The 72,089-nt window shown below is 35.6% G+C and overlaps 2 protein-coding genes across 3 annotated transcripts in view; both read right to left on the reverse strand.

Moving 5' to 3' along the window:
- Positions 1-523: 523 nt before the first annotated feature.
- Positions 524-47,318, reverse strand: LOC136034072 (uncharacterized). 2 transcript variants are annotated; one of them, XM_065715190.1, is made up of 3 exons: positions 47,235-47,318; positions 6,273-7,000; positions 524-1,231 (listed from the first exon to the last, which is right to left on the reverse strand). In XM_065715190.1, the coding sequence occupies exons 2-3, from the start codon at positions 6,804-6,806 to the stop codon at positions 614-616; spliced, it is 1,152 nt and encodes a 383-aa protein (XP_065571262.1). In that variant the 5' UTR covers positions 6,807-7,000; positions 47,235-47,318; the 3' UTR covers positions 524-613. The 2 variants fall into 2 exon arrangements, with proteins under 2 accessions (XP_065571262.1, XP_065571263.1); XM_065715191.1 differs by having other exon boundaries at positions 6,273-6,853; positions 47,235-47,302.
- Positions 47,319-57,605: 10,287 nt separating this feature from the next.
- Positions 57,606-72,089, reverse strand: part of LOC136034073 (cell division control protein 45 homolog) — a gene marked incomplete in the record, with an annotated part of 98,361 nt that continues 83,877 nt past the window's right edge. The window contains 1 exon segment of the mRNA XM_065715192.1: positions 57,606-57,788. Within this exon segment, the coding sequence (XP_065571264.1) occupies positions 57,724-57,788 (65 nt within the window).

Raw genomic sequence — 72,089 nt, forward strand, 5'->3', positions numbered from 1 at the left:
GTAATCGATTTATTACTTTAACTTTAATTACGTTAACTTGAATGGATACTATTCTTTGATTAAATAAAAAACAGTTTCTTTAACTGTAAGTAAGGAGCAACATCTAAACATAAAACGAACAGAAATTATTCCGTATATGAAATGGGCTGTCCCCTCTCAACGCCCCGTTCTCTACGCTAAAGTTTTTTATTCTTTTAAAAAGTAGATTTGTGAGAAAAAGTCAAACTTTAGCGCAAAGAACAGGGCGTTGAAGAGGGGACAGCCGCTTTCATGTACAAAATAATTTCTGTTCATTTTAAGTTTTAATGTCGCCACTTACTTTCATTTAAAAAATCTTGTTTTTTTGTATTTAATTTCTGAATGTTTTTTTAATTAATCTGTAGATCGAATTCAGATTTCGCAAGTGAGATTTAAAAGTCGATTTTGCAGATCATTGCAAAGATTCTTACAGATCCCCCGTGGAAATAGTTTGGAAATGACACATACAAATAACGACTTTTAAAGAACCTAGACGAGTATATAGTTGTCTGCGTGAAAACATGTTTTATTATCAACAAATAGGTAATTTAATTAAATAAGCATTGATATGTACCGTCGCAACAACAAGGAAATTTCAAAAACTTAACAGTTTCTTTTTAATACCCCCAAGTAGAGATTTTCTAACCTCATTTCTTAGCTTTGTTGAGGAACACAGCAAAACAAGTGGATGCACTAAAAATTCTGAATAAACTACTAATGCACATAAAAATACCGGCACAGGGTGCTCAATAGCTCCGGGCAGACCAAGGACAAGTAACGTCGGAACATACAGTAACAAATGAGCCGCCGTTACAAACATGGATGCCAAAGTAGAGCGGATTAAGCCCCGCCCAGAGGAGCCAGCGCTAGAGTTATTCACAACTATCACACCTCCTTCTTGGTTGCTTAATTCAAGATTCTGCTCTCTTTGGCTTTCTTGTCTTTTAAGCATCAATATCACAATAACATATCCAACTACCATAGTTGCGAATGCAGAACAATAGAGAGTACATATTGTAATGCCAAATTCACGAGGTAGTCTAGGTACACAAAGGAGAACACTTGGCTCAAATTTTGAGCCGACACCACTTGACACTGAGGCAGCTACGGAAGCGCTCACGAGCCAGGATCCGCCAATGATCATTGTACATGCTGGAACAGAGACAATGGGGTATCTTCCAATTGGCAAGAAACTAGCGAGAACTCGATCAACCTGAAAATAGACAAAACAAACTATTTAATAAAAAATCTTATGTTGACTCTAAAAAACAATGCACTTTAGCAAGCATTTATTTGAAGTGAGGAGAGTCAATTGAAACCTTCAAACTTGGCAAATTATCTATAAAATGGGGAACTTCGGGGAAATATCCGAACTTGGGTGGGAAGTCTTCTCCTAAAGACACCTGCGTACATATCGGCTGCGGATTTGACCTCTTTTTTTAATACTGAATAAATTAAAAAAACAAGTTTTTTTTTAAACTGAAAGTAAGGAGCGACATTAAAACTTAAAATAAACAGAAATTACTTCGTATATAAAAGGGGCTGCTCCCTCCTCAACGCCCCGCTCTTTACGCTTAATTTTTTGCTGTTTTATGAAGTAGAGTTAAGAGAAAGAGTCAAACTTTAGCGTAAAGAGCGGGGCGTTGAGGAGGAAAACCCCCTTTCATATGCGGAGTAATTTCTGTTCGTTTTAAGTTTTAATGTCGCTCCTTACTTTCAGTTAAAACAACTTATTTTTTTTTATTTAATTAATAGTAGAATCATCTTCGTAAAGAAGTTGTTTATAAAAGTTTCTATTTTGACTCCTTGCACCTTTTTTTTCTCTGGAGTGTAAATTTGGAATTTACGATTCACACTTAAAACCACTAATCAAAAACAAATTTCAACTTTGTCTAACTCTAATTTGCCATTTTAGGTGAAATAAAATGTAGAAGTTCTGTTGTCACTATCATAGGTGTAAAAAGTTTTCTTCCTCAAAGCCAGCCTCCCTTATTTTTTGCCTCAGCTTAAATTTGCTAGTCACGTCCCTCATACTCCGAACAAACATATCCACTGACCTTATTGTTAGAAACAAAGGAGGAGGTGAGTAAAATTTAAAATAACAAAAACAGACAACTGCTATGAAAATCATAAGTAATGTGAAAACAATTCGATTTTGGGGGAAGGGATCCCCCCAAAGATCCTTTTGATATGTCTGCCCCTTTCTCATTCCAGCTGAAGAAACACAAAACACAAATATTTAAACAGCAGAAAACTTCTGAGAAAATCATAAAGCGTTGTAGGCATAGTAAGATTTGGGTGAAAAGGCTACTTAGAACAGAGAAACCTAGAGATAAGCTGCAGTAATCACTTACCAGGAGAGCCCTCACTCCCCTAAATATTAAGAAATATTTGACCCTTTCTCTCAACTCAACGTTTTCAAACAGTAAAAACTTTAGCGTAAAGGGTGGGATGTTGAAGAGGGAGCTGCCCCTTTTATATACGAAGTAATTTCTGTTCGTTTTAAGTTTTAATGTCGCTCCTTTTTTAATTTAATTTCTGAACGTTTTTGAATTAATGCATATTTTGATTTTGGCTCTCCGCGGATGAATAATTAAAACGAAATTTGCATATTATTTTTTTTTGCTTAATGGCTTTCTCATAGTTTTGATTGAATGATTTTGAGAAAAAAGCAGCGGGGGAGGAGGCCTATATGCCCTGTAATTTTTTGGTTACTAAAAAAGGCAACTAGAACTTTAATTTTTTACGAAAGTTCTTATTAGTAAAAGATTTACGTAACTTACGAATTAGCTTACGTAACGAACTTCTATATTCACCCTTTTTAATTACGAATATGAGTGGGTTCACCCCTCGCCAGTACCTCACTCTTTACGCTAAAGCTAAAATTTTGTCCCAATTCCTTAAGAATGATCCCTGAATCACAAAGGCCGTAGAATAAATAGTTGAAATTACTAAAAATACTTTAGCGTAAAGAGCGAGGTATTAGAAGGAGGTGAACCCCTCATGTGCGTAATAATTTCTGTTCGTTTTAAGTTTTAATGCTGCTCCTTAATTTCAGTTGAAAAAACTTTTTCATATTTATTTTTTCATTGTTTTTTTTTAAATAATGCTAGAATATCCTGCGCTCCCTTCATGGAAATTTTCTTTCCCCATGAAAAATTCCTCTCTCCCATGAAAAAGGGAGTAAAAGATATGCGTAACTTACGAATTAGCTTACGTAACGAAATTCTGTAATTGTATGTTTTAATTAATGACGAAGACCACACTGCCTTTCCATAATACAACCACAGAAGAGAGAATAATGAGGATTTCTTTCCCAAGAAAACCTATTTGAATATTTCGGCCCTATACCTAAGGGCCGTCTTCAGCAAATAAAATAATAAACAATGAAACACTTACAATAAAAGCTCTCGGCTAAAAATCCATTTTTTTTAAAATAACCTTGGCATCATTACTTTTTAACGAAAAGTTCAGCCAAGACTGTGTGATAATAGCTAACATTTTACAAGCTAAAAAGGCTCATTCATTTCACTAACTGTATTTATTAAAAATTGGAATAATTTCTTATTGCGATATTTGCCTTCTCTGCAGCTAATCTTGTTGTTCTTTTGGGCTTGGGCTTGTTTTTATTCGTTCCTATTTTTGTTTTATTTTGAATTATATTATTTTCTATAATTAATTTTGTGTACATGTATTGTATTGTTATTTAATACATATTTAAGTATTAAGGATGTATTATTATTTAAGTTTTGTTTGATTTCGATTGCCTCGCGGACAGTTTGTTTGATTCTTGGGTCATTCCTAATTAGAATTGTATCGTCAAATAGAACACCAAAATATAGGAACAAGATTACAGCAACACAAAGAAAGTATTGAAAAAGCATGAAAATCTAGAAATAACTCCATATCTTTCGATTCAGCTTTAACCAATCATATTTTTGAAAATCCAAACCATTATGTTCTATTTGACGAAACATTTCTAATTAGCAATGACCTAGGAATCAAACAAACTGTCCGCGAGGCAATCGAAATAAAAAAAACTTAAATAATAATACATCCTTAATACTTAAATATGTATTAAATATAATATTTCATCTAAAAAGCTTAGATGAATAATATTTCATCTAAAAAGCTTAGCTATATTGAAGAAAAAGTCGTAGAACAGGGGCCAAAATTTTCGCTATGGCATGTTGCAAAATCATATATTTCACAGGCAACATACATAATGTACTGCATTTAAACCATTGCTTCACTCCCAAAAATCTTATATAAAAAATTCAGTTGATCTTGTCGAAAACTTGAAAGACATAGACATTTCCGAAAATTCCATATTAAGCAGCTTTGACATGGTTTCTATTGATGTCTCAAAATCTGAGCAATTATTACAAAATAAACTGGAAAATAATTATCATCTAATCGAAGAGTCAGCGATAGGTCTAGGCATTGATGTTCTCATGCATTTGGTTGAATTATGTAACAAATATTCCATGCACTACCAGTTTCGAGATTCATATTACAAACAAGTTAGGGGCCTTCCTAAGGGAGAGCACCTCTATCAGGCCTACTCGCAAAAATTTTCGTCGAGAATCTTGAAAATTGTGCCCTGGATTCATATTTTCTTAATCATGATTTTTGGGGACGTTTCATGGACGACGTAATTTCAGTTTGAAATTATGGCGAAAGTGAAGTTAATGGTTTTCCAGAACATTTAAATACTTACGATAGAAACCTGCAATTCACTCTAGAGACCGAAACAGATGGAAAAATTCCTTTTTTAGATGTATTGATAATACGCAGTGTGAATAAACTTGATTTTACGGTATACAGAAAACCATACAAATGTACCCCGCTTTCTCAATGACAAAACTTATTACGTAAAGAATAGCAACTTGCATAACATAGAGTCCTTGCCCCAGGGACTCTTGGGGGTCACATCGTCCCAGGAGGTATATTTATTGGACTTTTTGTTTAATTTGAGCAAAAATGGCTATCTCATAGTTTTGATCAGATTTCTGTGGGGGTGAGGATAGTTAAAAGGGCTGCATGAGGGGCCGGGTTGCCCTCCAATCAATTTTAACTCTTTGTAGGGTCACTAGAAATTTTAATTTCAAATGGAAAGATTCCCCTCTGAAGTTTCTAGTAAAATTACTTTCATACGACATGGCCTCGGGAAAAACCAAAAAATTTATGGAAGCCTTATCGCTCTTTTCTTAAGCATCGCTACCGCGCTGCCTACAATAGTGAAAACTCGTTGATCTGTAATTCAATTAGAAACACTTTTGAACTATAGCCAATTTTAAAGTTTTCACAAAGATTTGGTCCTTAAATAAAAATTCTTGCTTCAGGACGAGAATTTTTTTGGGGGGGGAGGGGGAGCAAAATAATTTTTTGATGAAGACAACAGATGTTACTTTAAAAGTGACACCGATGTTTTTCTCCTACCTTCCGCAGTTAAAACTCTAGAATAGGGGTTTCCTTAAAAACAGGGTGAAAATTTTGAAAGATTTCACTAATCAAGGTTGTGTATTGATGGGTTAAATTTCACAAATTTATGGCTTGTTTATCAGTTCCTCATTCTCTTTACTGTTTCATAAATTGTTTTTGTAAAATAGCGTGAATTTCCTGTTAAGACAAACCAGATTTTGGTAGGCATATATAAAACAAATTTATTCTAAAACGTGACCAGATTCGTTCAGTGGCATAATAGAACATGTAGCATGTATTAGAAAATATGTAATATCAGGTAGAAATAAACTCTAGATCCTCAAAGTTGTTAAAGGGATTACTAATAACACGCTTAACAATTTAAATATTTCTAATTCTGATGGGAACCATTGAGCATTCTGGGAAACCATTGCCACTTTTAATTGCCATGGCCCAAATACTGCTGCTAAAATTAAAAACCTTCAGTAAAAAAGAAACCTCTACAATATAGTAAATGATAAATTAGGCTATGTTCATCTTTCAAGCGAAATTTTTATAATTGATCACAGCGAAGATTAAGACTCATTTTTTGTTAATTATAAAACATGGCAGCTTGAAAAAAAGAAGAAAACATAGCAATAACTGATAGTAGGGAATAAATTGGTGTGGTAGTTTTTTCAACAAAATATGTTTTTCAACATTTTAAACATTCGACATTTTTAAGTTCAACAAATTAGTTTTCCAAACAAATTTTTGATATTTTTTTTCTTCTCTACCATAGGGCAGATGTCAAAACCATCGAAAAATCAAATTGTAAAGGAAACACTTACTTTGAGCATGACAAACATTAAGATGTGTTGAAGCCAGAGGGCCACATTTACAGCACTTGAAAAACGACAGAGCTCACTTGGGGCATCCCATGTCTCCCTCAGCGTAGTCAATAAAGGCACAGGGAGGATAAACAATGCACCAAAAAGATCAGCAATACATAAATGCTGAACAAGAAGAAAATGTACTGTTCGAAGCTTTAATGAACACTTTCGTATATTAGCTACAACGCATATATTCAAAGTTATTGCTGTTGTCATTATAAATATCAAAGCAAAACCTTGTCCTACTTGATTTATAATATATAGTGAGGGTTTTAAATTAGAGCTATCATCAGGATCATGAATAAGTGTATCATCAATGTCTTCATAATAGCTGGATATGTCTCTACTAGGCATTTCAGCGTTCAGCATTGCAGCTTCTTCGGTGGCCATTCTAGTTTCATTTATAATCTTGGTTGCTAAGGGCCACCAAGTTGGCCTTTTTGGACGGTAAGTCACAGGGCTACCCCAGGAGAAACGCCACTCTCCATTCATGGTACTGGAGTTCCATTCATAAAATACTTTTTGTTGTTGAGTCAAAACTGTAAATAATGAAAAAAATAAGCTACATCCCAGTTGTCACACCTTCAGCCTTTCATGTTGGAGGAAATAAGTCTTGATACCATACCGTTTGATTTAGTTAGAAAATGGCAACCGAAATATTTGACTCCTTCAAACATCATAAAAGCCTAAAAAAAAGGTTTATCAAAATCTGAAGCCTCATAAAAGAAAGCCTATTAAATTAAATGCGTTCTAGGAAATGAGTCCGTCTGAGGACAGACGGAAGAAAAAAAATACACAATAAATTTTTTTGTGAGGACTAGTAAAAAAAAACAGTTGAATATCTACCCCAAGGCATAAAATTACAAACACATTTACTTAGTCCCCCCCCCGAAAAAAAGATTTTATCTCCATATACCGACCCTTGTGTTTAGGCTTACGCTCTTAAAGCTTTGGGATTCAATCCCAATTTTTTGAGGACGACAGGTCAAAGGCAAGGGCCTATATTGTTATTAATTTTAAAATAATTTTCCCACAAAAGGAGTTATTCAATGAAAAGTAATATGCTTCATTAAACTAAACATCAGCAAAAATAAATTCAAATAATTTTTCAAACGTAAAACTACCATAAATCATTATCAATGAATGAATGACACTAAAAAAGAACAGAAATCAAACAGTTCGTCGTAACGAACTGTAAGTAAGGAGCGACCCGGCTCATTAACAACTGAACTAAAAAAAAATCACAATTTTGCTATCAATAGATGCATCAAAAGAATCGGAATTTTTAATGCTGGTTTTAAATATACAAGTTTCATCAAGTTTCACCCATCAAAAGTTAAGAGCCTGAAAAATTTGCATTATTTTCGAAAAAAGGAGGAAACCCCCTAAAAGTAATAGAATCTTCATGAAAATCATACCATCATATTCAGGAGATTCATGAAGTTGGAGGATCTTTTCATGGAGGAGGTTTTCATGGGGAAGAGGTATTTCTATGAAGGGGGTGCCGTATTTCCCAGTATTATTTAAAAGTCTATCAGAAATTAAATGTTAGAAAAACAAGTTTTTTCAATTAAAAGTAAAGAGCAACATTAAAACTTGAGACGGAAAGAAATTATTGCGCATATGAGGGGGTTCACCCCTAGTCAATATCTCTCTCTTTACGCTGAATTTTTTTTTTGCTACTTTCAAAACAGACATCTATTCTAAATAAACGGCTTTTGCGATTCAGGAATAATTCATAACGAATTGGAACAAAATACAAGGTTTAGCGTAAAGAATGAAGAATTGACTAGGGGGACAAACCCTCTCATATATGTAATAATTACTCTTCCTTTTAAGTTTTAATAATTGCTCGTTACTTTCAGCCGAAAAAAGTTTTTTTTTTAATTTAATTACGATAAGTAACCAGGTCAAACTCAAAACTGCCGTAATGAGGAGTAAGGCTAACGAGCCCTGTGCCTTCTAAAAATTAAAACATAGTTTGGAATTGGACTGAAAACAGTCGCTATTTGGAGTTATGTCTTGTTATTTCTTAAAACATAAAAAATAGAAAAAAAACACCATTATAAACAAGATTACCGAAAAAAAAAATGAATGAGGATTGCCAGTCTAGTAAATAGTGATATTCATTCTTGAAAGTCTTCATAATTTCGGATTTACTAAAGTGACAAAAAAGAAAACATTTTAATGTATTTTGTTTTCAGTAAAGTAAAATTTTGTTCGTTGCTCAATCCCCTTTTTAGAATCACGCCTAGGCAGCATTTGCTAATGTCGATAAAACAAGTCAGTGTTTAGGTTATCTCATCAAGAATTTAATCAAAAGAACGAGAAGCTTTAGCGTTAGTTATTGGACTGCTCCTCAGGGTCCAATCTTATTCCTGCTTCTCTTCCATTTTTCAATCAAAGCATAATTTATCATCCTCCCTTGGGTATGAATCTTTATTTCAATTTCAAAACAAAATTTAAGATCAGTGCGAAGGCAATTAATATTTGATGCAAAGCGAGAAATTTTGTAAATAATCTTATTTTTCTCGTTTCTAACCTCGAACAATTTTGTTTTGGCTAAGCTTGGAATAACTTAAAAGATTATTTAGTCACATCATTTAGCATAAAAGAAATCGAGATATTCTTTTCATATATAACTGACATTAATGCAAAGCCTAGTTCACATTTTAATTTTTAATCAATAAGATACGCATTAATTTTCTTGAGGTAAAAACTTGACTAACGAAGTTTCATTTGTTAGAATCCATTCTCTATCAAGATAAGCGTACCAATTCATGAAAGTTAAAGGGGAAGGGGCAATTGTTATTTTTTTATTAGAAATGTAAAAAAATTATTTTTCAAAATTCAGGGTGAGGGGGATTAAATTTTTTTCAGTGGAAATACTGAAAAGGGGTAATTTTGCTTGAAGGTTCGGTTTGCCCACCCTGAGTTTATTTTCTTAGTGCTGAGCAATCCTGTAAGAGCATATCCTATTTCAATGGCATGTTTGTACACGTGTCAGCAAAGGAAAATTTTTTTTGATTTTTCATCTACTAAAGCTATTTTTTGGTGTATTACATTTCTAATTATTTCCTTCCCTTCACTCATTTTTTGTAATTAGCAATTAATTTCCAATTTTTGAAATTGAGGTCTTTTTTACTTCTTTGGCTTAACTATTTCAGAAAGATGTCCATTTAATCGTAGATTACATGGCATCAATAAAGTGAATAAATTCGCTCATTACGATAACAAAGTCTTTCCTCTAACTTTCGTAAAGTAGTTGGTGGTTCTGTATTAAGTCAATGAAGCGGAATAATAGAAAAAGAGAATAAGGCCATAAATTTTCAAATCGGGAAAACGTGGCATTGCTATGGTGAAGGATTTTCTTTCCTAAGTTATTTGAACTAGTTGGGTGGGAAACTCAGATTGTTGATCAAACAGTTCATGGTAACGAACTGTAGTAAGGAGCGACCCGGCTCAATAGTAACCGAAACTCTAAAAAATGGAATTTTGATACCAATAGCTATATCAAAAGAATCGCATTCTAATGCTGATTTTAAATATAACGAACAGAAATTACTCCGTGTATGAAAGAGGCCGATCCCTTCTCAACGCCTCGCTCTTTATGCTAAAGTTTTTAATTGTTTTAAAAAGTAAAATTGTGGCAAAGAGTCAAACCTTTGCGTAAAGAGCGGGGCGTTGAGAAGGAACAAGCCTCTTTCATACACGGAGTAATTTCTCCGTTTTAAGTTTTAATGTTGCTCCTTACTTTCAGTTAAAAAAAACTATTTTTTTTATTTAATTTCTGAACGTTTTTGAATTAATGCATGTTTGATTTTGGCTCTCCGCACATAAATTATTAAAATGAAATTTGCAGATTAATTCTTTTTTTGGCTAAATGGCTTTCTCTTAGTTTTGATCAGACGATTTTGAGAAATATGGGGAAGGAGGCCTAGTTTCCCTACATTTTTTTTTGTTACTTAAAAAGGCAACTAGATCTTTTAATTTTTAACGACGGTTTTTATTAGTAAAAAATATACGTAACTTAAGAATTAACTTACGTAACAAACTTTAATATTTGTATTATGTATATGAGGGGGTTTGTCCCCTCGTTAATACCTCGCTCATTACACTAAATCTTAAGTTTTGTCCCAATTCTCTAAGAATGACCACTGAATCAGAAAGGCCATAGAATAAATAGTTGAGATTACTAAAAAATACTTTAGCATAAAGAGCGAGGTATCTAGGAGGAAAAGAACCCCTCATATGCATAATAATCTCTGTTCGTTTTAAGTTTTAATGCTACTCCTTACTTCCAATTGAAAAACTTTTTCATGTTTGTTTTTTCATTGTTATTTTTTAGTAATGCTAGAAAATCATGCGCCTTTTTCATTGAATTTCTCTTCCCCCATGACATATTCCTCCAAGGAAAGATCCTCCCACATAACCCCCTCCCCTCAGCCCCACCCCCAAACCAAAAAAATCCCCCTGAAAACGTCTGTACACTTCCCAATTACCATTACTGTATGTAAACACTGTTCAAAGTTTGTAACTTGCAGCCCCTCCCCCAGGGACTGTGGGGGAGTAAGTCATCCCCAAAGACATAGGTATTGCGGTTTTTGACTATTTGGAACAAAATGGCTATCCCAAAATTTTGATCCAACGACTTTGGGAAAAATGAGTGTGGGAGGGGGCCTAGATGTTCCCCAATTTTTTTGTTCACTTAAAAAGGACACAAGAACTTTTCATTTCCGTTATAATGAGCCATCTTGCGACATTCTAGGACCACTTTGTCGATACGATGACCCCCTGAAAAAACAGAAAACAAAAAAAAGAAACAAATAAACACGCACCCGTGATCTGTCCTCTGGCAAAAAATACGAAATTCCACACTTTTTGTAGATAGGAGCATGAAATTTTCGCTATAGGGTCCTCTGATACGCTGAATGCGATGGTGTGATTTTCGTTAAGATTCTATGACTTTTAGTGGGTAGTTCCCCCTATTTTCCAAAATAAGACAAATTTTCTCAGGCTCGTAACTTTTGATGACAAAGACTAAATTTGATGAAACTCATATATTGAAATTCAGCATAAAAAAAATCTGCTTCTTTTGATGTATCTTTTAGCATCAAAATTCCGTTTTTTAGAGTTTCGTTTACTTTTGAGCCGGGTCGCTCCTTACTACGGTTTGTTACCACGAACTGTTTGAAAACATTCGTAAAAAATCAAAAGTTCTAGTTACCTTTTTAAATAACCAAAAATCGGAGGGCTACTAGGCTTCCTCTCCCACTTCTTTTTTCTCAAAATCATTCGATCAAAACTATGAGAAAGCCATTTAGCCAAAAAAAAAAAAAAAAAAAAAAAAAAAATGCAAATTTCGCTTTAATTATTCCTATGCGGAGAGCCAACGTCAAAACGTGCATTGATTCAATAAAGTTTAGAAATTAAATAAAAAAACAAGTTTTTTTAACTAAAAGTAAGGAGCGTCATTAAAACTTAAAACGAACAGAAATAACTTCTTATATGAAAGGGGGTGCTTCTTCATCAACGTCCCGCTCTTTACGCTAAAGTTTATTACTGTTTTAAAAAGTAGAGTTGAGAGGAAGAGTCGAACTTTAGCGTAAAGAACGGGGCATTGATGAGGAAGCAGCTCCTTTCATATACGAAGCTATTTCTGTTCGTTTTAAGTTTTAATGTCGCTCCTTACTTTCAGTTAAAAAAAACTTGTTTCTTTTTATTTAATTAAAGTCAATAAGATGGTTCTTATTCAAATCTATTTTTCTGCATAGAGTCATGCAACAGAAGAAGAAAACAGTGGGTAATATTGTCAAATTCTATGATGGGGACAAAGTTGGAGCCAATTTTCACAAGTGAAGCGAAAAAGACAATGAAAAATGAGCCATATGGAATATACTGTAAAAATATACTGTTCGTCGTACGAAACTATAAATAAGAAGCGGCCCAGCTTAACAGTAACCGAAACTCTAAAAGACAGAATTTTGATGCAAAATAGATACATCAAAATAATTGACTCTTTATGCTGATTTCAAATGTATATGTTTCATTGAGTCTTACTTGTCAAAGGCTGTGAGCCTAAGAATATTTGCCCCATCTTCAATAAAAAGTTTATATAAAAACCGTAGAGGTTTCAAGCTCTGATATGCAGAAGTGTAGAATTTTGTATTTTTTGCCTGGAAAAAAGATCACGGATGCGTGTTTATTTATTTTTTTTTCTTTTCAGGGGGCATTGTATCCACCCAGTGATCCTAGAACATAGGTAGAGGTCTTCTAGTGTAATTTTTAAGTGACAAAGAGATCGGAGGACACCTAGGCACCCTCCCACCCCCTTTTCTCAAAAACTTCTGATCGGAATTTTGAGTTAGCTATTTTTTTCAGCATAGTTGAAAGGCTGGATAGCTATGGCTTTGGAGATAATATACCCCCCCCCCAGAGTCCCCGGGGGAAAGGTCTTTAAGTTATAAATTAGCCCATTGTTTACATAGAGTATTTGTTATTGGGAAGTAGGCATGCGTTTGTCAGGGTGGAGGGGGGCGAATTTTCTGCTGAGGGGATTTTCCACGTGGAGAATTTTCCAAGGGGAGGGAATTTTACAGAGGATGAAATTTTCTGGAGAAATTTTACAGTGGGAGAATTTGCCAGAATTCCTAAACAAAATTTTTGTAATGTGTTGGTTTCGCTTTGCCGACTCAATTTTACGCGTGGAGATGTTAAGGGTAATTGTCCAGGGTAATATATCCGTGGCGAGAAGGGATTTTTCCATGGAGTTGGAACTAGATTTCCTGGCATTGCTTAAAAAAGGATCCGAAATTAAATAAAAAACAAGTTTTTCAACTAAAAGTCAGGAGCAACATTAAAAGTTAAAAGGAATAAAATTATTACGTATATGAGGGGGGGTTGCCCCTCCTCGACCCCTTGTTCTTTACTCTTAAAATCGAATTTTGTTGTAATTCCTTAAAAACGACTCCTAAACTACAAGGTTCGTTTAATTAGAACAATAAGAGGCTTTTTAAAAGTACTAAGTAATAGACAGTGGACCAACAGGTTAAAACAAACCTGAAGCATGTACAAATTCAAATATTTTGGGTTCCCTCTGGGACATTTTTCAACGATAGAAAAAACGAATAAACTCCCTGTATAATAGCATCAGGGAGTAAGCTTGTCTGTTATATAAACGAATTATTTATAAATGCGTAAATAAATCTCCAAGAGGTAGATCATTTAAAATTCTCCCTAGCTTTTAGGGCAATTGAAAGAACACGATCAATACTAGTTGAAAGGTTATCTATTTCTATGAGCATAAACGTTTTGAGAATTTCGGTTTTCATTATTTAGTTCCCTAAGAGAATGTCTTTTCTTGAAAACGTACCACAGAAAAAGGCTGGATATTGTATTAATTACCTAGAACTGTTCGTCTTGTCTATTGATTAATACTTTGTTATCCAGTGACCACTACTTTCTATAAATGTTTACCCAATGGCTTTTCTTTTTCTGTGTGAAAGCACATGATGGCTGGCCCCCAACCCCCCATTGCACTTCCTGGCTGAAGGGCTGCGAAACAGAGATCAGCACCGCCGGTAGGGACTGTAAAGTCTAATGCCGTATCCTTTACCTTTTTTATGTAGGTTTTTATTTTTTTAGTTCTCTCTATTTCTCTTGCTCTCTCTCTCTTTCTGACTCTCAGTGGTGGTATTTTTCCTCCGATTTTATCACTCTATTCCCCTTAATTCAATTTTACTCTCGCCTAGTAATAGGTACTTTCCCAACTTATTTAGAACAAAATTACTAAGTAAAATTGTTATTCAATCCTAATTGTTTTCAAAATATCCGAATTATTTCCTCCACTTTTTTCACATTTTACTTTAATCTACAGTTTGTTCTACTATTTATAATATCCAGCTTCCTTTTTTTCACATTTTGTTTCTACAATAAATTAGGAAAAGACAATGAGATGTTAAATATTTTTTGCTTTAACATAATCGCAACACCTTAAAAAATTTGTCTGGTATTTTTATAATCAGTGCCCACTTTTATTTGAAATGCAGATGCAATTTCCCTGTCAAAAGAGTGACAAATTTTGCTTTAAAACGCATTGTGAATAATTACAATCAAACAGTTCGTGGTAACGAACTGTAGTAAGGAACGACACGGCTCAATAGTAACCGAAACTCTAAGAAAAGGAATTTTGATATCAATAGTTACATAAAAAGAATTACATTGAATGCTGATTTTAAATATATAAGTTTCATCAAGATTAGTCTTACCCATCAAAGTAACTAGCCTGAGAAAATATGCCTCATTTATTCAAAATAGGGGGTAACACCGCCTAAGTCATACAACCTTAACGAAAATCACACCATCAGATTCAGCGCATCAGAAAAACCAAAAGTAGAAATTTCAAGCTACTATCTCCAAAAAAGTGGAATTTCGCATCACGGATCACGCATCATGGATGCGTGTTTATTTGTTTTTTTTTTCAGGGGTGAATGTATGGAGTCAATGGTCCTAGAACGACACAAGAGGGCTCATTCTAACGGAAATTAAAAGTCCTAGTGCCCTGTTTAAGTGACCAAAAAATTTGAGGGCTCCTAGGCCCCTTGCTCATTTTTTCCCCAAAATCACCCGAATAAAATTCTGAGATAGCCATTTTATTCACCATAGTCGAAAAACCTAATGACTATGTCTTTGGAGACGATCTACTCCCCGCAGTCCCCATGGGAGGGGCTGCAAGTTACAAACTTTGACCTGTGTTTACATGTAGTAATGGCTATTGGGAAGTGTACAGCCGTTTTCGAGGGATTTTTCTTTTTTTTTTGGGGGGGGGGGGAGAAGTTGAGGGGATGGAGGAAGTTACCTGTAAGAATCTCTCCATGGAAGAATTTGTCGTAGGGGAAGAGAATTTAAATGAAGGGGGCGCAAGATTTTCTAGCATTATTTAAAAAACAATCAAAAAATAAATATGAAAAGTTTTTTTTCAATTGAAAGTAAGAAGCAGCAGTAAAACTTAAAACGAACAGAAATTATTGCGCATATGAGGAGTTTACCTCCTCATAATACCTCGCTCTTTACGCTAAAGTATTTTTAATAATTTCAGCTATTTACTCTATGGCCTGTGTGATTCAGAGGTCATTCTTAAGGAATTGGGACAAAATTTAAGCTTTAGTGTAAAGAGCAAGGTATTGACTAGGGGGTGAATCCCCTCATATACGCAATAAAAACATAAGAATGTAGAAGTTCGTTACGTAAGTTAATTTGTAAGTTACGTATATTTTTTACTAATGAAAACGTTCGTAAAAAATTTAGAGTTTTGGTTGCCTTTTTAAGTAATCAAAAACCTGGAGGTCAGCCTGGCCTCCTCCCTCGCTCCTTTTTTCTCAAAAACAGCCTGGCCTCCTCCCTCGCTCCTTTTTCTCAAAATCATCTGATTAAAACTATGAGGGAGCCATTTAGCCAAAAAAAAAAAAAAAAAAAAAAAAAAAAAAAAAAATGCAAATTTCGTTTTAATTATTTATGTCCGGAGAGCCAAGATCAAAACATGCATTAAATCAAAAACGTCCAGAAATTAAATAAAGAAACAAGTTTTTTTTTAACTGAAAGTAAGGAGCGACATTAAAACTTAAAACGAACAGAAATTACTCCGAATATTAGTGGGGTTTTACCTCCTCAACGCCCCACTCTTTATGCCATAGTTTTTGCTGTTTTAAAAAGTAAAGTTAAGAGAAAGAATCAAACTTTTGCATAAAGAGTGGGACGTTGAGGAGGAAAAGCCCCTTTCATATACGGAGTAATTTCTCTTTGTTTTAAGTTTTATTGTCGCTCCCTACTTTCAGTTAAAAAAAACTTGTTTTTTTTACATTTAATTAAAACTAGAATCATCTTAGTAAGGAAGTTATTTATAAGATTTTCTAATTTGACTCCTTGCACCTTTGTTTCCTCTGGAGTGTAAGTTTGGAATTTATGATTCACACTTAAAACCACTCATAAAAAAAAAAAATCAAATTTTTCTAACTCTAATTTGCCATTTTAGGTGAAATAAAAAATATAGGAGTTCTTTAGTCACAATCATAAAGAGTTTTCAAAGAGGTGCAAAGAGTCTTTTTACCTCAAAGCCAGCCTCCCTTATTTCTTGCCTCAGCTTAAATTTGCTTAATCATTTCTCTTATACTCCGAACAAACATATCCACTGACCTTATTGTTAACGACGAAGGAGGAGGTTAGTAAAATCTATGAAATAGCAAAAACAGACATCTGCTATGAAAATCATAAACATTGTGAAAACGATTAGATTTTGGGGGAAGGGGTCACCCCCAAAGATCCTTTTGATATATCTGCCCCTTTCTCATTCAAAATAATAAGATTTTGGTGAAAGGGCTACTTAGGACAGAGAAACCTTGAGATAAACTGCAGTAATCACTTACCAGCAGACACCCACTCCCCTGAATATTAAGAATTGACGATATTCTCTTATGGTTCGCACACAAATTGCTAGCTCTTTGCTGATTTTGCAAATCTTGCCCCCTTCAACTTCCCCTTCCCAAAAGTATTTCAAGGGGCGTCCTGGGCCCTGACGATTCATTCTTTTCAAAAATTAAATAAAAAAGCAATTTTTTCAACTGAAAGAAAGGATCAACAATAAAAAGTAAAACAAAAAGAAATTATTACTTTTATAAAGGGGGATGCCTCCTCCTCAAAACCTCGCAATTCACGCTAAAGTATTTTTTTAATAAAGCTTCTTATATTTCTAATTAAACGACTCTTGTGTTTCAGCAGTTGTTCTTAAGGAGCTGGGACAAAATTCAAACTCTAGTGTAAGGAGTGAGGTGTTGAGGAGGGGTTGAACCCCTTTTATATAGATAATCATTTCTGTTCGTTTCAAATTTAAGGTTGCTTCTTACTTTTAGTTTAAAAAAAATGTTTTTTTCATTTAATTCCTGATTCTTAATTTTTAAAATAATGCCAGGAAATCTTGCTCTACTGCCATGGAAACATCACCCCTGCCTACAAATATATCCTCTAGACAAATCAATCCTATTGAAAATTTACCCCGGACAATTACCCTTAACATCTCAACGCGTAAATTTGAGTCGGTAATGAGAAAGCAAGACATATAAAGAGAATTTCGAGTAGAAATTCTGTCAAATTCCCTTAGTGTAAAATTTCCCCTGAAAAGTTTTTTTCCTGAAAACTTCCCTCCCCATACAAAGCTTTCCCCTCGGAAAAACGTCCAGAAGAAGATTTTCCTCCCCATCCGAAAAATGTATGCATGCTTCCCAATAACAAATACTAATCGCAAACAGTGTTTAAATTTTATAACTTAAAGGCATTTGCCCTGGGACTGTGGGGTGTCATCTTATCTCCAAAAAGATAATTTCAAATGATATGGTTTCTTCTGTACTTTTCAACTTCACTGAACTAAAAGGCTTTCTCAAGATTTTGATCGGATGAATATGGGGAAAACAGCAGCGTAGGAGGGGGCCTAGTTGCCCTCCAATCTTTTTGGTAGCTTAAAAAGGACACCTGAACTTCTTATTTCCGTTCGAATGAGCCATCTCCCAATATTCTAGGACCACTGAATCCATACGATCACCCCTGGGAAAAAGAAAAAAAAATGAGCACACATTCGTGATGTTTCTTCTGGAAAAAAAGTTTTTTTCAACTGAAAGCAAGGAGCAATAGTAAAACTCAAAATGAATAGAAATTACTATGTATATGAAGGGGCCACCCCTCGTCAGTACCTCGCTCTTTACACTAAAGTTCAAATGTTATTTCAATTCTCTGAGAATGACTCCTGAATCCGTTTAGTTGGAAATAAATAACTAAAACTACTCTTTTACAATTACTAAGATAAGCTTCAGCGTAAGGAGTGAGGCACTAGTAAGTATGAGACCCCCTCATATACGTAATAATTTCTTTTCGTTCTAATTTTTCATGTTGTTGTTTACTTTCAGTTACAAATAACGTGTCTTTTTCTTATTTAATTTCTTATTGTTTTTTTTAAATAATGGTGGGAGATCCGGCTCCCTCTCCATGGAAAATTCCCTTTCCCCATGAAAAATTTCTCCATGGAAAGATTCCATAGGACCTTCAAACCTCTAAATTATGGCTCTCTGGTATGCTGAATCTGATGGAGTGACTTTTTTATTAAGATCACTTGATATTTTGGGGATGTTTTCTTGTTTCTTTTTAAATTGGCCATATTTTCTAAGGCTCATAACTTTTGATAGATACCATTAAATTAGATGAATTTTACATATTTTGAATAAGCATCAAAATTCACTTCTTTTGATGTATCTATTGTTATTACAACTCTGTTTCTTATAGTTTCGTTTACTATTCAGCCAAATCACTCTTTACTTACAGTTACTGCTTATAGTTACTTACTGTTTGAAAAACACAAAAATCCACATTTTTACAGATAGGAGCTTGAAACCTCTACAGCAGGGTTGTTTAATACACTCAATCTGATAGTTTGATTTATATTAAGATTCTTTGAATTTTATGGGTTTTTTCTCTCTTTTACAAAAACCAGGCACATTTTCTCAGGCCTGTAGCCTTTGACGGGTAATGTTAAACTTAATGAAACTTATATATTCGCAGTCAACATAATAAGCCCATTCTTTTGATATATCAATCGGTATTAAAATTCGATTTTCGGTTACTATTGAACCGCGTCGCTTCTTTATTACAGTTTGTTACCACGAACCGTTTGAAACAATCCAAAAAACTACTGATTTTAAAAAATAATCAATTTGATTACATGGAGTAATGTGTATTCCCGGAAAAAAGAAGAGAAAAGGCTGATAGAATGGACACTTATATCACTAATAACTATTGGAATGGTATTACATGTTGAAAAGTAATTCAGTAAATTGAAAATAAACCTCCGACTCAGAAATTCCATTTCAAAATAGTAAATCTCTTAAAAAAAGTAATTAATGATGCGAAATTGCTTGGAAAGGAACCTTTTACAAAAAAAAAGATTTAGTTGAAACACAAGATACAACCTTTGAGTTCGATATAGAACAGTCAACGCAGAAATGTTAACTTGCCGAAGAGCTACGTTTCTGCAGTCCAGAATTTTTTTCAACATTTCATAATATTTAGAAACGTCACATGATATAAAGTGAAATTTAAGTTCCTATTTCAAAGGTCAAACTGCATGGAATGTCATTTATTCAACGCTTCAAGCGTTCCCGGTCCCTTAGGCAATCGAATAAACATTTCAAGGGGTATTTGAATCATAGTTCAAAGGGTAGAAAATTATGCTTTATGGGTGTAGGGTGATGAGGCAACTACAGCCAATGGACAGAGGTTCAAAATCATACAAATAGTGTAGATAAATAAAGGCTTAAAAAATGTAGATAAAAATGTAGATAAATAAAAACTTAAAATTTTTTTAAAGTTTTTATAGCATTAATTTAAATTAATTAAACAAAAATGTAAATTAATTAAAACAATATTAATGTTTAATTAATTTAATTAATTTTTAATAATAATTAATAATAATAATAAATAATTTTTAAAACTAAATAATAAATTTGAGCAACTGTTCCACCTTGTAAAAATTGTATTAATTAAATTATTTTTAGCTGTAAAATAGAGAGGTTCAATGCGAGGCCCCAGTCCCTCAAAATATATAGCTAAATGCATTGCTTAATTCAAAATTTTGCTCAGCCAAATGTTTTTCTATACATTTGAAATGAATTGATTTTTGCAGTTTGGTAACTATTGGGCCGAAATGCTCCTTATTATAGTTCATTTATACGAACTGTTTGATTCTACACCAAGTATTCTATATTCATTGTGGAACTTAATGAAATTTGATTTTTGGAATGATATTGTTTTTCAGAGCTCTTATTTTAAATCCCGACCGGATCTGATGACATTGGGGGGAGTTGGAGGGGGTAAACCTAAAATCTTGGAAAACACTATCGGGATGAAACTTGATGGAAAAAATAAGCACAAGTCCCAGATACATGATTGACATAATCGGAACGGATCCACTCTCTTTGGGGTAGCTAGGGGGGGGGGGGTGATTCTGAAAAATTAGAAAAAAATGAGGTATTTTTAACTTACGAACGGGTGATCGGATCTCAATGAAATTTGATATTTAGAAGGATATTGTGTCTCAAAGCTCTTATTTTAAATCCTGACCGGATCTGGTGACATTGGGGGAAGTTTTGGGCGGGGGAACCCAAAATCATGGAAAACGGGGAGCCTAGAATTAGGAAACTTGTTTCATGATTCAAGCAGAAGTCTTACATACGTGATTTAAATAATTGGAACGGATCCGCTCTATTGGAGGGGGGGGCTAATTCTGAAAAATAAGAAAAAATTACGTATTTTTAACTTAGGAAGGAGTGATCAGATCTTCATGAAACTTCATATTTAGAAGATCCTCGTAACTCAGATCTCTTATTTTAAATCAACCGGATCAAGCGTAATTGGGGGGGAGGGCAGTTGGGGGGACCGGAAATCTTAGAAAATACTTAAAGCGGTGAGATCAGGATGAAACTGGACGGGAAGAATAGAAACCTGTCTAAGATAGGTGACTGACATAACCAGACCGGATCTGCACTCTTTGGTGGAATTGGGGGGGGGGGTAATCTTGAAAATTGAGGTATTTGTAACTTACGAAAGGGTGACCAGATCTTAATGAAATTTGATATTTAGAAGGATCTTGTGCTTTAAAGTTCTAATTTTAAATTCCTGTGACATTGGGGGGAGTTGGAGAAGGAAACCGGAATTCTTCGAAAACGTGAAAATTGAGGTATTTTTATCTTATGAATAGATGATCGGATCTTATTGAAATTTGATTTTAGAAGGAATCCATGTCTCAGAGGCCTTATTTCAAATCCCGACCAGATCTTTTGACATTGGGGGGAGTTGGAGGGGGAAATCTTGGAAAAACACTTGGAGTGGAGGAATCGGGATGAAGCTTGGTGGATAGAATAAACAAATGTCCTTGATACGTGATTGACAGAATCGTACTGGATTCGCTCTCTTTGGAGGAGTTGGGGGGAGGGGTTCAGTGATTTGGCAAATTTGGTGCTTCTGGACGTGCTAGGACGATGAAAATTGGTAGGCGTGTCAGGGAGCTGCACAATTTGACTTGATAAAGTCGTTTTCCCAGATTCGACCCTCTGGGGGGCTAGAGGGAGAGGAAAAATTAGAAAAAATTAGGTATTTATAACTTACGAGTGGGTGATTGGATCTTAATGAATTTTGATATTTAGAAGGACATCGTGACTCAGAGCTCTTATTTTAAATCCTGACCGGCATTAAACCTCTTATTTTCCTTTTTAAATCAATCAATTGATTCATAGAATTTTGTTAGAGCTCATACTATATGATCTCTTGGTTCTTAGCTCTTCTCGCCTCGTCACAAGTGCCATATGAGCTCATTCTTTTTGTCTGAATTTCTTTTTGGCTGCTAAATTTTAAATGCGGGAGGAATTTTCGAAGGAAACTGTCGGGAGAATCTTCAAGGGAAATTTGTAATTTCCGGGGGGATTTGTCCACAGAGGGAAATTTGAGGGAGGAAATTTTCTGAGGGGGATATGCTGGATCCACTCCAACAAAAATACTCTTTGAAAGAAGCAATGTAATAATTAGTTTTCTTTTTAATGCAATTAAATTTAAAAAAACAAGTTTTTTTTTACCTGAAAGTAAGAAGCGACATTAGAACGTACTACGAACAGAAATTATTCCGTATATGAAAGGGGCTGTCCCCTCCTCAACACCCCGCTCTTTATTGTAAAGCTTAACTCTTTCTCACAACTCTGCTTTATAAACAATAAAAACTTTAGCATGAAGAGTGGGACCTTAAGGAGGGCACAGCCCCTTTCATATACGTAATAATTTCTGTTCGTAGTAAGTTCTAATGTCGCTTCTTACTTTCAGTTAAAAAACTTGTTTTTTAAAATTTAATTTCTGAACATTTTTGAATTAGTGCAGGTTTGAAATTTGGCTTACCGTACATGAATAATTAAAACGAAACTTGTACATTAATTTTATTTTTTTGAAGTAATAATAACATTATAATAACCGGAGTTTGAATTATGGTTCAGTTGTCTAAGAATAACTCCAGAATCATAAAGGCAATTTAATTAGAATAATAACCTCTTTGAAAAGTTTAAAAAAAAACTTTAGCGTAAGAGCGAGCTACTGAGGAGAGGCAACCCATCTCATATACGTAATTTTCTGTTCTTTTTGAGTTTTAATGTTGCTTCTTAATTTCGGTAGAAAAAACTTGATTTTTATTTAATTGCTAATCGTTTTTCAAGTAAGGTCGCGAAATCCAGCTCCATGGAAAATTCCCTTCCTCCACGAGAAATTTCTCTATGGAAAGATCGTCCCACGAAACTGAAATTAGGAATATTTGCGGAACTAATTTTGTAAGGATCAGTAACAAAACGGTCAAAAACGTTGAAACTATCAAACAGTTCGTGGTAACGAACTGTAGCAAGGAGTGACCCAGCTCAATAGTAACCGAAACTCTAAGAAACGAAATTTTAATACCAACAGTTACATCGAAAGAACTGCATTTTCATGCTGATTTTAAATATATAAGTTTCATCAAGTTTAGTCTTACCCATCAAAAGTTACGAGCCTGAGAAAATTTGCCTTATTTTAGAAAATAGGGAGAAACACCCCCTAGTTGTTATTGAATCTTAGCAAAAACACCATCAAATTCAGCGTATCAGAAAACTGTACTGTATAAGTTTCAAGCTCCTATCTACAAAAATGTTGAATTTTGTATTTTTGCCAGAAGAAAAACACGGTGATCGTATGGACCCACTGGTCCTAGAATGTCGCGAGAGGACTCATTTAAAGTTCTAGTGCCCTTCTTAAGGGCCCAAAAAATTGGAGGGAACCTAGGCCCCCTCCCACGCTCATTTTTTCCCAAAGTCAACGGATAAAAATTCTGGGATAGCCATTTTGTTCAGCATATTCAAAAAGCCCCCAGAGTCCCCATGGGAGGGGCTGCAAGTTACACACTTTGACCATTGTTTACATGTAGTAATGGTTATTGGGAAGTGTACAGACGTTTTCATCGGGACTTTTTCGTGTTGAGGGGGGTGAGGTGGGTTGAGAGATGGGGTTAAGTGGGAGGATCTTTCCATGGAGGAATTTATCAAGAGAGAAGATAATTTCCATTAAGGGGCTGCAGGATTTTCTAGCATTATTAAAAAAAACAATGCGAAAATAAATATAAAAAATTTCAGCTGGAAGTAAGGAGAAGCATTAAAACCTAAAAAGAACAGAAATTATTACGTAAATAAAAAGGTGTTCATCTCCTTCACAATATAAGTGTTTTCAACTGAAAGTAAGGAGCAACATTAAAACTGGAAGCGAACAGAAATTATTCCATACATGATAGGGGCTGTCCCCTCCTCAACGCCTCGCTCTTTACGCTAAAGTTTTTTATTGTTTTAAAAACTAGAGTTGTGACATAGAATCAAACTATCAACGTTTGAATTATTCATGAGGTTTTTAGCCACTCAATATCTTTTGTAAGACGTATTGCATGGAAGTAAATGAAACTCTTGTCAATTATATTGACCACACCAAAAAGCTTCATCTATTTGATTTTTTCAAAAACCAGTTTCTCTCTCTGCATTTGAATATAATTAACTTAATCTCACTGATATAAACTACTATTGTTGTATGTTTTAGTTAAATCCTTAATATGTTAAATAAAAAAAACAAGTGTTTTTAACTGAAAGTAAGGAGCGACAATAAAGCTTAAACAAAAGAAATTACTCTGTATATGAAAGGGACTGTTCCCTCCTCAACGCCCCATTCTTTTCGCTAAGGTTTGACTCTCTCTCAACTCTACTTTTTAAAACAGCAAAATACTTTAGTGTAAAGAGCGGGACGTTATACCAACGTTATATACCAACAATGTAGTTCCTTTCTTTTGCCCATGTTCACCGCTTGAGGTACGGATGCCTTCAAGCCGAGGCTAGTTAGACCCGTTGTTCTAGCGCTAGGCCATTGCTATAGGCACATACCAACACCATATACCTCTTTCATAGGGTATTTCATTGAGCCTATGTTTGCCGCGCTTAGAGCACGAATCCTTAAAGCCGTCAATGGTTAGACCATTGCTCAAGTGGTAGTAACCATCCGCTTCACACATACCAACAATATACTCATTCTCATTTGGGGTTCCCATTTAGCCCATGTCTAGTCGACGTTTTGTAGTCAATTACAGACAGTTGAAATTTTTGTTTCTCGCCCAAATTCCTTGGCTTATAAATGCAAGTTCACTTGCATAAGAGTCGAGGCAGATTGCAGGAGGCCCTTGTAGGCCTTGAATTGGACTCGTTATTTCCATTTGTCAATATGCTGCTTCCCCCTTTCTGCGATCGTGAATTAACCTGAGAGAGAACCTCCAACAGGTTGGAACCCAACTCACCGTGAATTAGCATGAGAGGGTTGACTCTAGTTCAGCGTTGTCGAGTGATAGCCATGAGAGGGAAAATTTTCAAGTAATTTAACCCGTAGTCAACCTGCGTGTGTTCCCCAGCGAGAACCTCCAACAGGTACAACTCTAGTTTGGCATTTGTGAAGGGACACACATGCACGGAAAGGTGTAGCATAAATGGCAGACAGTAACAACGGCAATCAAACGGATAAAATTAACCCTTGACTGGGCTGCCCACTTAATTCAACAATCTGTCTTGGCTTTTTTCTACAATTGGCCATGACTTCCACTTTTCCCACAACTATTCCCTCTTTTGTCAAATTCAACAAAAGAATTTATGCATGTGTGTGAACTTTTGAATTTAACAAAAGAGGGAATAGTTGTGGGAAAAGTGGAAGTCATGGCCAATTGTAGAAAAAAGCCAAGACAGATTGTTGAATTAAGTGGGCAAGGGTTAATTTTATCCGTTTGATTGCCGTTGTTACTGTCTGCCATTTATGCTACACCTTTCCGTGCATGTGTGTCCCTTCACAAATGCCAAACTAGAGTTGTACCTGTTGGAGGTTCTCGCTGGGGAACACACGCAGGTTGACTACGGGTTAAATTACTTGAAAATTTTCCCTCTCATGGCTAAAGAGCGGGACGTTAGTACTTTGCTATAAGCAAAGATATATAAAAATAAAAAGGCAAATTAGCCTTTACATACTCATTGTAGTGCATTCATACCTTATTGTAGCTTGTACCAATTAATTTTTTTAAAATATGCATTTTTCAAAAAGTATTTTTAAATAAAGTCTTTTATTAAATTATTATTCATAATATAATGGTCATAATACAGATTTTTTCAAAAATCTACCTCAAATACAGCTGAAAATGATATGAAACATATATTCTGCAAATAAATTAGTCGAAACAGAGAGTCAAAACACAGACAATGTGGCTCTCCGCACATGAATAATCAAAACGAAGTTTGCATATTAATTTATTTTTGGGCTAAATGGCTTCCTCGTAGTTTTGACCGGATAATTCTGGGAAAAAAAGGAGCAAAGGAGTAGGCCTAGTTACCCTCCAATTTTTTTGTTACTTAAAAAGGTAACTAGATCTTTTATTTTTTTTTATGAACGCTTTTATTATTAAAAATATACGTAACTTACGAATTAATTTACTTAACGAAATTCTATATTTGTTGTTTTTATTACATATATGAGAGGTTTCACCCCCTCGTCAATACCTTACTCTTTGAACTAAAGTTTAAATTTTGTCCCAGTTCCTTAACAATGACCCCTGAATCACAAAAGTCATAGAATAAATAGTTGAAATTATTAATATTACTTTAGCGTAAAGGGCGAGTCATTAGGAGGAGGTGAACCCCTCATATGCGTTATAATTTCTGTTCGTTTTAAGTTTTAATGCTGCTCCTTACTTTAAGTTGAAAACACTTTTTTACATTTATTTTCTCATTGTTTTTTTTTTTTTTTTTTAAATGCTAAAAAATCCGGCACCCTCTTCGGGAAATTTCTCTTCCCCCATGAGAAATTCCTCCATGGTCAGTTCCCCCTCATAAGCCCCTCCCGTCAAGCCCTCCCCCTCAAACCAAAAAAATCCCCTGACAGCGTCTGTACACTTGCCAATAACCATTACTATATGTAATCACTGGTCAAAGTTTGTAACTTGCAGCCCCTCCCAGGGGACTGTGGGGGAGTAAGTTGTCCCCAAATAATTAGTTATTATATTTTCCGACTAAGCTGAATAAAATGGCTATCTCAGAAGTGACTGTGGGAAAAATGAGCATGGGAGGGGGCCTAGGTGCCCTCCAAGTTTTTTGGTCACTTAAAAAGGGCACTAGAACTTTTAATTTTCGTTTGAATGATCCCTCTCGCGACATTCTACGACCACTGGGTCGATACGATCACCCCTGGAAAAAAAATACAAAAAAACAACAACAACAAAAACAAACAAATAAACACGCATCCGTGATCTGTCTTGTGGCAAAAGTAAAAAATTCTACATTTTTGTAGATAGGAGCTTGAAACTTCTACTGTAGAGTTCTCTGATACACTGAATCTGATGGTGTGATTTTCGTTTAGATTCTATGACTTTTAAGGAGTGTTTCCTCCTATTTTCTAAAAGAAGGCAAATTTTCTCAGGCTAGTAACTTTTGAAGGGTAAGACTAAACTTGATGGAACTTATATATTTAAAATCAGCATTGAAATTTGATTCTTTTGATGTAACTATTGGTTCAAAAATTCCGTTTTTTAGAATTTTGGTTACTATTGAGCCGGGTCACTCCTTACTATAGTTTGTTACCACGAACTGTTTGATAGAATTGGTTAGGTTAGGTATTTAATACAATACGTTCTTAGAAGCTTACTTTCCATAATTCTCTGTTGTAGTCGCCATAATTTCATTACTCAAGTATTACATTTTCATCATAGTCAAGTATATTTCATTAGGAAGTACCAAAAGTACTTATTCTTTCGGTATTAACTTATCAAACCAAGATTTACTATAAAGCTATCAGTTGTCTTTATTAACATTAGAATACAATAGTAAGTCAAATTACGTAGCCCCTCATTCCTGATGACAACAACGATTCAAAATTAAAACTCCCTCAGGTATCTTGGAATTTCCGAAAATTACTAGTCCCTTTACCAAGAAGGTGCCCCACTCTAATCTTATGACCTATCCTGACTTGGATTACCCTGTGTGTACCCAACATTAATATTTTTTTCTGTATGCAAAATCAACTTCTTATATTTATGGACGTCAAAATTACTTTTTTGTATTTCAATCAGACTAATCAAAACATCTAGACTGACCGCATTTAAAAATAGGAAAAATGGCGTAGAAACCTCTTGTTATTAAATATCTATTTAGCCACAATGTCTGTTTCGACTCTCTGTTTTGGCTAATTTATTTGCAGAATATATGTTTCATATTATTTTGACCAATATTTTATAATTTATAATTTAATCATAAACGTTACAAAAAAAAATACTTTTTGACAATTCATATTTTTAAAAATCATGTTATTTCTAGAAAATTCATATTTCAGAATGGTTATAAATTATCCTTTCAACTTCTTAAATTCCTGATCCAATATTGTTTTGTAAAATTTTTGAAAAGCTGGTAAGCCTTGAAAGACGGTAACTCTGATTTCAGGCTACAGCTAACAGGGCTGCCAAATTTTTTTTAAGGAGTGTGTCATATTTTTCCAAAAATGTGCTTTTTGTTATCTCAGATTCCATAATGTGTCACAAAATGTGTCATTATTTGCTACAAGTGGTTTTATATTCAATTGTCAAATCTTTATTTAGAATTTTGAATGTATAATCTTTTCCAAATCAGTTCAAAAAGGAGTAAACTTAACCTTAAACTATTATCTTGGGATCGAGACGTTTTTATGACGTCATGAAAGTAATAGGAACATTCGATTAAATCAATGTTACACACTATGAATTTGTGTCTGGACGACCAACAACAATCAAAGGGACAATCAAATCCGACAGTAAATTAAAGACTTTTCGCATGATGTTGTAATTGTAATTGGCTAAGCTTTAGATGACACCTTCAAAAATGGAAAAAATATAAGACCACAGTAGGGGCGTTTGAGCTTTTTAGTTCCAAAAACAGTTCAAACTATTTGTCTATCGAATTGTCTGTGGTTCATTATGCCCTTATTGAAGCTTAGCTTGAACCAACAATACTACTAAGCCTTCTTCCTGTCTTAATGGTTACAAGCGTACTTCTAATGGGCCTAGAGGTCGAGGAAAAATGTAAGCCAAAATCAATCGCATATTTGTACTAAAAATTACAGATAAATATAAGATATATAAGCACTGAACAACTTGGTAACATCTCACACACAGACCCCCTCCCCAAAGCTTCAAGTATATTCGACCCTGGCTATATCTAGGGCTTATTGGTCTCTTCTTCTTTCTCCTTGTACCAGGCCATAAAATTCTTCCGCATATCGGAAGGAATTTCCCAGTCGTGCACGGTTCCTTTCGTACGAGAGACCAGCTGCTTTGCATGCATCAGTGAGTCTATTTTGTCGAGAAGTAGACTCTTCCTGACTTTCGTTTTTATATTAGATAGAACTGAAAATTGACGTTCTGCAAATGCACTGGAATGCAAAGGAGCACACAGATTTAGCATGAAAAGGGATAGCTCTTCGAACTGTGGCTTGTCTTGAACATCATTTGTATTCAATAACGCCTTCCAAAAGATCGAAGGAAACATTTTAAGTTCCTATGGTTTTCACAATCTTATCCCTATGCTCACTCATCAAGATCCACTGAATCTCTATTACATTCCTTGACCTTTCCACTTCACCTTCGTGTTTTCCAAGTAAACTTCTGAACCGACCAGTCCGTCCCACTCGAGTGTCGACTTTTCCACTCAAAGCAGTGATTGGGTCTATACAAGCCAGAGCTTCTAAAGTGGGATCAGAATGTTAAATTGATTTCCTCGTTTGTTCGATAGCTTCTACAAGGAAGTTGAGGCAGCTCAACCTAAACTGTTTGAGATAATTCGAGAGTATCACATCCTTATATTTCAGCACATGTATTTTGGTATTTGGACCAAAAGAAATCTCGGAGATTTCCTTGAAACAGCCTGAGATCATGGGTATGACAAAAGCATTATCATTCTCTAAGATGTCAGTTTTGACAAAAGACTTCATGATAGACTTCATGGTTGCACTTGAGCTGGAAAGGAGTTAGTGAATGTGAGTGTCACTACTCTGGAACTCCAAATTCAAACAATTGTTCTTTTTGACCTTTTTCATCATTTTTAGGTGAAACAAGGTAAGGTTAGAATGAAGTAATCTTGTTTGAAAATAGAAATATGTTCATTTAGAAATTTTGAAACTACATTTATTTACTCAATATGTAAGCCATTCAACTAGCTTCAATCTAGTATTTTTGTCATATTTGTTGGTGCCTTTTTAAGACAGATGGATTATTCTGAAGGAAAGACTTCTCTGGAAGTCTTAGACCCCTTTTAGTTTAGACCCCTTTGTGGGGTCTATAGCTTTGTAATTTTTCTATATTTTCTCTTAATAATAATAAACAGATTTAAAATTTGTAATCTTGTCCAAGGTGGGATACCCCTACTGTACTCTTAAAAATGTGAGTTCCTGCTTATGCATACAGCTTTGGAAAACTGCTGGCTGTTTACTTTTTACTATTAAATACGTACCAGTTGACTATACCAATCAAGTAGCCAATTAAGTTCAGATATTCAACGTGCATTTTGATTTGAATTTCCACCTATGGCTGTTTTCTTCTCTTGGTTTAAATTTTAAATATGGTGATGGCATCTGTCCTGTATTCCGCACTGATTGTGTACTACTGCCACCGTTAGGTAGTGCTATTCCTCTCCGTTAATTTTAGATTTTCTGGAGGTTGAAAACCGAAATTTTACTTTTCTTTTATTATCATTTAAAAAACAGGACTTGGATGACAAAATTGTGTCATTTTTTTTGGAAAAATGTGTCATTTTTGTCGATTGTGTCATTTTTATCGAAAAATGTGTCATTTGCATCGATTGTGTCATCATTTCGACTGAATGTGTCACGCAACATCAAATTGTGTCATTTTGACACAAAATGTGTCAATTTGGCAGCCTAGCAGCTTAACATAACCTGTTTCAGCTTTTAGTAAGCCAATAATATTTTTCGAAGCTTCTTAATTTTCGACCATGTGTCTGCTCAAATTAATTACAAGGTAAAATTCCATTTGAATTCAGTTACCTTAAATAAAGAAACATGATATCATGAGTCTTAGTTGCCGCATTTCTAGGGCAAATTAGGGCCATGCGTCATTGCTCGGTAGAAAATATAGCCCAAACCGGCACAATCACTAGTCCGAAAATAGCAAACGCTAATACAAACTTATTATGCCATCTTATAGCGCTATTGTGGGTAAAACGAGGAAATATACAACCGGCATATCAGATAACCTACACTAAGCAAATAAGAGCCCTGTGAACAAACAAAATTACCACCCCTCCACGTATGCCTTCGTAAAAGTGACTAGTACTTTGCTATAAGCAGAGATATATAAAAATAAAAAGGCAAATTAGCCTTTACATGCTCAGTGTAGCGCATTCATACCTTATTGTAGCTTGTACGAATGATTTTTTAAAAATATGCATTTTCAAAAAGTATTTTCAAATAAAGTCTTTGATTAAATTATTATTCATAATATAATGGTCATAATACAGATTTTTCAAAAATCTACCTCAAATATAGCTGAAAATGATATGAAACATACGTTCTACAAATAAATTAGTCAAAACAGAGAGTCAAAACACAGACAATGTGGCTAAATAGATATTTAATAAAAAGAGGTTTCTACGCTGTTTTTTCCTATTTTTAAATGTAGTCAGTATAGATATTTTGATCAGTTTAACTGAATACATAAAAGTAATTTTAACGTCCATAAACATAAGAAGTTGATTTTTCATACAGAAAAAAAAAATGTTGGTTTAATGTTAGATACAAGTAGGGTAATCCAAGTAAGGATAGGTCATAATATTAGAGTAGGGCACTCTCTTGGTTAAGGGGTTAGAAGTTTTAGGAAATTTGAATTCCAGGAAACATGAGGGAGTTTAATTTTTGAATCGCGGTTGTCATCAGAATGAGGGGCTATCTAATTTGACCTACTAGTGTGCCTTTCTAATATTTTTACCAGCGTATATTTATAGGGTTCTAATGTTAATAAAGGCAACTGATAGCTTTATAGTAACAACTTGGTTCGATAAGTTAATACTGGAAGCATAAGTACTTTTGGTACTTGTCAATTATATCGACCATACCCAAGAAAAGAAGCTATATTAATCCTAATGAGATATTAAATAAAAAAAAACAAGTTTTTTTTTAACTGAAAGTAAGGAGCGACATTAAAACTTAAAACGAACAGAAATTACTTCGTATATGAAAGGGACTGCTTCCTCATCAACGTCCCGCTCTTTACGCTAAAGTTCAACTTTTTCTCTCAGCTCGTCTTTTGAAAACAGTAAAAAACTTTTTAAGGGGGGATCTTGTCCAGGATTCTGGGCCAGGGACTATATCAGGGACAGCCTGCTACTATTGCTGTTAGTACTAAAATTACTAAGCTTAATAGTATTATTGGAGCTTTCAGGGCTATTCAGGGAAACGTTAGGCTAAATCAGAACACTTTATGTGCATGCAAGTTATCAACAGGACGTACAAGAAATATCTCAGAGAGAGCTTAAAGCATTAACTTGAAACCATCATGGCATAAACAGGGGACGTTGTACTAGCACAAAAAGGTTTAAAGTGAATACCATTGCAGCTTGTAAATTTATTGCTCATTCAAAAAACGGAACAAGACCACAAACGGAGTAAATAAAAAAAACAAAAAGGAAGAGAAACTGAAGTACTATAAAAATACGCAAAGAAACTTAAGGACGAATCGCGATGGTAAGGCTACTAGACTCAATTGACTTTAAAAATTCCACCTTACGCCAAATGAAAGCTGCAATGGGATCTTTTCCTGCAACTCTTGGTTTAGCACATTCTCAAAATATTCTGCCCATCTCTCTCTAACTCTGTCCTTATCACTAACTGTGTCCCGTTCCTATCTTTAACTGGGGTAGGTCCGGATATATTACTTTCTTTTAATTTATTAACATGCCAGCACAATATTTTACTATTATGCTGTCTAGCATAATAGCGAGGAACTTCCAGCGAAGGATCTTCAAGCGAGGATCTTCCAGATCCTAGGCAATTTTATACATGGTCTCTACTTCGCACCTCCTTAGTTCATGTTTCAATGATTTCTCCAAAATCCTTAAATTTCTTTTGTTTTCATCTGGTTTATCGCTCAGATAATTCTTGCACAAGCCACTTCTCCTCTTTCTTAAACATACAGCTTTTTCACTAATACTCCTAGCTAAAGTCCGAGCTTTCTTCCCTAAGACACCATCAGCAACTGCTCAAATTCTTCTTCTAAAATTATTCCAACCATCTTCCACATTCATATTTTAAACTCTCAAGTTTAGTATTCGACTGCACCTGGAAAGTTTGTCTCAAATTCTAATCCTGGACTCTACTAACATCATAACTCCCCGGAAGGTAATTACGCTTCCAAAGTTTCAGCTTCAAATTAACCCTAGACACTACTAGATTATGATGTTTACTTTTAACATCAATAAGAGAACTCCTATATACCCTAGTATTTTGTACTGATCCTTTCAGTCTATAGTTTACTGTAACATTGCCATCAGATCTTACTGTTTTGCCATCAGAATCCGGGGCGAATCCTGTGTCAATTACTAGGCTATAATTCACTCGAGGGGTGCCACTCCTCAAGTGGGAATAAAGTTGACATCATGGTCCCCAGTCTTGCAGGTACCCCTAAAAGGGTCGTGGCAGCCCTTAGAAGTAGCCGCTCTCCATAGATTTGGATCTTACGCCCTGCCGCAGCTGTCCTCCTATAGAGAATTCTTCCACGATGCTCTGCAGCGTCACCATGCAATTTAACCCATTGCTGGGAGAAGGTTTGTGACTCACGGAACGTCTGGACTCGCCGGATGGCTCTGTTGAGTCTACCTTTGAGGGTTCCTCTTCTTCATTTACATGTATTTATGCCCCAAGGGAGGGTGCCCCAGTTTCTATTATGAACCCCCATTAAAAAGGTCCCCATCGATGTTTATTTTGTATGACTGATTGTTTAAAAAAAGGTACATGAACTGTTATATATAAAATTTGATATTCGGATAAGAACAAAAATCCAAGGGCATTTACAGGAAATCACTGTTACTTCAAACTACTTTAAAGCACTTTCACTTAAAGATATTTTTTCCTTTGACTTTATCTTTAGACTTTTTTCACATCCATTTGTTACTGTTTTTAATTCTTCTTTTTCCGTTAAAAATATGGAAAAAAAAAATTATGGATGGCTACCCTCTTCTTAAAAATCTAAAATAGAGATAGTTTTTTCGGAGCCTCCTGACTCCAAAGTTTCGTCTATTCTTGGTATTGGGTACGCATCTGATACAGAAATGGCATTCAGTTTAATAAAATTTACACAAAATCGAATAGAGCCGTCCTTTTTAGGAAAAAACACATCTGGTGCCGCATATTCCGAGTCAGATTATAAATCCAACATTTAACATTCCATCTATTCCATATATCATTGCTCCAATAAGGTTCGATACCGCTGATAAATTCATAAATAAAAAAAAAACACAAATCACTTATTTAAGGTTAGTAAGAAAAGCAAGATAAAAAAAATGGCCGCTAAGACCCGATGAAAAAGTTGCGAACACAAAAAAGCGTTCGAACCCGGTAACCCACTCCCCTATATTCGTATTTATTAGAGTCCTGACTGCTACCCCTTCAACCGCCATCCCCATTTTGAACACCGAAATTTCTAATATTTTACACAATTGCTTAAAGAGCGGATACTCAAAAAAACAGTTTGATAAAAAGTTTGCTTTTCTTCTTCGTTAAGCCAGTAGTAATTATTGATAGAATTCAAACTCAGTTTTGAAGGGATAGACAAATTTTTGTCATCTGCTGGTATGTTAAAAATATAGTGGAGCAAGAAAACAGCATATTATTCCCATTTAAATATTAATTGGTATGGATCAAAAAATTGACTTATTTGCTTTTTTGTGTAGGTGGTACATAAATGTAGTTTCTAGTTTTGAAATTTATAGATACCCCTGACAGTAGAGAGTAGAGAGTAGAGAGTAGAGAGTAGAAACTAGTAGAAAGTAGAGAGAGGATGAAAAAAAAACTACAATTAAAAAGCCCTTTCGTCATAACACTTTTTAGAAATAAACCCGGTAACCCACCCCCCTATATTCGTATTTGTTAGAGTCCTAACTGCTACCCCTTCAACACCCATCCCCATTTTGAACACCGAAATTTCTAATATTTTACACAATTGCTTAAAGAGCGTTTCAACCCGGTAACCCCCCCCTATATTTGTATTTATTAGAGTCCTGACTTCTACCCCTTCAACCCCCATCCCCATTTTGAACACCAAAATTTCTAATATTCTACACAATTGCTTCAAAAGCGGATACTCTAATGGAGACACAGTTTGATAAAAAGTTTGCTTTTCTTCTTCGTTAAGCCAGTAGTAATTATTGATAGAATTCAAACTCAGTTTTGAAGGGATAGAAAAATTTTCGTTATCTGCTGGTATGTTAAAAACATAGTGGAGCAAGAAAACAGCATATTATTCCAATTTGAATATTAATTGGTATGGATAAAACAATTTACTTATTTGCTTTTTTGTGTAGGTGGTACATAAATATAGTTTCTAGTTTTGGAATTTATAGATACTCCTGAAAGTAGAGAGTAGAAGAGTAGAGATTAGAGATTAGAAAGCAGTAGAAATTAGAGAGAGGATGAAAAAAAAACTACAATTAAAAAAACCTTTCTTCATAATACTTTTTAGAAATAAACTAGTTTTATAGGGTACTTTTTAAGAACTTGTCCATATCAACTTACCCCACAACTTACTCGCCTAAGCAGCACGTTATTACCCCACTATCAACTTACCCCACATCAACTTACCTTCCATATCAACTTACCCCACAACTTACCCCACATCAACTTACCTTCCACATCAACTTACCCCACAACTTACTCGCCTAAACAGCGCGTTATTTCATATCACTAATTGAATATTTCTTCAATTCAACTATTGCTTGAGCTGAGTTTTGTTTCTAAAATTGGATACCACAGTTGCGATTCCCCTAAAACTTTGAAAATGGTAAGCATAAAGATAATTATTCCTGGAAGAACGGAGAGCAGTAAGGTTAACACTCTCCGCGTCTTCTAAGGACTATAACACGATTTTCACTGCGCTGAAAACAATCTTCAAGTCATTTCTCAAAACATTAAAAAAAAGAGGTAATCACCATCAAGGAAGATTGCTTAGAAAAATGTATATAGTTTGATAGTTATACACTGAAATTCATTCCAGAAAGTATCTATTATTTTGGATAGGTTTATAGAAAAAATGAGAAAACGTTCAAAATGTGTTTAATTTGCAGTAAAGCTTAAGTAATCTCTTGGTATTTAAAAGCCACAGGGGCGTTAGACCCCTGTTACTTTTTGTGGTATTTTCTGCTGGTTTTAAGTTTTACTTGGTTCTTTATTATAATTTGTGTATCATCTATTTATCAAGGATAATTTATGCTTCGTAAACATTTACTTTCTTAGCAGTGGCAGTAGTCTCAATAATAGTGGCAGCAGTGCAAAGCACATTATGCCTTCAAGTTGTTTCTACATCCCCTTGACAGTCCCAGAAAATTCCAACTTAATACTCTAAGCCGTTCCTATGATATTGTTGATGTGCCATTCTGAGGATCTACATGCATATAGTAGTTCAACAACCCCCTAAACATTTCATGAAAGCCTTAATACCCTTAACCTCAGTAGTGCTCGTAGAAGTAGCAATAGTAAATGTAGCAGCAGTAGTTGTACACCCTCCTCAATATGTCCTAAAAGTTTAAACTCAACCATCAATATTTCCTGCAATAAACAGGCGAATTGTTTGAGTCGAAAATTAAATTGTGCCTACCTTTTGCTTGTTTTACGATTACTTAATAATCTGTAATTTTAAAAAGTATTGGAATATTCTTTATGGATTTTTTCATTTATTTATTTGTTTTTTCACTGATCTAAAGACTAAGTAAATACAATGAAGAAAAGGAGATCAAAGAGTTTCGAGGGAAAAGATTATTCTGAGGGGAAACTGCGTCATAGATATGACATTCAAGATGGAAATATTAATGTTATATCTATGCAGTAAAATAAATATGTCCTTTAGCATTATTCAAATGACATTTAAGTTATAGCATGAATTTTATGAAAAAAATTCTGTTAAAATTGAAACAAATGATAAAATCGAAAATAAAGGAGAAACATAGAATTTTGGTTGAAGCCCCCGTGCCAAAGTGCCTTACTTTGTATTTTGTTTCAAAAGGCACTATTCTTGGCTAAAACCAGCAGCTTACCAATTCAAGACTGGGCTTGCCAAAGAAAAGTCAGTAGATTTTAACCCAAGTCCCATGGAGCTAAACTCTTCAGTCAAGTACTCTTGGCTAAAAAATTTAGAGTACCTCGCACGTTTAAATATTATTCGAAATATAAATACATATTTATTATTATAACTGCTTATAAATATGTTTCAAGAGTTTGTTAGCAGCCTAGATTAATGTATTGCTCCTTAAAACACTGACATGTATTTGGGGTTTAGGATTTAGAGACGCCCTTGAGTTATCCTACGACAATTCACATAAGCACTTAGAAGTACAAGAAACTGATGAAAAGCCATTGGGTTTGGTTTGGTTGGCTCGGATGGGTGATCATGGAGGTAAAAAAAAACATTGATGTCAGCGGAAGTGCAGTGCTACCCTGCAAACTAAAATAATTTAAGCATTTTAGTTTTAATTGTTTACAATTTTACTTTATTAAAATAGGGGTTCTAATTAAAGACCCTATTTTCTCCGGATCCATCTTTCTTTAAGAACCCCGCCTCTATGAATCCCATTTGAAATGATCTGCGAGATACAACCCTCTGGGTAGGGTCATATCCAGGACTTTTTCTGGGGGGGGGGGTACACAAAAAACGCATCATAAATGTGTTAATATGTATTGTTTCTAAAGGTTCTAACATTAAATCATAAAGTTAATAAGTTTCTAACATTTAAATCTGGAACGTACATAAGATTTTTTCTTTGCGGAGAAAATAATAATAAGAAAATCAGAGGGAGCCCGGTAACAAAACAAATGAAGAATTTGCATAAGGAGGGGATAGAACTTTATGCAAATTTGAAATTTCTGAGGAGGTGGGGCAAGCCCCAATGCTGGGGCTTATGAAAATATTATTGGCTTTGCAACTAGTCAGAAGTGGTTTTTGAGCAATTCAGCTACAGAAGTGATCAAGCCGACAAAAAGAGCAATGGTGAATGTGTTTGCCCTTGCTAATGTGAGTACGCAGTGTTTACTGAAGCCTATTTTGCCTCGCAATTTTGGCTATTAAAACAAATTTTTAGTATTTGACAGTTCATATTTTCTAATGATATTTGAATAATATTTCAGCGAAACGTAAACAGTTCGTTCCTAAAGTTTACAGAAAGTTATTTTTTCGGGAAGTATTGTGCTGCTTCGGGTTTGCATTTTCCTATCCTTCCTTGAGAAAATATTTCTTTTAAGACAGATAGCAATAATCAGTGGTGATTATTATCATGCCACTAATCAAAGAAAAGCACAATGAAAGAGAAAAGAGAATAACGAAACGGAATCCACATTTTCTAATCCATTTCCGAAACCAAAATCTAGTCAAGACATCAGCTTTTAAGTACATAGTTAGAGTACATAGTTAATTTAAGTATTTAATTTAATATTTAAGTACATAGTTATTTAAGTACATAGTTAGATTAAGTACATATTTAATGTACTATGTACATATTTAAGTACATAGTTAGAGCAGTTAAGATAAAGAACAAGTGAGACTGCAAAAATATATTTAAGTTTTAAGTGATATTTAAGTGAGTACATATTTAAGTGAGTACATATTTAAGTACATATTTAATGTACTATGTACATATTTAAGTACATAGTTAGAGCAGTTAAGATAAAGAACAAGTGAGACTGCAAAAACTCAGAAAGGATATTTAATGTTTTCGTACATAATTTCATAAGTAAAGGATATCTAATGATTTCGTATATAATGATTTCGTACATAATTTCTTATACAAATGAATTTTAAATACTTTCAACTTACTTGGCTCACCTGAACTGCTTTTAGATCCCCCTCCTCCTACCTCGGGGACCATTAAGAGACTCGTGGGGACCATCTCCAAGTTAGGGAGCTTTATTTATAAAATTAAAGAAAATACTCAGAAACCCCATAATCGGTATTATATAGGACACTTTTCATATAATAAATATTCTTAACGCATAGCATTCTAACATTGCTTAAAGATTTTAAAGTTTCCCCCCCCCCTCCTCCTCCCATGTTTTACTTTAATTTTGATATATTTTAAGTGGTGTAGTGAAAAGTTAGTTTTCATTTGATATACCGGGGAATATTCACAACTCAGAAAGAAAAAGAAAGGATTTTTGATTTTCTGATGAAATTTTTATAAACTTATTTCATTATTATATTATTCATTAAATTACCTTTTAAAGTTTGTTTTGGGCTATAAAAAAAATTTGGAGTTGACAAAACGTTTAAAAAAGTAGTTTTAATGATTTATTATTTAAAGAAAAATTTGTTCCTAAGGTTTGTTTGATAAGTAAATTTTACAGACAAAAAAGGATTTAGTTTTGCGAGTTTTATGTAACAATGAAGAAAATAGAATCTTGTGAAATTTGAAAACAATTTTTGAAGGGCTCCTTAATTGAGATCTGGTCAATGACAGTTACTCAGAGTGGATCCAAACACTGTTGCCAACGTGATATATTTTATGCCTTTAGGACATATTCCCATGTGCCGGTTCGCAATAATATTAAAGGGCAAAAAGTGGCGTATATTAGAATATTCGACACATAAAGAGAGGCATCCTGTAATTTCCAGATGTTAAACGAATCATTTCCCAATTAAATATAAAGTTGGAAAAAGAATATATCATCTTTTTCTTACCATTCTAGTGATGATGTAAATAAAGGATTTGCTCAAAGGAATTTAATTGTTTATATGACTTTCATGGTTTCACACTAAGTAATTTTGTATGGATGTTTTATATGAATTTTTTCGTTTTTGTTATATTTAATGGTAGCAGGCTACTTTTAAAAGAGATGTTAGGGTATTTGATGTTATTTGGGGTATTTGGGGTATTGGGATGTTATTTAGGGTATTTGATGGGTATTTGAGGTTAGCAGGCTGCTTTATTAAGCGTCTTTCGGTCAATAATACTACTGGTAAATCAAAAAGTAAAATTTCAGGATGGAAGCACTTTAGCTAAAAAGGATCATTTTTGGATGTTCAGAAGATACATTCATGAACCGAAAAGTTGTCAATCCTGGCTCCAAAATGCTTGGGAAATCTCCTGGAGTGCGACACAACGGTGTCCCTATTAGAGTTAGGTGATAATTTCAATACCCAATATAAGAACATTTTGACTCAGGTTTTGGCCTATATTAACTCTTGATTTTGCCAAACTAAAATAATAAAAATCAAACAGTTCGTGGTAACGAACCGTTGTAAGGAGCGACCCGGCTCAATAGTAACCAAAACTCTAAAAAATGGAATTTTGATACCAATAGCTACATCAAAAGAATCGCATTTCAATGCTGGTTTTAAATATATAAGTTTCATCAAGTTTAGTCTTACCCATCAAAAGTTACGAGCCTGAGAAAATTTGCGTTATTTTAGAAAATAGGGGGAAACGCCCCCTAAAAGTCATAGAATCTTAACGAAAATCACACCATCAGATTCAGCGTATCAGAGAACCCTACTGTAGAAGTTTCGAGCTCCTATCTACAAAAATGTGGAATTTTGCATTTTTTGCCAGAAGGCAGATCACGGATGCGTGTTTATTTGTTTTTTTGTTTGTTTTTTTTTTCCCAGGGGTGATCGTATCGACCCAGTTGTCCTAGAATGTTGCAAGAGGGCTCATTCTAACGGAAATGAAAAGTTCTAGTGCCCTTTTTAAGTGACCGAAAAAATTGGAGGGCACCTAGGCCCCCTCCCACGCTAATTATTTTCCCAAAGTCAACGGATCAAAATTCTGAGATAGCCATTTTATTCAGCGTAGTCGAAAAACCTTATAACTATGTCTTTGGGGACGACTTACTCCCCCACAGTCCCCGTGGGAGGGGCAACAAGTTACAAACTTTGACCTGTGCTTACATATAGTAATGGTTATTGGGAAGTATACAGGCGTTTTCAGGAGGATTTTTTTGGTTTGGGAGAGGGGTTGAGAAGAGGGGGATATGCTGGGGGAACTTTCCTTCGAGAATTTGTAATGGGAGAAGAAAATTTCCATGAAGGGAGAGCAGGATTTACTAGCATTATTTAAAAAAAAAACAATTAAAAAATAAAAGTGAAAAAGCTTTTTCAGCTGGAAGTAAGGAACAGCAATAAAACTTAAAACAAACAGAAATTATTACCCATATGAGGGGCTCACCTCCTTCTAATACCTCGCTCTTTACGCTAAAGTATTTTCGGTAATTTCAACTACTTATTCTACGGCTTTTGTGATTCAGGGGGTCATTCTTAATGAATTGGGATAAAATTTAAGCTTTAGTGTAAAGAGCGAGGTACTGACGATGGGGCGAATCCCCTCATATATGTAATAAAAACATGAGAATACAAAAGTTCTTTACGTAAGCTAATTTATAAGTTACGTAAATCTTTTACCAATAAAAAGATTCGTAAAAAATTAAAAGTTCTAGTTGCCTTTTTAATTAACCAAAAAATCGGGGGGCAACTAGGCTTCGTACCCCGCTCTTTTTTTTCTCAAAATCATTCGATCAAAATTATGAGAAAGCCATTGAGCCAAAAAAAAAATATGCAAATTTCGTTTTGATTATTCCTCTGCGGAGAGCCAAAATCAAAACATGCATTGATTCAAAAACGTTCAGAAATTAAATAAAAAAAACAAGTTTTTTCAACTGAAAGTAAGGAGTGACATCAAAACTTAAAACGCACAGAAATTACTTCGTATATGAAAGAGGCTGCTTCCTCATCAACGCCCCGCTCTTTACGCTAAAGTTTTTTACTGTTTTAGAAAGAAAAATTGAGAGTAAGAGTCAAACTTTAGCGTAAAGAGCGGGGCGTTGATGAGGAAGCAGCCTCTTTCATATACGAAGTAATTTCTGTGCGTTTTAAGTTTTGATGTCACTCCTTACTTTCAGTTGAAAAAACTTGTTTTTTTTATTTAATTACACTAAAGAGCGTCAGAGATTTTTTTTTCTTCACATTTTGAATAACTTACAATGATATATTGAATAAATATCCAAGCATTATGTCAATTTTTCTCTGAAGGTCAGTTCTATTTTTCAGTGATTTACTGACCATTTCTTGAAAACGCTGTCCCAGAGGCTACTGACGGCGGACACAGTCATTAATTTTGAGGTAATCTTGTATAGGTATTTCTGACAACCCGTATCACTTGGATCAGTTTCTCTTGTAGCTGTAGACTCTCTACTGGAAATCTGTAGAGCCATAACAGCCCCCTTCCCGTAAAATCCCTCCTAGACAATTCTATCCTTGCTTAAATCCCACCGGAAATTTTTTGCGGATGAATCTGCCTAAAAATTCTCCTTGGCATACTTTTATTTGAAAAATACTTTGATTTCTGATTGTTTCTCAAGTTAAGCCAGAAATTCTCCATGGAAATTTTTTTTCCGGACATCCCACTCCCCAACGAAAAGCTGTCCCCGTGGAAAATCAACCGTAGAGAATTTCTCCCATAGTAAATATCCCCCCACAAAAGGGTCTTCCAGAGAGTTCCAATGCCGCTGAAAATTTCCCCCAGACAATTCACGTGGAATATCCCCATATTTAAAATTGAGTCGACAAACAAAAAGAATTTCGTATAAGAATTTTAGGAAATTTCCCCAGTATAAAATTGCCCATGGAAAATTCACCGAAGGAAACTTCCTTCCACACGAAAAATTCTCCCTGAGAAAAATCTCTCCCAGAAGGAAATTGCCCAACCCGCTGAAAAATGTCTGCGTACTTCGCAATGACAAACACTATACGTAAACAATGGGCAAATTTTAGGATGGGAAATTCTTTACCCAAGGGCTGGGGGGTCAGATATCCCCTGGAGAAAGCCAGTGTTCCAAGGCAAAATTTATTGGATTTTTTTTACTATGCTAAACAAAATGGCTATCACAATTTTTTTTTCGGACAACTTTGGGGGAAAAGAAGTGGAAAGAGGGCCTAGCTACCCTATAATCTTTTTGGTTACTTAAAAAGGACACGATAGCTTCTAATTTCTTTCGAATGAGACCTTTCTTTATATTCTAGAACAATTGATACAATACGATCACGCCAGGAAAACAAAATAAAAAAACACAATGAAAAAATAAATACGAAAAAGTTTTTTTTCAACTGGAAGTAAGGAGCAGCATTAAAACTTAAAACGAACAGAAATTATTACGCATATGAGGGGCTCACCTCCTCCTAATACTTCGCTCTTTACGCTAAAGTATTTTTAGGAATTTCAACTATTTATTCTACGGCTTTTTTGATTCAGGGGTCATTTTTAATGAATTGGGACAAAATTTAAGGTTTAGTGTAAAGACGCGAGGTACTGACGAGGGGGTGAACTCCCTCATATATGTAATAAAAACATGAGAATACAAAAGTTCGTTACGTAAGCTAATTTATAAGTTGCGTATATCTTTTATTAATAAAAAGATTCGCAAAAAATTAAAAGTTCTAGTTTCCTTTGAAAGTCAAAAAATCGGAGGGCAATTAGGCTTCCTCCCCCACTCCTTTTTTCTCAAAATCATTCGATAAAAACTATGAGAAAGCCATTTAGCCAAAAAAAAAAAAAAAAAATGCAAATTTGGTTTTAATTATTCATCTGCGGAGAGCCAAAATCAAAACATGCATTCATTCAAAAACGTTCAGAAATTAAATTTAAAAAAAACAAGTTTTTTTAACTGAAAGTAAGGAGCGACATTAAAACTTAAAAGGAACAGAAATTTTGTATATGAAAGGGGCTGCTTCCTCATCAACGTTTCGCTCTTTACGCTAAAATTTTTTACTGTTTTAAAAAGTAGAGTTGAGAAAAAGAGCCAAACTTTAGCGTAAAGAGCGAAACGTTGATGAGGAAGCAGCCCTTTTCATATACGAAATTTCTGTTCGGTTTAAGTTTTAATGTCGCTCCTTACTTTCAGTTAAAAAAAACTTGTTTTTTTTTTATTTAATAACATACATGAATCCATGATCTTTCTTCTGACATAAAAAATACAAAATTCCACATTTTGCAGATAGGAAGCTTGAAACCTCTACAATTGGGTTCCCATATAAGTTGAACCAGACAGTACCATTTTGATTAAATTCCCTGGGGAGTAGGGGGAAGCAAAATTTGATAAAATTTTATAATGTTCAAAACGGTCTAAGTCTTGTATGTTTGTGAACGCCAATCTTAGGCACAAATGACAAATATAGGAAAAACAAATTTCTGATCGATAGAATTTGGAAACTGGAGACATAGAGTTCTAGACTCTAGAACTGAACATTTCTTGCACTTTGTGAAGCGAAGTTCTAAATTTTGCTAATGAACGGAAATTGCCTAGAAATTTACCGCATGGATACATACAGTCCGTTCAAGATAAACAGTTGTTTTCTTATGTTTATTTATATTTTCTTATACTTATCTATATTTATGTTTAATTTTACTTATATTAATAGCCACAGCAACATGTGGAGGTCAACTAAGCACCCCCACGTGGCAGGGTTCTATATATGGATCTTCATTGTCGCTTGTATCGCATTCTAACTGTCCTGACATTATGTTCTAACTGTTCTAAAATTCTATTCTAACATTCTGACAGCATTGTCCTTTTTTTCTTCTTTTGTATTTTAGGTTGTTTTTTCAGGTTTTTTTTTAGTTTTTTTCCTTTTTTTAGTTTTTTTCTATTTTTCTTATTTTTTTTTCCTTTTTTTTTATAAAAGATAGTGTAATAGACGGACAGTAAGTTTTTATTTATATAGATATGTTCATTTATTTATATTTCTCATGCTTATTTATCTTATCTGTTTATTTATAACTGTTTATTTCTATTTCCTTATGTTTCATTTCACCAAGTTAATTCAATTAATACCTCATAATGCTATGTCGAGCGCCGTATAGTTGCAGACGAGTTAATTAGGGGGAGAGAGTCGATCTTTCTGTGGGTTGGTGAATCTGAAGCCTTAAGAATTGCGTTTTTATCCCCAATTTCTGTAAGTTTCAGTAAGAAGCCGTTCAGGTAAAAATGTAGGAAGGAATTTGCCTCCTAATATCCTTTTTCTAGGACTATTTCTGGGCTAAGCTTGCAATACGGATGCTAGGAGTGACAGCTCTTCTCTTATTACAGAAATAATTGAAGTTTCACTTCCTTAAATTTATAATCCTGTCTGCAAAGAAGGGGAGGGGAGATCTTACAAGAAATGGTTCGCTCAAAAATCCCATTGAAAATCAAGAAAATGGCAACTTAAATATTCATTTTAAAAATCTCAGCCCTTTCTGGAAACATTTTAGGGGAAGCACTTTTTTTCAGGAATTAATTATTATTCTAGAAGTACTATTATGCACCAATTAAATTTGAATGCAAAAACAGGAAAAGAAAGAGGAACGTACCTGATGTTTAAGAAATCCTGAATTAAATTGTTTATTGTAATGAGCTTTAAGTAAAGACAGCGACTCTTGTCACTAGAAACCAAAACTTTGAAACGAATTAAATTAACATACATGTATATATAAATTAACATACATTATATGAAATCTACATTAACATACTCTATCAAATCTACATTAACCTACTCTATAAGCCTGCAGTATAAACCTATGTTAATATACTGGTTCTAAGCGTCCAGCATTCAATAGTTGCTAATTCATTCATCAAGGTCGCATATTAAAATTTGCATGATTGTAGAAAAAGGGTGCGATCTTGATAAAAATTACACGTTAAAAATCAACATGTATGAGAACCCTAAAACTAGTTCCTACAAGAAGACTAGAATTAATGTTTTCCCCCAGGGAAGAATGGTCACACATTTGTATTTTGTTTCTCTTTCCAATGGTTATTGTATCAAAACAGCAGTATTAGATTATAGAAAGGGGACTAATTGGAACAACATTTTCAGTTCTATTTCTATTTTATTAGGAAGCCAGAGAGATCACGGCACAGCAAATTGCCACTTTTACCGCAAATTACCACGTCCAGCAAAATACCAATTTAGGTCCGAAAAGCATAAAATATTATCCTGGGAAATATTGTGAGAACTATTAATGTAATTTTTATATAGTCTTTCAGTCTCAGAGGCTAGACTGAAACACGGTATAAAATTTGCTCCTAACGATTAAATCAGTTCATAAAAAGCGAACCATTATTAATGACGGATTATCCGTTAACACTAATAGTTGTAGCGTATTACTGTCTATTAGACAGCGCACCAGCTATTAGGATAGTCGCGAGACGGCTGTTTTATGGGGAGTAGGGGTAACAAAGCCCTCAAAAGGATTTTTCAGGTACCACAAACGTCTCATGAGATTTGGCATAATGTATATAGATTAATATAGATTGAAGTGCAGAGTCAGCAACTAAATGGTCAGAAATTTAATTAATAGAACAAGTTTTTTGAACTGAAAGTAAAGAGCAGAAATAAAACTTAAAACGAATAGAAATCATTCTGTAAATGAGGGAGGATGCCCCCTCTTCAGCCCTCTCTCTTTACGCTAATGTTTCACTTTTTGTCCTGATCCCCTAGGAGAGACTTCTCAAAAGCAAGGGCCGTTGGTTTAGGATGGGAAGTATTTTTAAAGAACTTGAAGACTTTAGTCTAAAAAGCGAAGGTTGAGGAAGGGGTTGTCTCTTTCATATTTTTGTATTTAATATAGGAAGAACCGTCAATATAAGCCTAGTTTTGGAAAAGAGGTTTATTTTAGATTTAATTTACCGGCTATGATTCTACGTCGTTGGATTCAGCTAAGGGCGAATTGTCTTCCAATCCAGAACAGGCAAAAACTTTTGACAAAAAAAAAAAAAAAAAAAAAAAAATGATAGTTGGTCCTGATAGGCGGTATGTTTGCCCCCTTTGTAAAGATGAGGATGAAGACTTGGATCATTTTCTCCAGAAATGCCCGGTGCTCTTGGATTTACGGGAAATTTATTTGCATGGGATTAATTTGATGCTTCCGGGTATTCTTCAAAATAGTAACCCAACCACAATATTTCGAGTGGGAGTGTATATAGATAAATCCTTAATAAGAAGAAAAAATTGTATATGATTAATTTCTTTTGTTGTTAGATTCGGCATTTTCGCGTTGTATTTTGTTTTTGTGCGTGTTTGTTATTCACACTGTTGTTTAGTTACCTTGCTTGTTTGTTATTTATTTATATTTTGTATGTATATGGCCCATGGGCTTTTGAAATACATTTATCTATCTATCTATAGGTGCAGAAGAAATAGCCCCTAGGGAAATAAAATCTAACTTTATTTTGAAAAGCAAACACTCTAAATGACCCTTTTATTTAAGTGTTGTAACACAAAGGTTAAAGTTCAATGCAAATAAGAGGGACTGAAAGGGAGTCCAGTCCTTAATATTTAGCAACACCCTTGGTATAGTATTAAAAACCCATAGACCTACTTGTCATACGATAAAGCCACCGGTAAAAACCCCGCTATACATAGTAATTCTTTTGGCTTGAGGTTGTCCTGTACGGTAGCAAATTGGGTTGCATTTAAAATTCATTTTCTTTCGTAGCTAGAAAAATTATCGGAAATTGAGAACTTTAAACTGATCGTGATTCAATTACCTTTCACTAAATACAGTTAAAACATTTAAATTATAACCATATAAATTTTAATATGACCACAAACTCTTAGTATGTACTGAAACATTTTTTTTCGGGAGTGTCTCCGCAGGACTTAGCTCTATCCCTTAGATATTGCGCACAAAGCAAGCTGAACTCTTCACAAAGAAATATCGAGCTGGGAACTAAGTGAAAAAAGTAGCATAAGCATTTCCTATCAAATAGTATCCTTAGATATGAAATAAGAATCACTCACTGCAGTAGACAGGTAATAAATAAAATTACCGAAGTGTCATAACAGTTCACAGGGTGTGATTCTATAGCAAAATGAATGGACACTATGTATTTAGATTGGTCTATTTTAATTCAATAATTGTTTTTCGGCTATCATATGTGCACCAATTGTATATGGTATATCGGTAATATAAATTTAAGTAAAAGAAATTAAATTAAAACAGTAGATAATAAATGAAAACAATAAATTGCCATTACATTTGATAAATAAGTTTGTCCAATGAAATAATCGGATATTTCGTACAGATACTACGTATTCTATTTTATAAGTGTTTTCTTTCGGATATCAACAAATAAGGGTGCATCCAGGATTGTTCTTAAGTTGGAGAGGGAATGTTTATAATAAAAAACTTTCAAAGTGTATCAATGTTTTTATTATACGTATTTCTGTAACTTTTTACGAGTTGGGCAAAAATATTGGAGGGTTCAGACCCCGTGCCTCCCTTTCCCTGGACGCGGCCTTCTTAATAGACGCGTGAATAAAATTGCTATGGTTTTGTTGGTATTTGTTCAAGTGAAGAAATATACATGAAAAAACACAAAGGAATGGAAAGGGCCTTATGATTAAACGAATATAGCCAGGCAATAAATTTTTCTTGTCAATAGAGAATTTTCAAAGAAAAATAAAAAGCCATATTAATATCTAAGACTAGTAGAAAGAAATTTATATAATAATTTAAACTTAAAATGAAAAGAAATTGCCATGAATGAGCAAATGAAACTCAAATCCGACAGAAACCAAAGTAAAAATCAAACCCTGTTACATAAAAATATATAAATTGCAAAAAAACATAATTTAGAGACGTAATTGAACCTAATTTGGAAACACAAACGTAAAATTAGAAACGTAAAAGAAACTTACTTAGACTTTGAGCTACCCACGCCGGCCGGCACATAATGCACCAGAATTGCCTTTCCAGACTGACTTCTCCTGCGTCTTCGGCCAAAGATTATCAAGGGATGTTCTTGAGAGCGCTGCGTCTTCTTCAAAGCATTGTCCAAGTGCAGTCTCGTGTCGTTCGCGCCGCCAAACTTCGGGAGTCCAACACCAAACAATATGGAACAGGCGATTACTACCCATTCTAACCAAATGTCCCTAATATTGCCACCGATTGCTAATGATTTTATCAATAATGAGCGACTATTTAGTCTTCTCTCTAATGAATGAGTTGGTAATTTTACCCGTCCAGTGATTATCCGTCCGTTCAGACTGGACACCTGCGTCGAGTCGAAGGCTTCAAATGGTATGACAAGATCCGCAACACTGAGATCCTGATGACCTTCAAGCTGGCAAACCTCTCTACTCAAGTAAAAGCCCGCTCTCTGAGGTGGTACGGCTAACTACTCCGTCTCCCGCTAAGTATCCTCAGAAAATGGCTGGAAACGCCCTCGAGGAAGGCCACGCACTAGATGGGCTGATGCAATAAACCGACACCTGTTCAACCGCAAAATCAACCGAAATGAGGCCCATCCTCAGCCCTGGACAGGGCTACTTGGAGAAGACTGACGGTGCTGTCAACCAGTTCCGTCTACACTAGCTACCCCACTGAGCAAGAGCGTTAAGTCAAGTCAGGTAAGTCAAAGTTGATTCCGAGTATCTGTTGAAGACAATTATTTTTAGGGATTCTTTTCTCTAGCTGCTTCGTCAGCGTCGAGCTGACTAAGCAGCTCGACGAACCATGACGAAGCGAGCTGACGAACCATAAATTAGCACTGACAGGTCATTACTATTGAAGAGCCGCAATGTAAGCTTTAAAGAGAAAGTGACACTTTTCCCCACGTTTCTCAACTTACCAAGGGCGCTTCCTGCTTATGCGATACGCGTAGCAATTTCATGTTCAGGGCTTCCATCTGTGCTTACTAGACTCCCAAGATATCTAAACATCTCAACCTCTTCAACTTCATCTGCTTTAACTATCAGTGGTTCAGCAGGTAGTTTTCTCACATCATTGCTCACGATTTTCGTCTTCTGCGTACCTATTTGTTCACCTACTTTCAAGAGTTCATTTATGTTGTACTCTTTTAACTGAAGTTCCTCTTTTAACTGAAAAGGAGTGCTCCATAGTCGGCAAAGTCTGCATGAAAAAATTACCGGTCTTGATCATATTATGGTTATTTTCACTCATTGTGAATTCCATTTGTTCACAATGGAACAACTGAAAAGGAGTGCTCCATAGTCGGCAAAGTCTGCACTCATTGTGAATTCCATTTGTTCGAGCTGTTCTCTTGGTCTTTTCACGTTTGATAGTTTGGGTGCTTCCGAAGATTCATCATCTGTAATAAATGCAAATTTTCGTTTTTTTAGGTCTTCTTAAAGGTGTTATATCAAACAGTTCGTGGTAACGAACTGTAGTAATGAGCGACCCGGCTCAATAGCAACCAAAACTCTAAAAAAAACGGGGTTTTGATATCAATAGCTACATCAAAAGAATTGCATTTTAATGCTGACTTTAAATATATAAGTTTGATCAAGTTTAGTCTTACCCATTAAAAAGTTACGAGCCTGAGAAAATTTGCCTTATTTTAGAAAATAGGGGAAAACAACCCCTAAAAGTCATAGAATCTTAACGAAAATCACATCATCAGATTCAGTGTAGATTCAGAGAACCCGATTGTAGAAGTTTCAAGCTCCTATCTACAAAAATGTTGAATTTTGTATTTTTTGCCAGAAGGCAGATCACGGATGCGTGTTTATTTGTTTGTTTGTTTTTTTTTTCCCAGGGGTGATCGTATCGACCCAGTTGTCCTAGAATGTTGCGAGAGGGCTCATTCTAACAGAAACGAAAGGTTCTAGCGCCCTTTTTAAGTGACCAAAAAAATTGGAGGGCACCTAGGCCCCCTCCCACGCTAATTATTTTCCCAAAGTCAACGGATCAAAATTCTGAGACAGCCATTTTATTCAGCGTAGTCGAAAAACCTAATAACTATGTCTTTGGGGACGACTTACTCCCCCACAGTCCCAATGGGAGGGGCTACAAGTTACAAACTTTGACCAGTGCTTACATATAGTAATGGTTATTGGGAAGTGTACAAGCGTTTTCAGGAGGATTTTTTGGTTAGGGGAGGGGCTGCGAAGAGGGGGATATGCTGGGGGAGCTTTCCATCGAGGAATTTGTCATGGGGGAAGAAAATTTCCATGAAGGGAGCGCAGGATTTACTAGCATTACTTAAAAAAAAACAATGAACAAATAAATATCAAAAAGCTTTTTTCAGCTGGAAGTAATGAGCAGCATTAAAACTTAAAAAGAACAGAAATTATTACCCATATGAGGAGCTCACCTTCTCCTAATACCTCACTCTTTGCGCTAAAGTATTTTTAGTAATGTCAACTATTTATTCTACGGCTTTTGTGATTTAGGGGTCATTCTTAACCCTTTCATGACGGAATTATGATAGAGCTAAAGAAAAAAAAAAATCCATTTTCAGATTTTAGCCTTAAATTTAAATTTCAGAGTTTGAAACAAAATATCAATTTCATTCATTCATTACAGACTTACAGTCAGACTTACAGACTTACAGACTTACGCCCCGCTATTTACGCTAAAGTTTTTTCCTGTTTTAAAAAGAAGAGTTGAGAGAAAGTGTCAAACTTTAGCGTAAAGAGCGGGGCGTTGATGAGGAAGCAGCCCCTTTCATATACAAAGTAATTTCTGTTCGTTTTAAGTTTTAATGTCGCTCCTTACTTTCAGTTGAAAAAACTTGTTTTTTTTTATTTAATTTATATATAGATCGAAAGCCCATCTGAGAAGTTGAAGTTGCCCGTTGCCTTGCATTTTTCTCCTTTTTTGAGAGCATGAACAAAAGAATCAATATAGAGATGCTGGCTATCTCTATTAATTTCCTAAATATTGAATCCGTTATTATCACAATAAGCTATTTTATTTGTTTATTACCTGTCTTAATTCTGTAACTTTAATTCCTTGATCTTTTTCAATTTTTCATATTTATTCTTGCTTACTACTTGGACATATATAAGCAAAACAGCACATAGTTGTTGCATAAATCCCATCAAAAATAAGACAGCCGTATAATCTATCTGTCCCAATTTTATTTGAAATTGTTTTTGTCACGTGAGATTGCGTGTCACGTGACAAGTTGTTACTTTATGTGTAAACGTAGTTGTCACGTCTAGAGGTCAAATCAAGTATCTTCACATTTATGAGATCATTGCCAAAAAAAAAAAAAAAAAATACTAATGAACGATTTACAATGAGACTGTTCACGAAAATTTCACTAGAGCTAATTTAAGCCAATCAGAACTTTTCTTAGGATTTAAATCTGATCGTGAATTCTAAAAAAAAAAAATCAGATTTTCTCAAATAAACGCTAGCTAACTCGTGGTATTAGTAAAATCTCATTATTTGCTTTTTGTTCTTTCCCAGGGGTTATTGTACCGACCCAGTGGTCCTAGAACGTCGTGAGAAGGCTCATTCTAACGAAAATTAAAAGTTCTAGTGCCCTTTTTAAGAGACTCCAAAATTGAAGGACGCCTAGGCCCCCTCCCACGTTCATTTTTTCCCGGAGTCACCGGATCAAAATTTTGAGTTAGCCATTTGGCTCAGCATAGTCGAAAAACCTGATAACTACGTACCTAGCGATTTTAGGAAAACCTTAATTAACCACTGTATAAGAAAGCTGAAAGGAGTGAGTGTGGTTATCGAGGCATTAATCTGGCCTCTGTAGGTAGCAAATCAATTACTAATATGATGCTTATTACAATGAGAGATCTTATAGACAAAGTTTTAAGAGAAGAACACTGCGATTTTAGAGAAGGTAGAGGACGTGTTGACCAAATTTTTACTCTTAGATTAATAATTGAGAAGTACCTGAGTTACCAAACACCTTTAGCCCTCAGTTTTATTGATTATGAGCAAATGTTAGACTCTGTTGATAAAAGAGCTTTAGCAAAGGTTTTATCATTGTATGGTATACCAAAATACATTCAAGCGATTAGTGCAATGTACGAGATCAACACTGCTGTGGTTAAGGCTTTGGTGCTCGTCTGGAGCACCATGGAGGACCAATGGAGGTAATGGTTCTCGTCTGGAGTTAGTTCCCATGTAGATTGGCTCACGAAGAACGACCTTTACGTGCCTCTGGATGTCTGGCGAGCCACCGGAGATCCAAGGCAATCCTGCTCCTGAAACTTCTATTACTACGAATGGAACCAGAAATTCAGCCTCGGATATATTATCTCAAATCCCTTCTTAACCCCAGAACATCCAAGGACGATTCCGTCTGAATATCGTTGACCAAGGTGGTATCAATGTAGCCACCTGGAATGTTCTGACACTGAACCAACCCGTTTCAAAGCTACCACTAGCCAAAGAATTAAAGACATATAAAGTTACAAATGCTGGAATACCGGAAACACATCTTTCTGGTGATGGTGAGGAGTACATTAGTGAAGGACGCACACTGCTCTGGTCTGGTGGTCACCGGAAACGAGGAGGCTTTGGCTTAGTGCTGAACAGTGCCGCACACAAGGCCCTCCTGTCATTCGCACCAGTAACGTCCAGGCTCCTGAGAGCAAGGCTCGACGGTAAACAAGGAAAAATAACCATCATCACCTGTTACATCCCCACAAATAAAGCAAAAGAAGAAGATAAAGATGACTTTTACATCCTTTTAAGTTCTGAGCTCTCGTCAGTACCTCCCCACGACTACCTCGTCTTTCTAGGAGATATGAATGTTAGCACTTCAAAAGAGTCTAGCCTGTGACATTTTGCTGTTCGACTTGTAACAGTAGATAGCCTAAACGACTACGGAAAGAGAATGCTGAACTGCAGTCTCACCCACAATCTTACCGTTGCAAACACGTGGTTTTACAGACCCAACACAGCCAAGTACAGCTGGTAAAGCAATGATGGATCAACGAAGAAGATACTCGACTAAATTATCATAAGTCGGTGATGGCTGTCGCCTGTACAGAATTGTCGCACCTACCAAGGCACCGAACTTGGGAACACCCACCATCGTCTTATTGCAGACAAAATTACACTTGGCCTAGAAGCTAAAAAAAACAGCCAGACACCTTGGAAGATTGGTACCTACCGTATCCAGCAAGACCCCGCTTTGGCTAAACAGTATTAGGTCGAAATATCCAATAGATTTGAGGTCCTTACACAGTGCGATGATAGTGAAAGTGTATGGAAGGTCTTCAAACAGAATGCTCTTGCAGCCTCGACTAGCGTTGCTGGAATGAAGCAGCGTAAGAAAAAAGACTGGATCAGCAACGAGTCCCTCGCCATTATTAATCGCAGACGAAAAGCCAGCCTTCGCGGGGACATGAAAGCGTATAGACAATTAAATAAAGAGCGCAGCATCGTGCTGCGCAAAGACCGTAAGACCTTTATTGACAAAAAAGGACACGAGCTCCAAGAGGCCACCAAAAAAGGAAACTGGAGCCATATATAAGATCCTCCGTGTGCCCTCAGGTCAATACACTCAAACTACATCGTTTCTCCGTAACGTTAGTGGCGAGAATAATTACGATCAACCACAGTACCTCTGCAAGTGGGAACACCACTTCGAGAAGCTACCAAAATCAGACCAGCCCCACTAAATTGACGACCAGATAACTGCTGCTGCTGACAGTGCCACACCTGCCACCGATGGCACTGAATTTACAGCAGAAGAAATTAAAGCTGCTGTACGAATGCTGAAGAACAACAAAGCACCGGGAATATGTGGCCTGACATCAGAGTTCCTTAAAAATGGCAATCCATACATGACCCTCTGGATACAAGTGCTGTTTAATACTGTGAGGCACCCTGAAATGATACCACCAGACTGGAAGACAAGCTTGCTTGTGTCAGTCTACAAGAGGAAAGGGAGCAAAGCAGAATGCAATAACTGTTGTGGAATAACTCTGCTCTCGGTACCCAGCAAACTCTTCGCCATGCTGCTCCTCAAGCGGGCAACAAAGCACCTCTTCCCCTTCGTCGCTACCAGCAAGCTGGGTTCATGCCGGGTATGTCAACTACTGAGCAAATTCATACAATTAGACAGGTGATAGAGAAAACTCTAGAATATAAAAAGAAGACAAACATTGCCTTTATCGATTTTTGATCTGCTTTCGACACTGTCGACAGACAGTCACTGTGGCTGATCCTTCAATCTGTTGTCGTACCTAAGAAATTTGCCAACCTGTCCAAAGAACTACGCAATAAGACCGAAAGTGTTGTCATTGAAAATGACCAGCTCTCACTACATTTTCAAATCAGAAACGGTGTTCGGTAAGGCTCCGCTGCTGCTCCTGAACTCTTCAACTGTGTCATGGACCATGTTCTCAACAAAACACTGCTGGCGCATACGTTTGGCATCGATTTTGCTGGAAAAGTTCTGTCAGATGTTGAGTTCACTGACAACCTTGCATTGGTATGCGAGTAATCTCACTGACATCAACACTGACAAAAATAAATTATTATTGTTATTATTAGTGCCCTAGAGACACTAGAATCTGCTGCAGAAAAACTTGGTTTAAATGTAAACTGGACCAAGGCCAAAATATTGCCTGTTGACAAGACAACATGCAGCCCCGTGACAGCAATAGAAGCATGTGGCCAAGATGTTGAGATAGTCAAGCAGTTCAAAAAACCTTGGTTCAATTCTCTGCTCAAATGGAAATCTAGATTCAGAGATATCAGCAAGCGTGGCAAATGCAAACGCCATTTTTGTCTGCCTGCTGAGAACAATATTCCACAAACCCCAAATCAGCCGTCTCACGAAAGCTCTTATCTATTCTGCCTTGGTAGCAAGCGTTATGTTGTACTCGTCAGAGACTTGGCCTTTGACTCAGTCGCATAAAATGAAGGTAGATGCTGTCCAGACAAAACACATCCGAGAAATCGAACCGTTAGGGGGCTTGACAAGGCATGGAACACGGATATGCTCCGGTCCTTTAAATCATCACCCCTGTCCGAACAGCTTGAGTTCCACTCGCTGCGTTGGTACGGTCATTTACCTCGCCTATCCACTGAAACACCTGCCCGACTTATATTCGACTTCGATTCAACTGCAAGCGGCTGGAAACACCCCAGAGGCAGACCACGTATGAAATGGGTGGATATCATCCATGATCGACTCACACCGTCAGCGAAGCACCTACCCTCGCCCAAAACAGGCCACTCTGGAGACGCATAACGGCACTAAAGTCTGATTCCCTCTACGCTGGTGTCACTACCGACCAACAGCTTTAAGCAAGTACGTGGTTAAGGTAGGAAATGAGGTTAGCAGCTGGTTTCATATTCCATCAGGATTTAAGCAAGTCCGTGTTCTATCCCCCCCCCTGCACGGATTATTTTGATGGATCTTGTCTTAAGAAGCACGGGAAAAGCAATGGGAAACCACGGAATCAAATGAGGAGAAAAAATCTCGCGGACTTAGGTTATGCTGATGATTTAAGCATCCTAGTTGAAAGTGTGAGCAAAATGAATGAACTTCTAGAGGTTTTGCGAGTTCAGGGTGCTAGAATAGGTCTAAAAATGTTAAGGAGACTAAGTCGCTAAGGCTAGGAATAAAAAGATGAAAAGATGACGTTGGGTAACGAAAAGATTGATCAGCTTCACTTACCTTGGTAGTATTATTAGTAAAGACGGTGGGAGCAGTGAAGATTTTAAAAGTAAAGTAGCCGAGGCTCAGAGTGATGACAGATTGCCAAAGATTGTCCTTTTCGGCCGACCGTCTAAGACTGAACGGTAAGCAGGTTAATTGCGGCTGGGGTAGGAGGATGTCAAAATGAAGGCTTTCAATAGATTGGAATGGAGGAGCGTGCGTAGCTTTGGTGGCCTCAAGCGGCTTGGTCCTTCGATGCGTTATTAGCAGTAGTAGTAGTACAACCAAAAACTACATACCTGTATATGACGGTATTTTCCACTTAAAAACTGACTTCCGTACTTTTTCCATTTTTAAAGATTTACACGGTTGAGCCAGTTCCCACTGAATCAATCCAAAAGATCATGTTTCATTGGCATTGTCCTTAGTACTTTAAGAAAGACAGAGTGGCTGCGGCAGTCGAAGAGGCAGCATGCGTAAGTGCACAAATTGAGAAATTTAGTTTCGTAAAAGCTACAGGCTCTTTGACAGCTATGAAGAAGGAGTTGCCTGCATAAGGATTATATTTTTAGCTATTCCTGTGGTGGGGAAAAGAGGACACAACGAATTAAAAAAAATGAAGATCCCTAAATTTCTTGGGAAACAGACAAGAAAAAGAGAAAACGGTCGAATATATACATACAACTCCTTTTTTGTGTTGGGGGGGGGGTGGCTTATACATTCTTTTCACAAATGTCAAAAAACAATTATTGGATTACGCAGCAGTCATTGATAAAAGCCCATTCTATTCATTTACTGGCAGCATTTTGTTTTCAGGGGCGCTACTGCCCAATATACCAGTCCCATTCAAGATCAAATTAAAAGTATAAGGAGTTTTCACAATCCCAACATGAAACAGACATCCACATTAGGGGACGACGCAGGCCTTACATAGATGAACAATTGAGCTGGATGACAGGGCTACCGGAGCCAAAATTAGTGTCAGATTTCTAGCACAAGGGAGGCAGATATCGCCGGGGTATTTTTTTTCCAAAAATATCTGTTACAAAATGAATTCAAAAGCGGTTGAGTTCCTTGAGTCCCTTTAATTGCTTCTGGTTTGACGGCTGTGAAACTTTTTTATAGTTTGTATTATCCTTTGGACAATAGCGATAACGCTTTAAATCAAAATTTTCTATTAGATAAGATCGATGCCATCAAGCCCGAATCCAATGAGTGGTTCATCATCAAGTTGCCCTGTTCATCATCCCTTTGAGGGTAGGTTAGAAAGCGGTTTTGGGCAATTGCCTCAGGAGTGTGAAAATTTCAGGAACAATATTCGGGCATGATAACTACGAGAGGTACAACTAAACTCAGGAATCAAGTCATCAGGATTCAGTCAAAATGAAATATGGAATTTTCAATCAAATGGTCAGCACTTCGTTTCTAGCTTATTAGACCTAACTACTCAAGCTTCAGACATTTTTTCTAACACTGATAGGAACACTTTTCAAATGGCACTATACAAAAATAGCCAAGCAAAAAGAAAATTGTACGACTTTATTTGTCCGTATCCTATGGTATAAAAAGAAAAAAAAAATCCGAAGCTTGTTAAAGTCGAAAGGAAAAAATCCTCCCCTACAAAATAAACACTATAAAACCACTAAGTGAATACAGAAATGAGCGAGTCGAAAAATTTACTTCGATCATCAGTCTTCAAAACAGCAACTGAAAAGAAGAGAAAAGTTGTTAGTAATTTAAAATATTAGTAAATAATAATAAAAAGATGCGATGTGAGGAGATGAGTGAAGGGCTGAACAGAGTCCCAAGAAAACGAAGTTCGATATTATTTTCCTAAAATTAGTTGACTCGGATTCCCAGTTCAACTCGATACAAGAATAATTTGGGAAAATACTGTTTTGGGAAAATAAAACAAGTTATAAGGTTCCTTGAACGAACTGTAAAAATGAGTAAGGATGAGAACTTTTCAATCTAAAATCTAAGCCTAATTCACAGAACCATATCCAGAATTTACGGTTGGGGGATTGGGGAAAGGAGTTTACTCAAAATAATTTTTCTTCGGGGTGTAAGGTTTTTTACCAGCATTTTTGCGGCCAGTTTAAGAATCAGAGAAATATTTCAGGGTGGGGTTCAAACCTAGTAGCTCCCTGGTTACGTCCTTGCCCTCCCGAGGATGAAGTATTATTTTCTTCTTTGTTACATTTTTACAACATTATATGGTATTAGAGATTTTCCACCCATTTCATTCCAGAGATTTCATTCCACCCACAAGATCCACTAGAGTGTCAATAAGATCCTTTTGAGGTTATCACACCATTTTCTAAGGATAGGAATAGTTCATAGGTAGTCTAACTTGTGAAGCAATACGGAATTCTGGGGAGGGACTAACCACCCAGACAGCCCATAATTATTTGATTGCCAAGACTAGTATTATCTCGTCTAGTAATTAATGTTTCATTTCTTTCAATCTTGTTCAATTTCTTTCAATGTTTCAATTCTTTGAGTAAACGATATAAATTGAAGCCACATTCCCCCTTTCCTTCCCCTTTCTTTCAGTCATTTCGTGGTGCAAAACAAAAATTCTAGCCAAAAAAAAGTCCAAAAAGCTATTGTGTGAAAATTCTGAGATGGTCAATTGATTTAGAATTATCGAAAAATTATATTCATAATGGACCCCCAGTTTCAGAGGCAGTAATGCCGTACGTTGGCACATTGGTTTCTAAAGGTGGAGGTAGTCCACGGCAACATAGACATTTATTTTAACGCTTCATACGATTAGATGATTAAGTTGAAGCTTGAAAAAAGGATTCAAAAATCCGTTGATTTTTGAATTAAAATCGAATAGTTGCGGGCATCAAGCCATGACTAATTGTAGAAAAAGCCAAGACAGAGAGTCCAATTGAGTGAGAGGCAATTCTGGCATTAAACCCCCTTATTAGGATTGTATAAAAATGATCGTAGTGTTAATAGATTTTCAATAGAGATGTCTATCTATTATCCGTTCATGCGTCATTCATAGGGTAGTAGAACTAAGGTAAGATAGTCATAGAGCTAAGATAGCCATAGAACCTATAGTTTTCCAAGCGTTTGGTTAAATGACACGGATAAACGGCGAGAGTAAGTGTGCCTCACTTATTCGACCAATACTTGTTTGTTACCTTTTAGCACGGCACGCCTGCCTAGAGTCTCATGCAGGTTGACCAAGAATTTAAAATTGACATAGTACAATTAGATTGCCTGGAATGAGAGATAAACAAGGCTAGCCTACCTGTGGTCTCAGGCAGGTTGAACCAAGAACCTAGAATTGACACAGTACTTAATAATTTACGTGGAATAACATGCAAACAAGTGTCTAAAGTCAAAATTGGTCTATTCTGCAATGAGTGTCAGGCAAGGCGATTGCCCCTTTCTTTCTTTCTTTCCATTGCCCCTCCTTTCACTAAATAATATAAAGTGAAGCCACATTGCCCCATTCCTTTTCCAAGGGATTTAAATGCACAACAACAAATATTTGCATTTTTTAGAGACAAAAAATTGATCTTTCTATTGAAAATAGATTCATGCTTTAGCCATCTTAAACCCTTCCGATAGCGTAGTGGATTGATCTTTCATCATATTAAATAAAAAAAATAAGTTTTTTTAACTGAAAGTAAGGAGCGACATTAAAACTTAAAACGCACAGAAATTACTTCGTATATGAAAGAGGCTGCTTCCTCATCAACGCCCCACTCTTTACGCTAAAGTTTGACTCTTTCTCTCAATTCTTCTTTTTAAAACAGTAAAAAATTTTAGCGTAAAGAGCGGGGCGTTGATGAGGAAGCAGCCTCTTTCATATACGAAGTAATTTCTGTGCATTTTAAGTTTTAATGTCGCTCCTTACTTTCAGTTAAAAAAACTTGTTTTTTTTTATTTAATTTCTGAACGTTTTTGAATCAATGCATGTTTTGATTTTGGCTCTCCGCAGAGGAATAATCAAAACGAAATTTACATATTTTTTTTTTGGCTTAATGGCTTTCTCATAATTTTGATCGAATGATTTTGAGAAAAAAAGAGCGGGGGACGAAACCTAGTTGCCCCCCGATTTTTTGGTTAATTAAAAAGGCAACTAGAACTTTTAATTTTTTACGAATCTTTTTATTGGTAAAAGATTTACGTAACTTATAAATTAGCTTACGTAAAGAACTTTTGTATTCTCATGTTTTTATTACATATATGAGGGGATTCGCCCCATCGTCAGTACCTCGCTCTTTACACTAAAGCTTAAATTTTATCCCAATTCATTAAGAATGACCCCCTGAATCACAAAAGCCGTAGAATAAGTAGTTGAAATTACTGAAAATACTTTAGCGTAAAGAGCGAGGTATTAGAAGGAGGTGAGCCCCTCATATGGGTAATAATTTCTGTTTGTTTTAAGTTTTATTGCTGTTCCTTACTTCCAGCTGAAAAAGCTTTTTCACTTTTATTTTTTAATTTTTTTTTTTTAAATAATGCTAGTAGCCTATATCCTGCTCTCCCTTCATGGAAATTTTCTTCTCCCATTATAAATTATCTAAGGAAAGTTCCCCCAGCATATCCCCCTCTTCTCAACCCCTCCCCCAAACCAAAAAAATCCTCCTGAAAACGCCTGTATACTTCCCAATAACCATTACTATATGTAAGCACAGGTCAAAGTTTGTAACTTGTTGCCCCTCCCACGGGGACTGTGGGGGAGTAAGTCGTCCCCAAAGACATAGTTATAAGGTTTTTCGACTACGCTGAATAAAATGGCTATCTCAGAATTTTGATCCGTTGACTTTGGGAAAATAATTAGCGTGGGAGGGGGCCTAGTTGCCCTCCAATTTTTTTGGTCACTTAAAAAGGGCACTAGAACTTTTCATTTCCGTTAGAATGAGCCCTCTTGCAACATTCTAGGACAACTGGGTCGATACGATCATCCCTGGGAAAAAAAAAACAAAAAAAAACAAAAAAACAAAAAACAAATAAACACGCATCCGTGATCTGCCTTCTGGCAAAAAATGCAAAATTCCACATTTTTGTAGATAGGAGCTTGAAACTTCTACAGTAGGGTTCTCTGATACGCTGAATCTGATGGTGTGATTTTCGTTAAGATTCTATGACTTTTAGGGGGCGTTTCCCCCTATTTTCTAAAATAACGCAAATTTTCTCAGGCTCGTAACTTTTGATGGGTTAGACTAAACTTGATGAAACTTATATATTTAAAACCAGCATTAAAATGCGATTCTTTTGATGTAGCTATTGGTATCAAAATTCCATTTTTTAGAGTTTTGGTTACTATTGAGCCGGGTCGCTCCTTACTACAGTTCGTTACCACGAACTGTTTGATAGGACCCTTTTTTCGATCTCAGCTGTCATAAAGTTGGAGGAGAGACTTGCTACCTGCCTCTGTGAAAAAAGACCTAACAACTGAACTGTCTCCTATCTTCAGCACCAAAAAGGGGTGAACAGCCTGTACTTCGTCCCAATACATCAATGTCATTATTGCTTGCCAAGGGGCTTCATTTTTTGTTGTCGTAACAGCTCCTTCACTATATAGATTTCCTGTTGACCAATTTTGTTATTAAATTAACTAAACAGGTCAGGGAAGCCGCAAAAATTTAAAGTATTTTGTTTCGTAGAAAAATCAAATTTCGAGATTCGAAACAAAGAACTAGGAGTTTTTAATTTCTTCTATTGACTATTGACTATTTTGTTTCCGAAACTGAAACAATAAGCATTAAACACAACAACCGTCCAGTACAACACAACGAAGACAGTCTGACAAAATTATTTGTAATTATAAAACATACCCGCCAGAAGCATTGACGGGGACTATTTGACCCCCCCCACACTTATTTTTACCCTTTTATTTAAAAAAAATCAAAAATCAGACAAAACGTCTTTACTTTCTAACCTTGTATTGTGCAGCAATTCATACCGACTGCACTATGTGAGGGCATTGTGACGTTTGTCCCAAAAAATAATTTTATAATAAAAAATCATTATAATAATAATAATAATAATAACATTTGAAATCTTCGGTGAGTATTCAATATTTCAATTTAGATTTGCATACAACCCACAGAAAGACAAGGAAGCAATAAGTCAAATGTGGAAAAATATACATGTAAATATGTTTAAGGATGAAAATGTAAATAAAAAAGATGGAAAAAAGCAAACAAGGTCCCTAACTTTAAGATATAGAATAGAATATATATTCACTACAATAGCCGGAGCTAGCATTAGCATATCATGACAAAAATAATTTATGCCATCAAAAACACTCACAGGAAAATTTAAACAAACATTATATCAATCAAGCACATATTAATCAAACATTAAATATTAGTCGCGTCAATATTATTAAAATGACGGTTAATATATGGAACAAATGATTTACGATATCTCTCAGTACTATATAGGCTGAGCAAGTCAGTAACTGTGGACAATTCTTTTTTATTTGTCGGTGTCTAGTAACTGGTCCTTCAGTTGGAGGGCTCTCAAGGTTAGGTAGTAGACGACAATGAGTTGAGGAATTCAAACAAAAAGAATGTATTTCGAATCAAGACCATTCCTAAAGGATATATATTTGAATTTCTGAAATATTCCTAGTCGATGCAGTAGAACTGATAACATAGATCTTCAGTTTCAGTTTTGGTTTGTCCGACCGTTGTTGGTCACAGCCCATATAGACACACAGTTGCGCAAACATTTTTCAAAAGCAACACATGGCCATCGTCGCGATATTAATTGGCGCTGCGTCAAAACCAGACACCACAGCCTATATAGACACACAGAAATTATTGATCACAACAGAAATTTCTGTTTTCGCTTCCGGAATAGAGCCAAGATCCTTCCGCGCTGATTGGCTGTGGGAGCGCCGGAGGTTAACGCCTAGTCTAAAGATGTGTATTGAAATCCTTCTACGGGCAATATACGACTCCACGCAACTGTGTGTCTATATAGGCTGTTGGTACATCTGTGACTACTGCAACTTGTCAGAAAGTTGTGATATCAAACAGTTCGTGGTAACAAACAGTAGTAAGGAGCGACCCGGCTCAATAGTAACCGAAACTCTAAAAACAGAATTTCGATACCAACAGCTACATCAAAATCACATTTTAATGCTGATTTTAAATATATATGATTCATCAAGTTTAGTCTTACCCATTAAGTGTTACGAGCCAAAAAAAATTTGCCTTATTTTAGAAAATAGGGGGAAACACCCCCTAAAAGTAATAGAATCTTAACTAAAATCACACCATCAGATTCAGCATATCAGAGAACACTACAGTAGAAGTTTCAAGCTCCTATCTACAAAGACGTGGAATTTTGTATTTTTTGCCAGAAGGCAGATAACAGATGCGTGTTCATTTGTTTGTTGTTTTTTTCCCAGTGGTGATCGTATCGAACCAGTGGTCCTAGAATGTTGCTAGAGGGCTCATTCTAATGGAAACGAAAAAGTTCTAGTGCCCTTTTTAAGTGACCAAAAAAGTGGAGGGCACCTAGGCCCTCTCCCACGCTAATTATTTTCCCAAAGTCACCGGATCAAAATTCTGAGATAGCCATTTTATTCAGCATAGTTAAAAAAACCTTATAACTATGTCTTTAGGGACGAATTACTTCCCCACAGTCCCCGTGGGAGGGCTACAAGTTACAAACTTTAACCAGTGTTTACATATAGTAATGGTTATTGGGAAGTGTACAGACGTTTTCAGGGGGATTTTTGGTTGGGGGGGTGTTCGAAGAGGGGGATATGTTGGGGGAACTTTCCATGGAGGGAAATAATTCAATGAACGGAGCGCAGGATTTTCTAGCATTATATAAAAAACGATGAAAAACTAAATATGAAAAAGTTTTTTCAGCTGAAAGTAAAGAGCAGTATTAAAACTTAAAACGAACAAAAATTAAAAGGCATATGAGGGGTCCACCTCCTCCTAATACCTCGCTCGCTTTTTACGCTAAAGTATTTTTACTAATTTTAACTATTTATTCTACGGCCTTTGTGATTCAGGGGTCACTCTTAAGGAATTGGGACAAAATTTAAGCTTTAATGTAAAGAGCGAGGTACTGACGAGGGGGTGAACCACCTCATATACGTAATAAAAACATACGAATACAGAAGTTCGTTAAGTAAGCTAACTCGTAAGCTAGGCCTCCTCCCCCGCTCCTTTTTTCTAAAAATCGTTCGATCAAAACTATGAGAAAGCCATTTAGCCAAAAAAGTAAATATGGGAATTTCGTTTTAATTATTCATCTGCGGAGAGCCAAAATCAAAACATGCATTAATTCAAAAACGTTCAGAAATTGAATAAGAAAAAACAAGTTTTTTTAACTGAAAGTAAGGAGCGACATTGCAACTTAAAACGAACAGAAATTACTTCGTATATGAAAAGGGCTGCTCCCTCCTCAACGACCCGCTCTTTACGCTAAAGTTGTTTGCTGTTTTAAAAAGTAGAGTTGAGAGAAAGAGTCAAACTTTAGCGTAAAGAGCGGGGCGTTGAGGAGGGAGAGGCCCCTTTCAAATACGAAGTAATTTCTGTTCGTTTTAAGTTTTAATGTCACTCACTTGTTTTTTTTTTATTCAATGTTACAAGGCACTGTGCTTGAGTGCTTACTGAACAATTTGTTACTTGTACTGTTGTTCATACACTTCTCAGGGGGAGGGGTAAGTACCAGATATTTGCTCAATAAGAGCAATTGCTTTTAGTATATGTCTTTTCAGTTCTTTCTTTTAAAAAGAATTTAAACGTTCTATTTGAAGTATTTAGATTTTACTTTTATTTAATACAATGTTTATAAAAGTATAACAAACTGCTTTGTCTAGCAATCAGTTTAGTCAAGAAAATACTAATTCACAGTTGCCCTTTCAAGAAAAAGCGAAAAAAATAACAAAAAACGAAAACATACGAAAACCAAATATAATTCGTGCAGGGAGCTAGACCTAAATTACCAAAGAAATCGAAAATAACAATATCCCCGTTTCAAAAAAAAAAAATGACACATCCTCTTTCAATAACAGACGGTTCAATTGTACTAATACTTAACTTCCTTTTAAAGATATAAATCATCTTAGTTTTCTAAACCAAAAACAATCAACAAATAACTTTACTTTGTATTTATTGATTTAATTTCCATCAGGACAAAGGATGTATCTTTATGGGTTTCCCACATTTTCTAGATAAAGCGAGGTTTCTGTGGAAATTCAAATCGGAAGGAAACACCCAATGACACGTGCTTTGTACATTATTTCCTTATGGTTAGTAAATCTATCGGAAATTGTCTGTTAAGCTATAACTATTGTGCGACTGAGCAATGGATAATATCGTGCCTGAAAGCTCTTGTGAATGCGGTTTAAACCTCGCAAACACTGTTTCAGCTTTCTATTCTTCGAACAAAATGCTATTAAATTAAATTGCTCGTAATTAAATTACGAGCAATTAATGCTACAACAAACTTTGCTGTTCGGAAAAGGACGCAAATATAAGAAATAGCATAACACACCAGTTACCAGCAGCTATAAACAATATTTTGACCTTGAATAAAAAAAAAGTTGGAAATGTTAACATAAAATCAATCAGCAAACACTATTCTCTAGTGCACACACTAGAGATTTTGAAAATCTTTCATAAAAATATTGCCATCTAGTCCTTAGTTTTCACAAAGTAGATGTCCTCCTAAAACCCCAACCGAAAATCCGAAGACTGACGATAAGAGAAAGAGTAATGGAGAGGTGGAGAGGAAGAAGACAATCTCTTAAAAGGCTCTTCTGGAATAACCATCAATATTTCGCCAATTTGTGAGCAAATATTAAAGATAACCTAGAAAAAAAGGTGTTTCGTGTTGTACTCCTAAGGAGCTCCATATTGGTGCGTGTAGGTATGCTCCATATAGGTATTGCAAACCTGAGTGTTTACTCAGGTTTACAAAGGACAAGAGTGAGCCTTCTGCTCATCCACTACAGTGTGATAGGGCCCCTGGGGTTGGCACTGGTGGTCCGGCTCCCAGTGTCCTGGTGTGGGGAAAGACTGCTGACAATAAATAAAATGGACCTTTACCGAGGACATATATAGGATACATAGGAAAGTTACTGTCACAAAATGTATGCAGGAATTTTGGGGTGGCGCACCCTAATGTAACACTTAGTGGTGCTGTGGAAGTACTGGCCAAGAGCAAGGAAATTGCTTCTAAGAGGACTAAAAGTTAACAATACTGAAGTGTTGTTACTGAAGTTCGGAGAGAACTTCAACTAACTTCAACTAACAGTACTGAAGTTCGGAGAAAAAGAGTTGGGAAAAACATGGAAGGAAAAATATTCGTACCCCGGGCAGTTGGACCTAAAGAGAAGGTGTTAGAAGAAGTAAAGGCTCAATCACATATAAAAGATGCCAAAATTACAAATGAAGAAGATGCATCAAAGAGTAGTAAAAGACAAGAGTTATATATGATCTTAATTAACTTCAGTACTGATGTACCATTCCCAGCAATAATTTCTGTATGGGGTGCCCAGATTTATGCTCATGAACATGTGCCAAACCCAAAGGCAATGATACGAACGTTTGAAATTTGGCCATATAACTGTAAACTGTTGGGGAAAATAGAGATGCTTGATTTTTACAGAAGCCCATAACTTCAGAGCCTGCCCCTAAAAAGATGAATCCCCCCCCCAAAAAAAAAGTTGTAATGAGACTCATACAGCCAACAACACAGACTGCAAGCTCTAAAAAGGGAAGGACAATAAATTAGGAGCATCAGTAATAAATGGAGGGATTTATAACGAGGTTGCAACTGGCCAAACAAGCCAAGCCACAAGACCTACTGGATTGGAAAACCCACAAATATCCTGCAATGCGTTCACACCTCTAATGTGTAGCCATGAAGGAGAGATCCTTAAGTTAAGTAGACCTGTTGAGAAGTTAAAAAAAGCTATTAACCTCCCTCTGCTCAATCCTTCTACGACAAAAAGATAAAGATTAAACAAATAAAGAACTCATTAGGGACATGGTTGATGAGCTCAGTAAGAGACATTAAAACTTAAAACGAAAAGAAATTACTTCGTATATGAAAGGAACTGCTTCCTCATCAACGCCCCACTCTTTACACTAAAGTTTGACTCTTTCTCTCAACTCTTCTTTTTAAAACAGCAAAAACTTTAGCGTAAAGAGCAGGGCGTTAATGAGAAAGCAGCCCCTTTCATATACGACGAAATTTCTGTTCGTTTTAAGTTTTAATGTCGCTCCTTACTTTCAGTTAAAAAAAAACTTTTTTTTTATTTAATTTTTGAACGTTTTTGAATCAATGCATGTTTTGATTTTGGCTCTCCACAGAGGAATAATTAAAACGAAATTTGCCTATTTATTTTTTTGGCTAAATGGCTTTCTCATAATTTTGATCGAATGATTTTGAGAAAAAAGGAGCGGGGGAGGAAGCCTAGTTGCCCTGCGATTTTTTGGTTACTTAAAAGGGCAAATAGAACTTCTAATTTCTTACGACTGTTTTATTAGAAAAAGATATACGTAACTTATAAATTAGCTTACGTAACGAACTTTTGTATTCTCATGTTTTTATTACATATATGAGGGGTTCACCCCCACGTCAGTACCTCTGAATCACAAAAGCCGTGGAATAAATAGTTGAAATTACTAAAAACACTTTAGCGTAAAGAGCGAGGTATTAGGAGGAGGTGAACCCCTCATATACGTAATAATTTCTGTTCGTTTGAAGTTTTGCTGCTCCTTACTTCCAGTTGAAAAAACTTTTTCATATTTATTTTTTCATTGTGTTTTTTTAAATAATGCTAGAAAATCCTGCGCTCCCTTCATGGAAATTTTCTTCCCTCATGACAAGTTCATCCATGGAAAGTTCCCCCAACATGTCCCCCTCTTCTCAACCCCTCCCCCAACCGAAAAATCCACCTGAAAACGTCTGTACACTTCCCAATAACCATTACTATATGTAAGCACTAGTCAAAGTTTGTAACTTGTAGCCCCTCCCACGGGGACTGTGGGGGAGTAAGTCGTCCCCAAAGACATAGTTATAAGGTTTTTCGACTACGCTGAATAAAATGGCTATCTCAGAATTTGTATTCGTTGACTTTGGAAAAATAATTAGCGTGGGAGGGGTCTAGGTGCCCTCCAATTTTTTTGGTCACTTAAAAAGGGCACTAGAACTTTCATTTCCGTTAGAATGAGCCCTTTTGCAGCATTTTAGGACAAGAGGGTCGATACGATCACCCCTGGGGAAAAAAAAATAAAAAAATAAAAAAACAAACAAACAAATAAACACGCATCCGCGATCTGCCTTCTGGCAACAAATACAAAATTCCGCATTTTTGTAGATAACAGCTTGAAACTTCAACAATAGGATTCTCTGATACGCTGAATCAGATGGTGTAAGGACTGATCGTTAAGATTCTAAAACTTTAAGGGGGTGTTTCCCCCTATTTTCTAAAATAAGGCAATTTTCTCAGGCTCTTAACTTTTGATCGGTAAGACTAAACTTGATGAAACTTATATATATATTTAAAATCAGCATTAAAATGCGATTCTTTTGATGTAGCTATTGGTATAAAAATTCCATTTTTTAGAGTTTTGGTTACTATTGAGCCGGGTCGCTCCTTACTACAGTTCGTTCGTTACCACGAACTGTTTGAACACAGAAAAGGTTGGACATGCAAACATAATATGCGTTATTAGTCCAAGCATATTTAATTTATGTAGATTTTGAGTCTAGTTAAGGTATTTTTGTTATTATTAGCAGCCATACAATCTATTCTTTGTTAGCACCATCAAACCCACTTACATCAATTATCAGACATGATAGATAGATAAATTTTTATTTTCACCAAAATTTTCATGGCACTGCCAAATTTCTTTGGTATAGTCACATTAAAAAGCGATGCAAAAAAAAAAAAGAAAAAAAGAAAACAATACACTTATCGATCCTCCTGATTTTCGTTATACATTTTTACAAAACTAGGCATAAAACTCTTCGCTAACCGCTGTTGGGCACAACGTACCGACTGAAGTTTGTCAACAGGCACTGCAATCCTGCGCGGGAGTCGTTTTGTTGTGGATTGAGGGGGGGGAAAGGTTTTGTGGATTGGGTGGATCAAAGATTTTCTTCAAAACATTCAAAATATAGCAATTGTCAATTTACAAGTGCATGAGTTGTGGTAAAAAAAAAAAAAAAAAAAAAAAAAAAAAAAAAAAAAAAAAAAAAAAAAAAAAAAAAAAAAAAAAAAAAAACGTGATTGTTCTACTGCTCAGTTTGGTTCGTCTGGGGCTTAACTTAAAAGGAAGCAATGAAAGCATAAAAGATCATCCTTGCACGAGGAAAAAGGTTTCAGGAAAAATTGAAAAAAAGTGAATATAAAAGCTGGTAAATAAAGTCACGTTTCCTTAGATTTAAATCCCTTCGTGACATTTATTTTATCGATTTCAGACTAATTAGCAACTTGTGGATATACAAATTATGAAACGGTACTCAGCGCTAACTTACGAACGCACGAGGAGTGTACTACTGATTATTTTGATCCATCAAGGGCCGAACAGCTCTACATGATCTTTGATATGATACGATACATATTAGCTGAAAAAAAAACACCGGGCCGTGGCAAATTGAACATACATCAAACACACGCACACAAAAATAAGTAAAAAAGAGTAGAGCTATTCCAAAAATGCATTCCTCGATGCACCGCACTCACACGGATAAATCTGCAACAATTTTCAAAACTAATAATTGTCTATTTTCCAAAAACCCCCACAAACGATCCCTCTCAACCTTTTTCCACCCCAAATATTTCCTTTGTCAAACATTCCACCTCTACTCAATCAACAAAAAATGGGAATAAATCTTCATCATTAAACATATTAGTTTTCTAATATGCAGTTTGAAATATATTAGTTTTCCACGAGATCCTCAATTTCTAAAAGAAAGCAAAAAGTATCATACATCCAAGTGTTCAAGGAAAATATTGGGGGGAAGCTTGCATAAAGTCACGTTCTCTTTTACTTGAATTCTGTTGAATTCTGACAAAGTCATCGAACTATGCAGAAGCTTGCATAGAGTCACGTAGAGTCGCACATATTGCCTTTTGGTTAATTGATCTTCCCCTTTAAGCATTCTCTGAGAGTTCCAACTTAATACACAAACCAATTCTGAAGATACGCTATTTTGACAATCTAAAAGCAAATAGTGTCTTTTGAAGTAGAGCTATTAAGAGACATCCACGAGAGTCGCTTGCAAGTCGCGTTCTATTTTACTTCAATTCTCAAAAGGCACTTATTTGCCATTACAGCAATTTGTTGATAGATACGTTATGACAAGACGAAATACTCAGCGTTAATATGGTAGAGAAATTTGGGTAGCTACCCATTTACACAGTCTTTTCCCCATGGGGGATTCCCGCCGGCGTGGGAATTCTTTGTCCAAGGGCCACGGGTTCAATCCCAGTTGTGACCAGTTATTTAATTTAGGACGGGAATCAGTGGCGTGAATCTGTAAGCTCAGCAAGAGTCGACCCAGTTCTACATGGGTACCTGGAGAAATCTAGGGATGGTAAGCAAGGAGGGTGTGTGAAAGTACAGGATGGTTGGCACCCAACCCTCCATTGCACTTCCTGGCTGAAGGGCCATGAAACGGAGATCAGCACCGCCGGTTTGGACCTTAAGGATATAGTGCCGTCTTACTTACTTTACTTCTTTTACTTACATTTACACAGTCATGTATTAAAAAAACGAGACAAAATAGAAAATTAGTTCTTAATGAGCTCAATAAGCTATTGTGCAGTTCCTTGTAGTAGCTGGTGACACAGAAAAAGAAATAAAAACATAGAAAATAGTACGATAATTTTTCTGACTGGTGGCATCAAATTTTTTTTTTTTTTTGGGGGGGGGGGTTGATAAAGGTCTACTACGTTTTTTTATTATCTACTAAGGAAGCAAATTCGCCACTCCCAGGAGCGGATTGGAAAAGAGGGTTACGATTTCTTCATAAAAGCAATTCTTTTTATTCAAGACCCAGGTATTGAAGCGGAAGTCCAAAGATATCCCTTGAAAACCCTAGTTGAAGAGTCTTTCTGCTTCAGCATCCATAGCTTTGATAGTTCAATTTCGCTTAAGTACAGTTGTACGGGCCTAATTATTGTCTCATGGTTCCGTATTTTACTGTAAAAATGGGTTTTGTGCCTATACCACATGGCATTGCCCAGCCTAACCGCACGAGAAATTTTGATTCATCAAAGATTTAATAGAACTGGATTAGTTCTTCTTGCAGTCTTACTTTCTAAAAGTACGCAATAAAAGCGTAAGACATCATTTATTCCGCGTCAAAAGAAAAAGGTTCAACGCAAATTTATACAAAATTGAATTTACAGCTCATAAAGAAATTCACGTTTTCTTTGATTAGAATGTCCACGGGAGTCTTCATTTTAATGATTTTTCACGTTAAAGCAATATGTTGATACATTAGTTATGACGAGGTACTCAACGTTAATATAAGATTTCCCGTACAATATTAATTTTCTAAAAGGAAGCCAAGATAGCACTAAATATGATCCATCCACGTGTCCGAGGAAAAGTCTTCGGGAAAAATCATACGAAATTGAATTCAAAGCTTGAACATAAAATCACGTTTCTCTTTCATTCTATTTCCACGAGGGTTTCATTTTATCGACCCTTTATCGAGTCTGACGTTTATCAACTCCAAAGTAATTCCAGTTTCAATGAGTGTGAGCTAGTCAAATAGAATGTCAACAAACAAATACGTTTCTTTATCTTGAAAACTCAGGATATTATCATGTGTAAAGAGACTTTTTCCCTCTAAACGAAAGAAAAGTAAAGATCTCGTGAATTGACACTTTTGAGGAAGCAAAAGGATAGTTTAGTTTTTGATGGGTTTTTATGTATTATAGCGACCACACTTTTTTTTTGAACTGTTGTAAAACCGGTTTTTCTATGTGCACTCGGAGATAATTAGTTTAGCCTGAGTTAGGTAAATTATTATACA

The sequence above is a fragment of the Artemia franciscana genome, chromosome 12, assembly GCF_032884065.1.
Source record: "Artemia franciscana chromosome 12, ASM3288406v1, whole genome shotgun sequence".
Taxonomy (NCBI): Eukaryota; Metazoa; Arthropoda; class Branchiopoda; order Anostraca; family Artemiidae; genus Artemia; species Artemia franciscana.

Coding starts and splice junctions, on each gene's coding strand:
- LOC136034072 (XM_065715190.1), bottom strand. CDS start 6,806: ATGAATGGAGAGTGGCGTTTCTCCTGGGGTAGCCCTGTGACTTACCGT. Junction 1,232..6,272: donor TAATGTTTGTCATGCTCAAA/GTAAGTGTTTCC, acceptor GTCTATTTTCAG/GTTGATCGAGTTCTCGCTAG.